Source organism: Ctenopharyngodon idella, chromosome 1 (genome assembly GCF_019924925.1).
Source record: "Ctenopharyngodon idella isolate HZGC_01 chromosome 1, HZGC01, whole genome shotgun sequence".
Lineage (NCBI taxonomy): Eukaryota > Metazoa > Chordata > Actinopteri > Cypriniformes > Xenocyprididae > Ctenopharyngodon > Ctenopharyngodon idella.
Window position 1 is genome coordinate 28,017,594 of NC_067220.1, and position 72,089 is coordinate 28,089,682.

At 37.5% G+C, this 72,089-nt stretch overlaps 1 protein-coding gene across 1 annotated transcript; it reads left to right on the forward strand.

Moving 5' to 3' along the window:
- Positions 1–2,658: 2,658 nt before the first annotated feature.
- pudp (pseudouridine 5'-phosphatase) lies at positions 2,659–34,475 on the forward strand. Its single transcript, XM_051908548.1, has 4 exons — positions 2,659–2,809; positions 3,141–3,359; positions 3,869–4,098; positions 32,575–34,475. The coding sequence occupies exons 1-4, from the start codon at positions 2,755–2,757 to the stop codon at positions 32,758–32,760; spliced, it is 690 nt and encodes a 229-aa protein (XP_051764508.1). The 5' UTR covers positions 2,659–2,754; the 3' UTR covers positions 32,761–34,475.
- Positions 34,476–72,089: the final 37,614 nt, after the last annotated feature.

The window sequence follows — 72,089 nt, forward strand, 5'->3', positions numbered from 1 at the left end:
CTGCTCCTAACGAGGCTCTCTCACTTTACATTGCGCTTCCAATTACCTTGTGAAATGGGGATGGAGTGTAGGCCTGGCGGGTGTGTCTAGGTATCTGCTTCTGTGTGATGACCCTCAGTGATGCTGCTGTGTGGATTTTAGCCAGAGCAGAAACCAGGCTGAAATACAATAGGCATTTAATTATGTCTAAAAATGCAGAACCTGATTTCACCAATCACAACATGTTCCTGGATCACCATCTTTGTTGATCCTGGAACAATATTCCAATCAACTAGGGATAACTTATGGGTTGGGTTAGGTATAAGGGTAGGTATATGGTTAGGATTAAATTTTCAGACAGGAATGTTGTTCCAGAATCAATGTTGACCATGTCTAACTTGTCAAAATCAGGACGAACTCTAAAAGTCACTAGTGAAAATGCATTTTCCCCTAAAAAAAATAAAAAGATTTTCTTGGTGTTCGGTCCCCCTGTTGCAGCAGTCAAGCTTGCATGGACTCCTCACGTTTGGGCAAAACCTGATGATTCATGCTACCCCAGTGTTTCTAAAGAGCATCTTGTTTGCTTCAATAGAAGCAAGGAGACTGACCTTTTGTACAAATTAGATTACATGACAACGTCACAGATTTTATTATTTGAGTAATGACAAAGAAATGGTGCAGGATTTTTTTTTCTTATAATCTTACATCATAATGTTTCTTTCTTTCTTTCTTTTTTTTTTTTTTTTAAATCTTAAAATACTTATTTTGCATCCAACATTTTCAATTTGGTCTCAGACTGGAATCCACTGTATCACATATAACATATAAGACTTCCCAGCAAACATTGGTCCGACAGCAACGTCGTGTCCCTGGCCAAAAATAGTCGTGGAAGGATGGCATAAATTGGTAAAAATATGTAACACAGAACATTTCCTTAAAATGCATTCAGATATAGTTGTACATGTCTACAATTCTCTGGGGTTGCATGTTACTTTGACTTTTAGCTACGTGTAGTTCAATACATAATAATTAATTACTTAATTAATTAATAAGATAATGTTAAAGACGTCGGTTCAAATTTCATTTTGGAGCTATTTTTCAACCATGACGGGACGTGTCGGGGGGACGTCTTTTCAACGATCTTTAAACCTCCAAATGTTTGCTGGGTTGGCACTTGGCTCCTCCCTCCCTCGGCTCCACCTGGGACCATCGTCCTTACGGCTCCACCGGGCTCCCTCATCCACCTTGGTCAGATGTTGCTCTGCCTGCGCTATGGACTATCTGGCTTTCAGCTATTCAGCTTTGCGTCATCCCTCCACCCCTTCGGCTAAGTCTTCCCTCTGGCTCAGCCTTGGTCCTCAGTCCCACCAGCTGCGCCTCAGTCCTCTGGCACCCTGGCTCCACCTCGGATGCTCGTAACTGTAGCACCGCCTTGGTCTCCAGATCCATCAGTGTCGCATGGACTCATCGGCTCTTTGGCTCCGCCTGGGTTTCCACCTCCATAGGCTCCATGTCCGTCTCTCACCCCCCCTGTTTAAACCTTCCAAGTCTCCACTATGGCTCCTCCCTCCTTTGACTCCGCCATGGGCATTTATACTGGCTGTGGTCTGGGACCCCAATTGGCTCCTTCTGCTTTCCTCTCCTCCCTGGTTCCTCCCTGTTTTGCCTGTGTTCCTTGGTCATTAGTTTCTGATTAATCCCACACCTGTTTCTGTTCTGGTTAATTAACAATTTAGCCTATTTAGTTCTTTGTCTGGTATTGCCTATGGTTTAAAATGGATGTTCTCCTGAGTTTCTCCCTAGATATATTATTAAAGTCTGTTTATTTCTCTGAATCTCCTGTGTTGTGGAATTAATACATACATACATACATACACACACACACACACACACATATACATATATATATATATATTTAATTCCCTGCCAAATCACTGTATGTACAAATCACTATAAATAATATGACTTAATGCATTTGCAATTAAACAAGATTATAATGGTAATTAGTCAATGTGACCAGCCATTGTATTGTCACAGGTAATTCACAAACTTCTTACATCTATGTGTTTATTTTTTATTTGTTCATTTGCTCTTTTTTTTTTTTTTTTAGAGCAGAAAACATATAAAAAATGATAATAATAAAGAAAGTAATAATAAATATAAAGAATTTTAGAGTTTTTAATGCAAAGGACCTCAATTAAGAGGATCCCCTTGTAAGTGAACCCCTTCTTAAAATATAAAGGCAGCTGTACATTTTTTTATGCATATACAGACTCCTTATTCTAAAAAAGATATCATAAAGACAACATCGATTACAATAAATAAATAAATATGTATGTATGTATGTATGTATGTATATTTTGGTTTTTGTTACTGTTAAAATACATTTAGTATTGTTTCTATCTAAATACAATTCTAAATTTAAGAGCTTTAGATCAATGTGCGCTTTGAAAAATACATTTCCCATAAACCTTTGCAACAAGAATGGCGAGTTAAAAAGTTTCCCTGGGTTATTATTACTCAAAAGTGCATCTCATAGAAAAAGGGACAAGATAGAAATCATATTATTATTTTATTATCTATTCATCAAAGCGCATAAATTTGACTTACCATTCAAATAAATCGAGCAAGATATGAACTGAATTTCTTCTGAATTTGGATTTGCTGTTGTTTTAGTTATAACTTCGATTGTCCAGCAGTTTTCGTGTGTGTTTCTCTCCTGAGTCAATGAAGTTTCGTGTATACACACAGTAGAGCAAACGTATCGATTAAAACATGTCTTATAAACCAGTAACACACGTGCTTTTTGATATGGACGGATTATTATTAGGTGGGTGAGAATCTTGTTAAAATAAAAACTATTTTTAAAGCGCTTGTCTTTTTGTTTCCATTCAACAAAATCAGAAAGAGAGTTCGAGTCGAGTGTGTTTCTTACAGTTTAAAAGATTTTATTATTATGTAGGCTAAATAAAATTTACCTTTTAATATCAGTAGCTGCACATATACTTTATTTATTTATTTATTATTATTTTGCAGACTACCACTCTTGAGCAAAGGATATAGTATATAGTTTCTTATAAGTCAATAATGTAATGCTTTGTGTCCAGTTCCATCAATTTGCACTGCTTTATTGCATGTTTTTATTTGTATATCTCTTGCAGATACAGAGAGGTTGTACACAGTGTCATTCCAGGAAGTCTGTGACAGGTTCAATAAGCAGTATACCTGGGAAGTGAAGTCCTCTGTGATGGGGAAAAAGGCTTTGGAGGCTGCCAGGATCATAAGAGACAAAATTGAACTCCCCATGACCCCCGAAGAGCTCCTAGAGGAGACCAGAAAAATTCAGGAGCGATTATTCCCCACAGCCTCTCTGTTGCCAGGTAATGTCCATGTAAAGATTGGAACTGGAAGTAGATTTTGAAACAGAAAGTGACGGAGGGATGCACCATCTAGAGCATGCGTTTTCTTCAAATTCACTATATAAAAGAAGCTGGTTCAGTGTCAGGTCACACTGCTTGGTTATTAATTTTTTGGTGTGTTTACACTTGTTGTTCTGCTCTCTTGGCTCTTTTGGTCCAGACCAAAAAAGAAAATGATACATTTAGTCTTAGCATCCACACTGTCATTTTTAACACCAAACCTAAAGAACAACAACAAAACAGCTTTTATGGTATATTGTGTGACAGAACTTACCTAAGATATCTTTAGTTTGTGTGCGTTCGTATTTCAGTCGAGCTGCATTATTAGTTCATTGTTTGGTGCACAGCAGGGTTCACACTAATTCTGAACCACCCTAACAGAGCAACTAGAGTTTGTTCTAATCTAACCTGCCAAGTGTGAACACACCCTAAGTGGCCATTTTCTGATGTTTTTTTTTTTTTTTTTTCAGGTGTAGCAAAGCTTGTCAATCATCTACACAAGCATGGCATTCCTATTGCTGTTGGCACAAGCTCAGCAGGTCTGACCTTTGAGATGAAGACTAGCCGTCATAAAGAGTTCTTCAGCCTCTTCAGTCACATTGTCCTTGGAGATGATCCTGAAGTAAAGAATGGCAAGCCACACCCTGACATTTTTGTGGTGTGTGCTAAGAGATTCTCTCCCCCAGCCAACTATGAACAGGTAGGGGTGAAGCTAAAATTCTATTCTATTCTATTCTATTCTATTCTATTCTATTCTATTCTATTCTGCCATTCAGCAGAGTGAAGCTTTCAGCCGGTACTGAGTTTGCATGTTGGCTGTCACCTCTTTTTTGACAGTATATAATCAAGTACAAACAGTAGTGGCTGTTGAAAAGGTAATTCTTTAGCAAGAGTAGATTTGTACATCAAGAGCATACCTAAACAGTTTGTTGGCATTCTGAAGTATGATGATATGCATAACTGAAGGCTCAGGTTTCCCAACAAGGTCTGTCAGGAACTGTAATGAAAGTTTGCTTGCTTTAGGTTTGTTTAGAGCTGGCACAAGATATATTACTACTACTATTACTACCACTAAACAATAATAATAATGGCATAAAATGTTGCCACACTTTTTTCTATGTTGCTTTTCTGTTGTATAATTTAGTTCTAATCTCTTTCATTTATTGCCCTTATCCAAGCCATTCTGTTTATTTATGTGGGTTATGAAACGTTATAAAATGTATATTTAGATATATATTTACAAGTTGGGTATCAGTAAAAGTTTTTGAAAGAAGATTGATGAAAGAATGATGATGTTCACCAAGGTTTAATTTATTTGATCTTAAACAGTAATATTATGAAGTATTATTACAGTTTAAAGTTTTCTACATGATCCTTAAAATAATCATTCTAATATGCTGGTTTAGTGCTCAAGAAACTTTCTTATTAAAGATAAAAAATATAAAAAAATGGTTGTTCTGCTCAATGAAGTGGGGTACTGTGGTAACCATCAACCATGATACACTGTCTTTTTTTCAGGATTCTTTGATGAAACATTTACATTATTTGAAACGGCCATTATACATTTGGGACTCAGTAAGATTTTCTTTTTGAAAGAAATGAATACTTTTATTATGCAAGGACACATTAAATTGTTTAGTTACAGTAAGACATTTTATAATGTTACAAAAGATTTCTATTTCAAATAAATGCTGTTCTTTTGAAATTTATATTCATCAAAGAATCCTTGAAAAAAAATGTATCAAGGTTCCACAAAACAATATTACAACTGTTGATAATAACATTGGCAAACATTTGAGTACCAAATCAGCATATTAGAATAATTTCTTAAGGATCTTGTGAAAACAGTTATTTTAAATTGTACTAATATTTCACAATATAACATTTTTAAAATGTATTTCTAATCATGTGAAGCCTTGAATGGCTAATTATGACTTTTCTGTCAGTTATCATCAATTTGATGGGTCCTTGCTGAATAGCAGTAACTTACTGAAAAATCTTAGAAACAATATGTAATGCTGCGTACACACTAAAAGATTTTTAAAATCTTATAGGATTTTCAAAATGTGAGAGACCACACACAAACAGATTTTCAATCAGAGTCCTGACTGTAAACACGGAAAATCTCGCAAAATCTCTTGAGTTTGGAATTATTTTGACAGAAAATTCACAGGAAAAAAAAGAAAAGGGTTTGGGTGAAGATGGTGGGAACATGGTCTTTACTTTGTGCTGCGCCATGACTGCGTTTGTTATGCTTCCTTCATCTGTCAGCTCGCTTTCTGATTGTATATTGTTTTGTTTCACGTGATAATCTCCAGAGTGTGCACGTGTTTGTCCTCGGGGTTCCCCCCACACATCAGGATTTCTGATCGTAAATATTCAACATTTTGAACATTTCCGATTCGCGTTTGGGGCTCTGACGTTCTTCCGAGCAGATTCAGTCACTCTTAACACACCTCACACCACAGGAAAATCTGATAAGATAATCTGTAGAACCATCAAGATAATCGGGACATTACCTAGGATTGTTGAAAGGGGAGAAATCAGCCCAAATTCAATTATCTTTTGGTGTGTACCCAGCATAAGCAAGAGTGCTTCTATATCAGCGCATAATGAATATCAGTACAGCTTGGCCACAGGTCATCACATCAGTGCTGCTGATATTTAGTGCAACTGCACCATAATATGTGATACTGCTTTTATGAACTATAAAGAATTTAAATATTGAGTAACTTGTATTTTAGACACCACTTAATATGTTTGTCCCCTTCTGAAAAAAATAAATAAATAAATAAAATAAATAAAGTAAAGTTCCAAAGGCATGCAACCAGCTTTGCATGGCCACTTGACCAATCAAATTAGAGGACAAGGACTAACTGTTGCATAATGTATTTAAAATGAATTAGTAAAGTAGTCAAATTCATTGGCCTTTGTTTGACGTCGCCCTAAGCTGTGTGTGTACTGTGTATTTTAAACAAAGGCAAACATATTTCCTCTGTTTACAGTTTCAGTTGTTTAAAATCAGTGGATGATGCTCCTTCCTTCCTTCATCAGCAACAAATTGCATATAAAACTTTAAACCCAACTGTGAGATGAAAGCATAAGCAAACCATTGAACCCCCAGTTTTTTTTCTTGATCAGACATACACATACCAAAGTGCTGGGAATTTGTGAACACTGTGAAACTGAATGTTTGAGCTCTCTATGTCATGCATGCCTTGTAGATGGTAGTATTAAAATGCAAATGATAGTGTCATTAATTCGTTCGTAAATTTGTATGACGAGATGAACTGTTTAAAGCCTCTTGTCTGTTCGGTAAGTGGCAAGCTGCTCATTTTCTTTTTTAATTACCATACATGACGCTTGCTAACAAAGTCTAGGAAATAATCAACCGCAAATGGGGATTAACTAGATGCATGTTTCATTTTGTACTGCCATGCATCCCTTCTCTGGGAAATGGTAAAAATAAGCATTGAAAGGAGAGAAGAGAGTGCCAGGATGCAGATACAGGACTATGAATTGACTTGTTTCTTTTGTCCTTGAGGGACTGATATTTGCTCCTTCAGGAAGGAGTTTATTTTTCTTTTTTCTGTTCTTGGATCAACTTCCTCTAGCACAATAATGCCCTTAATAAGGGAGGGAATGAAGACCTGAGCTCAAAATGGAAAACACAGAGGGCGTACTTGAAAACTATTTATATTTTAGGCATCTGCCTGTTTATATTATATGTGCTGCAGAAGTATTCATGTTGTTCTCTGTGATATTTTTTATTAAAGCACAAAAGGGCCAATTTTTTAATACAAAATTGGGAAACTATTGAGCAATTTAAACAGCTTTAGTATGAGTCTCAATTCTCATATCGCTTCCCTGCCCCAACCACCAATCCTCACAGCATTACAGTAAATGAAGGGGCAATAACACAAAAATGAGAGTAATTGTTATCAAATGCTTTTTTTTTTTTTTTTTTTTTTTTTTTTTTTGGATTTGAATCAAGGTTCTTTATTGAAGAACTTTTGTTGTTCCTGTGGTGTAAATGAATTGGAAAATACTCACACCACTGTTTTACTCTGTCATACCACTTTCCATGGTTTTCCAAATAGAACTGGTTTACAATTCAGGAATTTTCTGTGGTACCCCTGCTATTTCAGATGGAAACCCAGGTTAATGTGAGCTTGAAAAGTACTGATTTAGATTGTGTACCAGCTTCACTTACCATTGTTAGGGGTATAATGATTCATTTGTTGTTAATACATTGATGAACATACAGTTTGACAGGATCAGAAGCATGAATCCTCCAATATGACCTAATCACAACCAACAACAACAACAACAACAAAAAGACTCAAAATGGCATGCGAGTGAACAGTGCTGAGTAATTGTTTTTTTTTTTTTTTTCAAGGTTTTTTTTTTTTTACTTTGTGATGAAAAGCAACTTCTTGACTTGTGGGTATACAAACTGAATTAGAATGTCTACACTAGGTGAAACAGTTCTATGGAAATGCTTAAGAGTTTCTTGGATCAGTTGGCAAAGGTAATTGCAAAGAACTGAAGTCCACACTGACAGAAACTGAATTAATGCAGAGGACATTGTGAAAGCGATGGTCCCCATAGATATCCCCATAGATCACATATAGTTCCTCTTCACACATCACAGTAGCAATCTTAGATAATACTGTGATGTGTGAAGAGGAACAGTTGTGATTAAACTTCTCCAGCTTAAATTACAAAAATATCTTGAGCCTTGTGAGGGTAAAACAGACACGACACTAGAAATTAAGACCATGATTAACAGTGGAGATACATGATACATGTTCTGCATAAAGGTAAGATATTAGAAGTTTGAACAGTCTTTGAATCCTTTATTTTTATCAAGCCATTACACTGCATTAAACATTATAACAGCATATCATTTATTTTCATATTTTGTGTTTTGACACATGGTACTAGTACATGATAGAACATAATAATAATAGTTTTATTTGTTAGCATTTGCATTATACTTTAAAGAGATACTTTTATTGAAAAATGAGGGACAAAACCTTGTTCTTGGGATAGGCATTTTTCAAAAATATTGAATTAGAATATTTGGGAAATTTCTGAAAAACAAGAATATCCATACGATATCTGGGGTCCGATGTGTAATACGGGGGACCCAGTATTTCTTTCTTTCTTTCTTTCTTTCTTTCTTTCTTTCTTTCTTTCTTTCTTTCTTTCTTTCAGAAGATCTGGCATACGGAGGTATGTCGCTAACTCAGTTAGCTGGATTTGACTTATGACAATTTGGCATGATCTTGGATTGTCTGATTCTTCGACGCTCATCCTGGACTTGCTGTCATAGCAACAGGTCCATAAGCTCAAACCTGCTTGGGAGCAGGCTTATTTCATGTAAACAGGATTAGATGGCATCTTTTTAATCGGAGGTGATGCTTAAAGTCTGTCCCAGCCACTGCTACTTTCTTGCTAGCGTACCCTAATGTGAACCAGGGACAATAATAATGATTTTAAAATAAACTTGCAAATAATATTATAATGTTGTATAGTCTATCATAATATAGACACAGCTAGTTTTACTCGTTGAGAGATTTATTTGTGATATAATAATTACCTAATAATTTTACTGGAGTCTCACACACGTCAGTCTATGCCATGCGTGCATTAATTTGAACCGTGGCAGCTATTATGTGAGTGGCTTGATGCAGCGCAGGAGATGCAGATAACTTGAGTGCTGTCACATAACAAATCTGCTTCAAAGGTAAAATTAAATTAATTGTTAATTACTACATTGAAAATAGAAATCGTTACTATATCCTAAATAATTGGAAATCATGAAAAAAAAAAAAAGTGCACATTTCACTTTTCTATTATAACTTTTGTGTCGTTTTGGTTGCTTGGCTGTTTTCTTATAAAGGTCCAGAAATTCGTCAAGTTGTTAGTCAGGTGTCTTTTTAATTACAGTATATGATGTCACTACATTGCCGTCTTGACGCCAGCCAATCGCTGCATTGCTGATCGTGGTTTTGAGTATTGGTACATCTGCCCTCTTCAGGGAACATGAGAACATGTAGTAATCTCAGACAATTTAATTCAGATATTTTAATCCAATCCGCAAATTTGTTTAAAGAACCAAATTAGCCAGAGTTCAGTTATTAGAAAATCTGGCATCTGTCAAATCATCTCAGATGTATTAAGCGAGGTACGAAGAACGGACCCCTGGAGAAAGTTGGCTCCTCAGTCTGATAACAATAAGGTCGGCTTCAGACAAATTAACGCACTCTGCCGACACAGACGCTGCAGGGACACAAAGATAACGGTGTGCTAAGTGAAGTTTCTTTCAGCGCTTTGTGTGTTCTGTTCTTAAAGCAGTCTCCCTTAAAGGAAACTTAAAGGAAGCATGTGTCTTGAGATCAATTTGCTATCAGATTCTTGGCTTGCTCAGGGGTACAGCTGCACTGAATGCAGTGATGCATTCTTTCCTCAATTGACTGGTCAAAACCGATGGTTTGGTGATATTATAACTCATTTTCACCCGACAATATTTGCACACAACATGTTGATTCATTTGATCAAAAGGAATTCCATTTTGTACGATTATTTAGATCATTTTGATGAAAGTAATTCCAAACTTTGCTGCGCCTAGATGCAGGCGACAACATTCAGTGATCAAATACAATCTTGTTTACGCTTAGGATCTATCATGGATTTAACATGTTGCAAAATTTAAATAGTGTTTTTTTTTTTTTCTGAATAATTATTACAGATGGAATATTCAAATATTCAACTATTCATACACTCCCCTAATTTGTTCACCCTCATATTGTTCTAAACTGGTATAGTTAGTTTCTTCTGTGGAATAAAAAGATATTTAGAATTATTCTGTCCTTTTGGTTTATAGATTTAAGAACCATCAAAGAAGTAGATCATTTTCATGAGAGGGCATATTTACAGTAGCACAAGTTACCTGAGAACTGTGTAAGTGACACCAGTGATCTTTCTTTCTTTCTTTCTTTCTTTCTTTCTTTCTTTCTTTCTTTCTTTCTTCTTCATTTTTTTAAATAAAGAGCAAATATAGTATATAGAGTAATGGCATTGACTGATTTGGTATAATGACAAACTTATTCAGCACTCCAAAATACTCCCTGTGTTTTAGCCCACAACTCCCTTTTTAATTGTTTTCAGGTGAGATGTTTCCTGACATAAAAAAAAAAAAAGTAAGTAAATAAATAAATAATCCACGGATTAGCTTTTCTGCAGCATCATTGAGCATGATCCAGTGTCACAGTCCACTGTCTGTCAGGGTCACCAGAGACGTGGCACTGAAATACAGATCCAGTGCTCCACTGCCATTGAGTTACAGTGCAACTGATTGTAGAGGTCCCATGAGACAGAACTGAAATCTGTGAAGTACATCATGGCCTTGTTTTCATTATGTCTTCTCAAAGAAACACTTAAAAAACAGTGAATTTTTAGTCATTTTTTTTTAATCCATAACATTTTTATAATTGCATACATTGTTTGAATTGGATTCAGCATATTCTGGAAATGTAGACTACTTTTGGTGCAATAAATTAATAAAGTCTGAATTAGTTTATTAATATAATTTATTTATATTTCTAAAGATACATTAGTAACATTTTAAAAATGCAGTAACTATTTAGTGTATCTCTATTTAGTGTTAACTAAAGTAATTATTTAGTGTATCTCATCAAATAGGATCATTTTGAATTTTTGAATCAGATTGGAAATTTGTGAATCAAATTTATTTTTTTTAAACCCTAGGATTCATACTCCTACCATTCAGATTTAATTTTACCTATTTTTTTTCCCTGGCATATTTGTTTTTTTCCCCCTCTGGTTAGCGAGCCATAATTTTAGTATCACAGTTCCTCAGTTGGATAGAGATTTGTATATATGGGACATTTTAGTACCTTTTTTTTAGTTTACCTTTATTTTGCTGAAATATTCTTACAAGCATAAAGGGACAGTTCACACACAAAAAAAAAAAAAAAAAATTATGTATTTAGTCATTTAGTCTTAGTCAAGTCTTTATTTTTTTAGGCTTGAAAGTTCTATTCATTAGAATATGATTTTTTTTTGGCACAGAGAGTTTTGAGGGTTTTTTTAAGCAGTGTCAGGAGGATAGGATGTAACTTTCTGTTCTTGATAAGCAATAAACCCAAAGGCTCCACTGGGATGTCTAACTGGTTAATATTTTGTACCCTTTTCTAATTTATGCATTTGTTTTACTTTATCTCTTTAAATTCTTTAGAGCACATTTTAGTGTTCCTGTTCATGATTACATTGACGATTGTCTGATTTTAGCTAGTTGCTCATCAAGACTTGGTTCTCAATCACCTTCAGAGGTTACTCCTGAGAATAAATCCGCAGAAAAGTGTGTTTTTGCCAAGGCAAAAGACTCCTTTCCTGGATGAATTCGGAGCAGGATGACTGGTCCAAGAAGGCCTGCGTTGCAGATTACTTGGTCTTTGCTGGGCCTGCTCCATATGAGACCATTTCTGTGGCACATACATTGAAACATAAGTTAATGGCAGTCTTTATAGACTTGAATTACTTCTAGACCTGCAGGGCTGCCATGTTGTTGTGAAGACTGATAGTATGCCTGTGGTCTTATATGTGAATCACCTAGGAGAGATACGTTCTCGCCCCATGCACAGGGTAGAGTGGTGCATTCTGGTTAGGTCATAAAATAAGATTTTGTCTCTAAAATCAGTTCATCTCCCAGGGAGTTTGAATCATGAAACAAACCATCTTTTGAGGCACAGGCTTAGGTCTAGGGAATGGAGGTTGGACCCTTGGGTTGTCAACCTAATTTAGCAGAAGTTAGTCAAAGCGGAGGTGAACTTGTTTGCATACAGTGTAGATGACACAGTGTCCCCTCTCATGTGCTCTGTTTCCCCCAGTGCCTCTGGAAATAGATGCTTTGCCGCAGGTGTGGTCTAAGGCCAGTATGCCATTCTACAGCAGAGCTTACTTCCGGCTGTTCTTTTGGAGAGTTTGAGGGGACAAGGTCTCGTGTGGTTTTTGGATCTGGTCTCTTTTCTGGAGAAACCTCCCTGAAGAATCTCGGCCATGGCAGACCATCTCTCTCAGGTTCGCCGCTTGAGATGGCACCCCTCTCCAGGGATTTGGAGACTCTGAACCTCTGAATTCTGAACAGGCACTTTGATGGATACAGGCCTTTCATCTGATATTGCTGACACAATCCTGAATTCTCCTCTATGAGGCATCTCTATGCTTTGAAGTGGTGTTTATGTTCTGGTGTATACAACACAGAGAGGATCTTGGTTTTGTTAGCTTTGTCTGTGAGCCCTTGATGTTTTGATTTTGCTCCTGGTCTAGTTATGGTTTTGCTGAGACCAAGACTTGGCTATCTTCCCAAGGTGTCTTCTTCTTTGTTTCACTTGCAGGGTGTTGTTTTGTAGTCTTTCTATCCTTCTTCATTTAAATGCAGGACAAAGAGAGGATGCATGCAACTGGTAATTTTAGATCTTTGAGAATTTACATTGACTGTACAAGCCAGTAGCATAAATCTAAACAATTTAAGTTTTTGCATGTAGGCTGTGTTACTCACAATGCATCTTTCTTCTCCCCTAACCCTAATTCCAGAGAGAAGTTATTCCAGTAGGTGGTGTCAAGTGACTAATTGAATAATTAATTCATCAATTAAACAAAAGTCGCTACTGTGTGCTGCTTGAAGAGGTGCAATGGTTGATTTTGATAGCTTTTGTTTAAAGCTATTTTCGCAAGAATTAACCCCCGGTTTCACAGACAAGGCTTAAGCTAGTCCTAGACTAAAATGCATGTTTGAGCTGTTTTAACTGAAAGCAACTCGAACTGACATACCTTAAAATAAATCAGTGCCATTGTTTTGTCTCAAGATGTACACCGGTAATGTTTTTTTTTTTTTTTTTTTTTTTCTGGTGTACGTTTATAAAAGCTACTTAAATATCCTAATTGAACTAAGGTTTAATCCTGGCTTAGGCTAAGCCCTGTTTGTGAAACTGGGCCTAAATGAAATATCTGAATCTGAATATATTAGGAAGATTCTGATTACCTGCAGCCTCATGCCTACAGCCAAATCACACCATGCTGACATTCTGAACAAGAAAACTTGCTTGTGTGATATGGCTTGCAGTGCCCATATTATACTTCCCTTCCTGGCATAAGTGAAGACAAAATCAAAGTTGTTCTAGAGTGCTTGAGAAATCACAGTAGAGTACTCAATCTCTGAGAATTATTAAACATTGCATTCCTTATCCTTATCTGTTAGAAGAGCTTCATCGGTCCCAGATAAACTTAGCTAGATGATTAATATCAACAGCTTTATCCTTTGACAGGTCGTTGTGTGATTTTCCCGAACACATGGAGGAGAGAAGCCCATGCAGTCTTTGCTGAGAAATGTCTAGCATGCCATCCCATTTTGATGAGTGAAGGAACTTTTTAGAAAGGTCCATCGTCCAGTCAGCTGGGTCTTAAATTGATTAAAACTGCCATCTCTCCCGATAAGATATGAAAGTGCCGCTGAGAGGGAATCAACAGAGTGATCAAGGGAATAAGAAATGATGCTGCATCACACGCCTGCCTTGAAGTGAACTGTGTGCTCCAACTTTCGGCCTATTTGTGTGCATATATAAAAGAGAAAGAGGAGATGAAACAACAGTGGAAGAAGATGGGCATTCAGAATGAGGAAGGATCCAAGAGACTGAGAAAAGGACAAAGGAAAAGTGAAGGAGTGTGATCATTCAGCACTTGGAATCTTTGTAGCATCGCTGCTTCTTGGTATGCACCATGAATTTCTTGTCTTTTTCAAAATGGTTGCAAGAAAAAAAAAAAAAAAAAATATATATATACATATATATATATAAAATATTATTATTTTTTTTTTTTTTTTTTTTTTTCCTTGCAACCATTTTGAAAAGGACAAGAAAAAGAGACAAAAAAGAAACCTCTTCTGAATTACATATAATTTCTTGTCCTTTTCAGAATGATTGCAGAAAAAAAATCCCAGATTCAGATTCAGATTCAGCACATCCCAGATGCTCGATTGGATTAAGATCTGGGGAATTTGGAGGCCAAGTCAACACCTCAAACTCGTTGTTGTGCTCCTAAAACCATTCCTGAAGCATTTTTGCCTCCGCCGGCTTGCCTTCTTCCCATAGTGCATCCTGGTACCATTTGTTCTCCAGGTAAGCGATGCACATGCACCCAGGCAATCCACGTTATGTAAAAGAAAACATGATTCATCAGACCAGGCCGCCATCTTCCATTGCTCCATGCTCCAGTTCTGATGCTCACGTGCCCACTGTTGGCGCTTTTGGCGTTGGATAGGGGTCAGCATGGGTACCCTGACTAGTCTTTGGCTATGCAGCCCCATACGCAACAAACTGTGATGCACTGTGTATTCTGACTCCTTTCTATCAGAACCAGCATTAACTTCTTGAGCAATTTCCCTACATGCATCAATGAGCCTTGGCTGCCCATGTAGAGGTCTGTGCGGGACTGTTTTTTTTCGTCCCACTCCCGCATGGTTCTATTCCTCACGCACCCACTCCCGCCTAAAATTCACTCTGTGTTCACCCTGCATCCGCATATAGTGATTTTCTTCCCAACCCGACAGGTCCCGCTAAATTTAGATTGTTTCCAGAATCTCGCACTTAAACTTCCCCTAAAGAAAGAGAGTGATTGGGGATAACAAATATAAAATGTTGCATAGCATATACAATATTTTTATTTGTTATTTGTCTTATGATGCTGTCAACAACCTAAAAAATGTCAGAGAAAAAATGTCACGAAGAATAATAGGCTAAATATCACAGAGAAAAATAGGCTAAATTAAATAGCCTACAACATGTCCCTCAAAACTATAGGCTAAGCCAAAAATACATATAAACGAAAACTGTTGGCTTACTAGCTATACTGCAAAATAAAATCTTTTTTAACATCCACGCAAGAACAGAATGACGCTGACTGACGACCATTTCAGAACGTCTCTCCTCCAAAATCCGATCACAAAGGTTGAATGATCTCTGAAGGTGCACTCGCGCAGACCTCTAACGCAAAGAACGTATCTTGTCAGTTTTCTCAGGACAGGGAACTGGGGACTGTATGAACTGCAGAAAGTTTTGTTCACTTCAAGTTCAAGCACAGATGCGCTGATGTCAAAGCATCTCGGGAGTGACTGGGTTATTGTCAGACCGCCCGCTCCCGCCTAATGTACACTGTAGTTACTGACCGCAGTAATTTAATTAATTTATTTATTAAAGATTTATTTTTGCCGTTTTATCGTAGATTCAAATCTATAAATCAAATTATGTATTGCATTTATGAAGAAAAGGCTCAGCACCCAGGGCTCTATTGCTATTGCCTCAATGGTGTACAGTGTCTTTGGGTGGATTGCTAAGGTGGATTGGCACCAACAATCATTTTAGGACTGTTTTTGATTTTGTCTTAGTGACTTAGGAGTCCTCTTGACTATTCCTAACGTTTCACAGATTTAGGAGCTAGTTTTAGCCCTAAAATGCTTTGTAAAATACTCTTAGAGCAAAAATTTAGGAGTCCTAAAATTAGGACTGACCCTCCCCTTATTTTTAAGAGTTTCTCCTAAATTGGCAAGTTAGGAGCTACTTTTAGCCTTAAGATGTTTTGTGAATACGGATCTGATGGATTTGATCTTTGGTGTAGTGGAAATCTGATATTGTGACAACCCTGGATACATTTTTTTTTTTTTTTTTTTTTTTAAGAATTGTGGAGCATTTTTAGAAGTTACTGAATCAGATGGAATCAATTTGAATTTATGAACATCATGTCCAAGTAAAAATCAGTGAATAATAAATACATTTTCTGGCCAATTTTCATTTTGTGAGTTTTTTTTTTTTTTTTTTTAAAATTGATGAAAATATTAAATAGTCTTATTGACTGCACATAATAATTTTTGAAACTTGGAAGCCACTGGTTACTATTAATTTTAACTGTATAGGAAAGAGCAGCATGAACATTCTGCCAAGATCATACAAGTTTTGAATGCAATGAGGCTGAGTAAATCATGACAGGACTGAATTTTTTTGGATGAACTACCCATTTAACGCTTTTAATATGCATTTAAAAGACGACTGATTAATTATATGCCATGTATTTTTACACTAGATGAAATGTCCTTGGGGCAAAGTGAAAAAGCTCAAGAAGAAATGCCAGAGTGGGCACCTCTTTGTTAAGGCAATTGCTGGTGATAATGTAGCTGTCGTTTCAGGAGGTCAGCGGTTCAGGAGTTGCTCTTGAATTATCTTTCAACCTTTAAAACCTGTGAAAAGACATTGAAATTCAAAGAACTAGCATCATTACTTTGTGCTATCATCTCTCGTGGAAGCTTGCAAAGGTGAAAACCCTCTGAAACATTCTGGTGATTTAAAACATTATATCTGTGATCAAAGCTCAAGGGCATAGCAGGTAACAAAAGTTACCAGAACCAAACCAATGTGATTCATGTCATTTCAGAACACAGACATCTGAGAGAGGGTCTGGGTATCAATGAGAAAAATATTCCAAGCATGGATGTCTGTCTGTGATTGCAGACTGTTCATCAGCCTACACCAGAATACTTTCAATAATATATGTGGGTTCCTGCTCTTCAAAGGGAACCTCAGATCAAAAATTAATCCCTCTCCATTGTGCATGCATTGGCCTTGGACATGGTCAATATATAGTTTCCCTTTGAAAAAACACACGTTTTGCTTTGGTGTTTAGATCTTTTTTTTCTCAGTATTGAACTCAATAAGTCTCAAGCACATGGAAACACATGTATTTCCCATAGCAAGATGAGCGGACCCAAAGATCACCACATGATAAGGGCCATTAATCAGCTAAACCTTTTTAAGTTCATGCTAGCTAAGAGCAGATTAGCATTAGAGGGTGACTTTAAAGACGACTTTCTGATTTTCATCCATTGCATGCACGTGGTGATATGAGGAAGGCCAGCATGACATGAATACTGAGTAGTCTTTCCAGAGGCATGGAAGCCCTCTCATGCATGTGAGTAATGTATGTATGCCCAGTCATCTGTCTCCATTGTGACCAAAGGCAAGGAAGTGGACCACCTCTTTCTAGAAGAGTCAGGCATTTTGCTTCCCTCAGTGCTGAGCAGTGCAGTGAAGGAAGTGGAGCTTTATAAAAGGTGGGTTCAGTCCCATGGCTTAGACTAATGAAACATAGAGGAACTGAAGTTCATGTTCTGGTGTGAACATGAGGGAAGTCACATTCTGCCATCATCTGTCATAATGACAAAAAGAAAGATGAGAAATTTTTTTTTTTTTTGAATAACGGAATCTATTGTACACAGATTTTTTTTTGTATTGGATTTAAACTTTGTAAGTTTGTAAGGTACTAGATAATTAGGGATCTGCATGGTTTCAAAACTGACTAGTTGGTGGGTTGTCTCAATGACTAGTCAATTAGTCTTAATAAAGCTCTGTATAATTGGCCTAATTTCTGTGGCAACATTTACATACGTTTCACTCTTGCATAAAACGGCTAAACGAGTGGACCACTCAAAGGGGTAGGCGCAAAATTTGCTATAAAGGAACACTTCAGTACACTACATTATCATATGTTTACTTAAAATGTTTTCATGTTTTTACCCAAATAGTGTCGTTTGAGCATTATTGAGTGCTAAACAATGTATGTTTCGTTCATACTGGAAGCCAAAGAGCGCCCTCATGCAGAAAGTCCAAATATGCCTCACAAAAGTAATATAACTTATGACATTCCAGGAAATCCATCATTACTTTGTGCTATCATCTCGCGTGGAAGCTTGCAAAGGTGAAAACCCTCTGAAACATTCTGGTGATTTAAAACATTATATCTGTGATCAAAGCTCAAGGGCATAGCAACGGTAATATAACAAAAATAAAAGTAATATAACTTATGACATTCCAGGAAATCCCTAATATGGACAAAGGCATCCAGCTATGAGCTATCACTGTGCCTGAATTAAAAGACTATAGAAATGCTTTGACTTATTAAATATGAAGAAAATAAACACACGATTGAGATAATATGATTTATCTGTGTTCTTCAAGCCATCTCGGGTATTTTCATAAAAAATAAAGTATATTTATTTTGAGGTGAAAGTATTTGATGAACGTATACTATGTGCGGCAGTTGCTATGGGTATATAACGAGCAGCAGGTGCGTTGCATCTTCAGCTTATCGCTTCGGAGCCGAACGGTGTTTGTTCCTGTTCTCTGCAAGCAAGTGTCTGCTACAAGACGAGTCGGGCTTTTTGGTTGAACTTATGTTTTTTTTTTTTTACGAGTGCGGGCGTCCGGCACAGCAGCGGGGTCGAAGTCCTTTCTTTATTTTTTGTTTATTGTTTCGTTTGCCATTATTGAGCAAATAGCTGTTTTGACAGCATCAAAAGGCTGTTCTCACGGCCGGTACGGTGCGCTTTTGAGCGCTGAAAGCCATTTTTATGTCTGGTAAGAGTGAGCGCCTTCAAAGAGAGAGAGCACACGACAGGCTGCACACAAACCCTGTCTGTCGCGGCGACCGTTCCCCTGCGTGCTTCAGCACTTTTAAAAGAGTAACGTCCCTAAAAGAGCTTACACAAGTAGAGCTTGCGTCTTTTTAAAGATTACATTCTACTTGTGTGTTTCTGGATACGGTCGTTTCCTGTCCTCACTGACTGCCACGATCACTGTTTCACATGTCTGGGCGCGTGCTGAAATGATGTTTGTGGGTGGTTCATGTTTTCGTACAAGAACATGATCACGTCGACATGCCGGGAAGCTTGAGTCCCCTCTGTTGTTGGCCAGCTGCCGCTTGTGTGTAAAAGCACAGCCGCGGGTCTGCCCAACACTCTGGGAGACCGTGGAGATCAGCGAGAGCAAACCTTTCTCTCCTCTGCATGTCGTGTGCCGTTGAGCTGTCGTCGGTTGTCACAGCAACCCAGCGCTCGCTCGGCGCTCTAGTGCGCGGTCTCCTTGCCTATTCTCTCTGGTGCACCAGAAGAGGTCTACTTTGGTGAAATAGCTTGGGTGACTTGAGGTTGAGGGTTTTCCTTCGGGGAACCAACCCCCTAGGGTCCCTCCCTCTCTAGCGCATTGCAAGCTGTGCAGCTTCTGGATTGGATTGCTGGTCCTTCTCATAAGGGAACCTAGTATTTCATTCAGGGCTCAAGCTGAGGGTCAGATGTCGATTGCTGCATAGGAGAGAGGGCTGTTATGCTCTGGAAATGAGGGTGACGCTGGCCACTGTAATGGTGTGTGCTTATGCTGACTCAGATTCAGAGTTTACAGCCATGCTTTCCTGGGTCTTCCGGATGTGCATGGAAAACTTGGAGCATGGAGCTATGTTGGTGCCATAAATATGGAACGCCAAAAGTGCCAAAATCTGCATAAAGTTTTCTTCCCTCTCTCACTACCCGGCTGTGCGCAGACCACACCCACCCTGCATGTGAGGCCAAGGCACTCTTAATGCATGAGGCTAGTTCTGAGCCGGGGTTGAGCTGCGTCAACCGTGTGGCCGTCAAGCTCTCACAAGCTGCACTGCCGGGAGAGTGGCAACTCCACCCCCAGGTGGTCCAGCCGAATTTGAGAGAGTTCGGAGAGGCTCAGGTAGACCTGTTTGCCCTCGCCAGAAACCTCTCACTGCCAGATGTTTTACTCCCTGTCGGAGGGAACACTCGATACAGATGCACTGGCACACAGCTGGCCCCGGGGCCTTCGCAAATATGCGTTTCCCCCAGTGAGCCTACCTGCACAGACCTTGTGCAAAGTCAGGGAGGACAAGGAGCAGGTCCTGCTAGTTGCGCCCTATTGGTCCAACCGGACCTGGTTCCCAGAACTCACACTCCTCGCGACAGCCCCTCCCTGGCGCATTCCTCTGAGGAAGGACCTTCTTTCTCAGAGACGGGGCACCCTTTGGCACCCGCATCCAGACCTCTGGAAACTCCATGTCTGGTCCCTGGACGGGACGCGGAGGTTCTAGGTGACTTACCCCCCGAGGTACTTAACACCATCACTTTGACACGTGCACCGTCTGCTTACGCCTTGAAGTGGAACCTGTTCGTCGAGTGGTGCTCTTCTCGCCAAGAAGACCCCCGACGATGTTCAATTGGAGTCGTGCTTTCCTTCTTGCAGCAAGAGTTGGAGCGTAGGCTATCTCCCTCCACCCTCAAAGTTTATGCCGCCGCAATTTCCGCATACCATGACCATATCGATGGCAAGTCTGTTGGTAAGCACGACCTGGTCACCAGGTTCCTTAGGGGGGTGAGACGGTTAAATCCTCCTCGACTTCCCTCCATACCCACTTGGGACCTTGCTCTGGTGCTTCGAGCACTCCAGAATGCGCCCTTTGAGCCCTTGCAGTCAACAGACTTAAAGTTTCTGACTATGAAGACTTTGTTGCTGGTTGCATTGGCCTCTATCAAGAGGGTAGGGGACCTGCAGGCATTTTCGGTTGACGAATCGTGCCTAGAGTTCGGGCCGGGCGACGGCCACGTGGTACTGAGACTCCAGCCTGGCTGTGCCCAAGGTTCCTACCACTCCCTTCAGGGTCCAGGTAGTGAGCCTGCAAGCGCTGCCCCTGGAGGAGGCAGACCTAGCCCTGGCTTTGCTCTGTCCAGTTCGTACTTTGCAAATGTACATAGACAGAACTCAAAGCTTCAGGACCTCAGACCAGCTCTTTGTCTGTTACGGAGGCCAGCAGAAGAGGCACGGAGAGGCATCGGCTTAGTGTCGGCTTGCTGCACTTACATGCGCTTATTGCTCCAGAGAGTCCCTACAAGGCAGACCCTGTTGAGTCCTCCGATCTCCCTTCAGCAGCCGGACGTGGTGGAGCGTCTGGCACCAAGACTTTACTTCGTTGTATTCTTGAGAACCGGATTTAGGCTGGATATGGAACCCATGTGACCCTACGGGGATCCCATATGTGTTATTCCACAGTTGCTCCTAAACGAAGCCTATGTCTTTCCCTCTGGGAGAACCCACCTCTCATCAGGTTGGAGTCACCCCAGTACTTCCATATGTAGTACAGCCCTACGGGGGTTAGTCCATATGTACTTCTCCACATGACTCCTTTGGGGAAGGATGTGGCTTCCGCAATGTTATCTAATAGTCTCGCTGAATGGGTTTTTTGGGGAACAGCAGTGATCGACACTCTCTGTGTTAGCCCTGTCCCACTGTCCGTAGGCAAGGGGGTACAGGAGGCTTGCACAGAGCTCTGGAAGGGGGCAGCCCCTGTGACGCTTTGGTAGGGATTCCTATTCGTCGGTCTGTCCGATTTATGTCGAATGTGACCGACTAAATGGGAACATCTCGGTTACAAAGGTAACCCTTGTTCCCTGAAGGAGGAACCGGAGACGTACGTCGCCACAGTCGCTGGACCCTGCTGATGCTGCCGCCTAACCTGTTTGGCTCCTCAGCGAAAACCTGAAGATGCAACACACCTGCTGCTCATTATATACCCGCGTTGCGAGGCGAGCAGCTGCTGCATATGATTGCATGCCAATGTGCATTGGCTCGTCTTAGTTACACTCGAAGCAGATTGGCCTCTCTAGCGAGATCCCTATTCGTCGGTCTGTCCAACGTACGTCTCCGTTCCCTCCTTCAGGGAACGAGGGTTACCTTTGTAACCGAGACGTTACTTATTGGTCAAGACCCCAACTAAAGCAAACGCTGATCACAATAATGGTGACTTTAAATAAAACACATTTTCAATAAAACATCAACATTCAACATTCTCAATAAGAACTTTTGTATGAAAGAAAGAAAGTCAAACTGGTTTGTAATAAGTGAAGATGCTGAGGTCTTGAGAGATCTGTTAGTGTTTAATGGTCTTTTGGGATTTTGGGAACATCTCACAATCAAAAACGTACAGTGTGCAGCGGGCTTAAGGCAAATTAAAAAACATTTTGATTTGATCAGTCTCACTAATTGACTAATCAGTTGTAGGATTACTAGTTGGCCATCATGATCCACCTCTAATTAGAACAAATTTAAATAAAAAAGTTTAATTTTCAATTTTGGTAAGTAAAATTTTAAAATTATTGAGCTAAGAATGGGAAAATTGTACACATTGCAAATTGTGTTGCTTACAGATAAATCTTAAGTCTTAAGACTTGCTTGAGTCAGTAATATAGCATTTGTGTGTATGTGTGCATGCTTATTTGCTTATGTCTGTGTGTCACGCTGATACTGGGATCTTCCTTAACCAAGCAGTGCTTCACTATCCCTCTTAGCACTTTATCAACCCACAGCTTTGTGCAGAGTGGAGACCGTGCCGAGTTCAAGACCTCATGAAGAGCGTGAGTGGGCTGAAGAAGTGGAGTGTGTGTAAGTTTATTGAGGTGCTTTGCTGTATCGATCACCCGCCCAAGTCCCTCTGAAGAACATGCCAACTGGGTGTTGAGAAATGCAATTTAAGATTAGGCCAAATATATCATCCGACGACAGGCCCCAGTTGTTCGCTGAATCCCTTGAAATATGTAGAGATATGTCTATGGAGAAATTAAGTTAGTGCTTTTTGAATAGACTTTGTCATCAAGCACAGAACTTGTGAAAGCCTATTTAAACTGTCGTCTATAAAAACTAAAATGCTGACCAAGATGCCTTTCCGACCTCTGAGGGTTCTATTAAAAATGATTTTTCATATTTGGTAGAAAAGGCCATTTGAGTCAGAGGCAGTGATGGGTGAAGATTGCATTTATCCAATGATGTTTAAGTTTTACAGTGAAACAGTAGCCATGGTGTTTTGGTCGTCTTGACCAAATAAAATGCACTGTGTCAAGCGTGGGTGTTATCAGTCTGTTTTCTCTCCATTACACGTCATCTCGGTTTGGGCCAGCTACAGGCCCACTGATCATTTAGAGAATGCTGTCAGCAATCTGTCAAAGTCTCTACAGAATCTTAACAACCTTCTTTACTGGCACATATATTCACAAGTACCTATAGTCACATGGCATTTGTACAGTCATCAGACTCACATGCTTACATGCTTGATGAGCACACGCTTCTCTCTCCTGTTGTTGTCATCTCTGCCATGTCATGTCTGAGGTTTGGCTCCATATCAAAGCAGATGGACCTGGGCTAATGACCACAGCCTTATGAAACTAGAGCCGAGCCATTACATTTTGTTTACTTGTCATGTGCGTTGTTTGGCATAACACTTGGGCATACTACAGTATAGCCCCTCCCCTCCGGACTTAGGGGGCCAATGGGAAACCTCTTCACTGAGGAAAAAGCTACACCCGATTCACATTAGCTAATTCTTAGATACTGATTCACATGCTCTTGATTTAATTCCAATTTTGCACTCATCCGTTCATTAAAATATTCCATCCATTTATCCATCCATCCGTCTATTAAAATATTACGTCCATACATCCATCCATTAAAGCTTTATATTTCAAATAAATGCTGTTCTTTTGAACTTTCTATTCATCAGCAAATCTTGGGGGGAAAAAGGTTTCCACAAAAAAAAAAAAAAAAAAAAAAATGCTTTCAACAAAATGTTTCTTAAGCGACAAATCAGCATGTTAGAATGGTATTTTAAGGATCATTTGTCACTGAAGACTGAAGTAATGGCTGCTGAAAATGCAGCTATAATAGAAAATATTATTTGTAATATTACTGTTTTTACTGTATTTTTTGAGCTTTGGTGAGCATAAGAGACTTCTTTCAAAGGCATTTAAAAATCTTACTGACAAAGTTTTGAACAGTACAGTATATACAGTGTGCGAGAACAACTCAATTGAGATGTACGTTCTTATCATTATTTTCTGATATACACCTTTTTTTTTCTTTTTTTTTTTTTTTTATAAATTGCAGTCAGTTTAGACTGAAAATTGGACTGTAGTTTCCTCAGCAGTAGGTTGGTTCTGAGTGCTAGGTTGTAGAGGATGCAGCATACTATGGCAATCTGCTGTATGTTGCAGAGAGTGTACAACATCACTCTAGGCACCGAAATCTGCTCTTTAAAATTTCGAAAGTACTCTTGTCTGGATATGTGCCCAATTTTAATGCTTTTCACCATCACTTGATCATCATGCAATCACTGATACCATGATTAAATAATTGGGAACACACAAACATTGCTCTTAAATAAAATAGAGGAAAGCAGGTGGTAATTGACCAGTGTTAACTGAGCCAGGCAAATAACACTAAGTTTTGTGAATAATGCACAATGTGTAATGAGCTTAATTTGCATAGAAAAGAGACATGTTTGCGCTAAAAGAATGATGGTGACTTGTTTGAAACACTCAATGCTTTTAACGAAAAGTAAAACTGGATTGTGAGTGGTTAGTGAAAAAGACGCAGGTATTTGAAATTATCCAAAACAAACATCAAAATCAATGGGTCACTGAGCACAAAATTAAGGTTCTGCCATGGCCATTCCAGTCCCCTGACCTGAATCCTTTAGAAGACTCAAGAGGAGAGTGTATCAACATGGACTTGGGAATTTGAAGGAACTGGAGAGATTCTGTATGGAGGAATGGTTTCTGATCTTTTGTCATGTGTTCTCCAAACTCATCAGGTATTATAGGAGAAGACTCAGAGCTGTTATCTTGGCAAAAGGATGTTGCAAAAAGTATTGTAATGAACATACAATTTTTTATTTTATATTATTTTTTAAATAAAAGATCAAAAGGATTAACAAATGCAGATTTGTCACAGGCTTGTTCATATTTAACAAGGGTGCCAATAATTCTGACCACGATTGTATTCCTTCATGGCTGCATCATGCCATGCACATAGGACCTGTGTTGTGCTTCATAGGCATACTTCCCTCTGTGGGATCTCACAAGAATATGTAATTTAATAAGACTTTTTATAGTCTGTCAGTTTAATTTAAGTCTGCTCTGTGCGTGTTAGCTTGTGAGTATGAAAAACACATCAGTTATGTGTCTTCCCTATATAACACGTGATGTTAGTCACTGTGATGTTGCTTAGCCTAGATGGTCATCTGGCCCCTGACATTTCCCAGAGCGCTGGACCGTAGATGGACTCCACTGTGTCAGGTCATCTTTGCATCATTCTAGAATTCATGTCTCGTCATTAAGTGTGGCACGTTTGTGTATGCGTGCTAGAGATTTTTGGCCATCCTGTAGAAGTGCCAAAAATTATGTCTTATGTCACCTTCACCACTTGTTCATATCCCACCATGCTTTTATTTTAAATTAAACAAGTAAATATCTGCCTGCTGGGATATCTCGGTGTACTAAGTCATTTTAATTTTTCTGTTATTTTTTATCTGTGGGAGGTAACTATTATTAGCAATAGCTTTGTTGTCAAAGGACCGCTCACAGTCCTTCCCAATCAATGTCCATTACTGTAATAACTCTTTGTGATGGTGAGTACAACGTCAACTCACATTAAACACAGTGAGATGTGAGTTGGCTGGCATGTGCTGAGAGAGATCCAACAGTCTATAGTCCAACAGGTGTTTATAATTTATTGCCTTGGACATTTTAGTGATTTTTTTTTTTTTCTTTCTGCTGTACAACAGCAGACATCAGTGCATACTAAATGTTTATTTTTGTTTTTGTTTTTTGTTTGTTTGTTTTTGGTATGTAATTGGACCTGGGTTGAAACCCTGATTTCTGTTTTGTGCTTCTGCGTTTATGTTGCTGTACTCAAGCTTGCAATCAAAAAGACAAAACACACATGGAGAAAAAAAAAAAAAAAAAAAAAGAAAAGGCATTTTTTAGATAAATGTAAAAACTCTCCAGTTGTTGACCAATAATTTCTGTAAAAAAATTGTAAAAATTCACAATGAGCAAATTGTCAAAAATGTTAGTTAGCATGATATAATAAGACCTACTGTACCACACAAATCTAATAATGTTAAACATCAGATGTTTTTCCCCAACAGTTAACCAAACGTTCATTTAAGACATAACAGATTATGTTTGCATGAATACTCGCCAAGACAGATATTTTGAAATATTGTAATTCAGTATATACAGTATATATGTGCGGGATCGCACGCTGTCTGAAGCCCAAAGTACTTCACTTTACACTGACCCTCGTGTATGCGTAAACAGTGCGCGTGATGCGAATTTCGGCATTAGAAGAGTACGTGCGTACTGTACGCCGCCGGATTTTTGTAGCCACGCGTTTTTTTTTTTTTTTTTTTTTGCGGTAATTAGTTTATCCACAAGGTAGCAACCGTGCCCTGGGGGCGTAGATTCACAAGGTAGTCAAAGAAAAACTGCATAAACAGAACCGACTAGGGTGACCAACCGTCCTGCATTTTGCAGGACAGTCCCAAAATTGGGAGCTGTGTCCCGCAAGGCTTAAGTAGTGTCTGTATTATTTATTTATTTATTTATTTTGATTCCTGCAATTATAATACCACAGTAAGAAATATAATAAAAACTGTGACTGGCATTTAAAAATCTACCTGTGCAGCCGTCATGTTCTAGCTGTGAAAATAACCAGCCAAGAGTTTGAAAATTTCATTGGTTCAGACTCATGCCATTGAGAATTTCCTATGTATATTCACAAAGTTAGAATGCTGCTCTTTAAAACGATACCAAACTTGTGCTGAGGGGAAGCGTGAGCCATCGAGAAGCGAGCAGAGAAAAACTGCATTTTTTCCTGGATAAAGGAAAGGGACTCCTCTCAGAAAACATACAAATAAAGATACTTTTAGATGTTTAATTGCTATTTGGAGCATTTGAGATCGCTAGATGTGGGCTTGATTAAGTAATTTTTGTGAAAACCTCAAATTCGACCAAAATGTTTCCCTTTTTGCCTTTAGCTCGAAATTAGCCCGTGCGCATTCCGACTCCTTTTGCCAGCACGGGTCACATGTTTTACCTACAAAAACCTTTTTACCTACAGCTTTATTATGAAAGATAAAATTGTTTGTGTGTGTCTGTGATTGATTTGTTTTTTTTTTTAGAAGTTTTTATATTGATATTAAACTGCTTATATGGATATGGATGTACGCACACAGTACACAGTCTCATACATAACATAACTTGTGGTTGAGTGGAAGGAAGTACCACAACTGAGCAATTCATCCAAGATTCAGACTGATGACGCCTGTGATCAGTAAAGTCTGATTTGCTAATCAGTTTGACTGAATCATTATAAAGTACAGTACCAATCAAGCATTATATTTGGCAGATGGACTGCACATTTTTGAGGACAGTGTAATACAATGTTGTGTTGACTAGTTAAAGTTAATACATATTACATATATAAAAATAGCTATATGTTTTTTCTGCGCAGCTTCACTCCTGAATCGCTCTGCAGGAAATGCTAGTAGACAGATTTGTGGAGGTGTATGATGGATGGTTTATGATGGAAAGGGTATACCTTGGATGGCATCACTCTTTAATGTTCTCTTTAATGTCAAGCATTTTCTCTCTCATTAATTTGCTTATTTGCACCAAGTCAAAGTTTGGCTTATGTTTTATTTATTTATTTAATTTTATTTAATTAATTATTTCATTTATTTATTTAAGTTTTTTTTTTCTTCTTCTGATGTTAATGTAATACATGCAGTATGCCTAAAAGCAGGATTTCAAATAAATCTGGCAACAAAAAAATCTACGTTCTAACATTCCCTATGGTCTGAGGTAAGAATCAAATCCGACTGTAAAACGCTGATTCACTCTCTTAATTAGAGGTGTTTGAGACAGTCGTCTCACCCTCTCATCCCCAGCTGTCTGCTCAAGTGACGTGCGAATCTTAAGCCTTCTCATACACTAGCTATGACTAATTACTGAATCTCTCTTGTGTTAGATGTCCTGGACCGTTTCTAATCCAACAAGATGCTCCACTTCAAATTGCTGACAGAGAAAAAGCCAGCATTTGTGCTATGCTTAGCTTTTGTACTCCAGCTCTCTTTTTTTTTTTTTCTTTTTTTTTTTTCCCTTTATGTTCACAAAAATGCGAGCCTTGGTAATTATGGGTCATTTGCTGGGTTCTTTGCGTAATTAGAAGGTTTAATTGTGCCCCGGTACAAGGGAATTAGCTAAGCTTTACTCTCTAAAGTGAGCCCCATGCTTCCGCTGGTCTTTGTGAGTCACTTTCACTCATCGCACAACTGGCTTAGTGACATCAGTCAATTAGGGCCATTCATGGAAACTCAAGTGCTTTTTTTTGTTATTTGTTCATCTATTTGATGAGTGGACAAAAATGTGGAGTCTCTGTTCCTGAGGGTCAATTATATGTACTGGGTGGCTCCTAAGCAAACATTCTGACTCTCTGATGGCTTTTAGGATTCTAGATAGACCAACATGTGAGATAACATGCCTACTTGGTCGATTGCATGGAAACGCATGGTCCCCCTTGTTTCAAATTCTACCAAGAGCATGTCAAAGGATAACACATATTTTGTGTCTTTCTGTAAGTAAACATTGTGCATTTAATTATTGTGAATTTTTTGTGTACATCTCATTTGCTGTCATTAAATTGTATTAGTTATCAGCATTAAATCAATCATTTCATTTCTAGATATCAGCGTCTGACGTTGACAAACCCATGCCATGCTGCAGATTTTAACAGTATAAGAAAGAAAAACTGAAGAAAAACATATTTGACCTTTATGAGTATAATTTGATTAATTTATCCTTAAAAGGGTTAGTTCATCCAAAAACGAAAATATTTATTTAAAACATTTATTACTCACCCTCATGCCGTTCCACACCTGTAAGACCTTCGTTAATCTTCGGAACGCAAATTAAGAGATTTTTGTTGAAATCTGATGGCTCAGTGAGGCCTGCATAGCCAGCAATGATATTTCCTTTCTCAAGATCAATTAATGTACTAAAAACATATTTAAATCAGTTCATGTGAGTACAGTGGTTCAATATTAATATTATAAAGCACCAAAAAACAAAACAAAAAAAAAAAACGACTTATATAGTGATGGCCGATTTCAAAACACTGCTTCAGGAAGCTTCGGAGCGTTATGAATCAGCGTTATGAATCAGCAGTTCGGAGCGCCAAAGTCACGTGATTTCAGCAGTTTGGCGGTTTGACATGCGATCCGAATCATGATTCGACACGCTGATTCATAATGCTCCGAAGTTTCATGAAGCAGTGTTTTGAAATCAAGGGGCAAAGGAGTGAAACACACCAGAAAAACAAAGAAGAACCAAATCATCATAAATATCTAGATCAGATCTCAATTTTGTTCTAAGTTCACTTTCTTTAAAGTGCAGTAATTTCATTTTTTAACATTCTGCTTTTACGTCTGCAAGAACTTATATGCCGATATGTCGGATTGTCATCATGCTCTAGATCAGATCGCCATTTTTCAAAGATCAGTTCTCATCAGCAGTATTGTAATTTAACATTTTAAGACTAACAATGTTATGTGTTCTCGTTTTTAAACTAATTCAACATTTACTAATGGTCTTGTATAATTTTTAATTACGTGCTGTTATGGTCATTAAGACGGAATTTAAATTTTGTTGAGCACACCCTAAACGTACTCCAATCTCGGCGCAATTTGGTTTGTTTCCATTTCTCATGAAGGAGAAAGTCCAAAAAGTCCACCCTAATATTATATATATATATATATATATATATATATATATATATATATATATATATATATATAAAATACTGTGCATGTATATCAACAGCAAGAGCACATTTGTTTGTATTCTGTTGAATGATTTCGGTAGCAAGTCATCAAAAGCAATAGAGAATTGTAGTGCTCATCTGACAGAGCCGTCTGTGTGATCCATGACTTGACTGATAATAACCACAAGGACTGCTCAAACTGTAACAAACTACAGCATCATTATAATATCTACTAACAAAATGAAAACTCCTGCTGAAGTATGTATGTGAGACATTATTGTTGTAAGCTGTCATATTGTGGTTTTTACAAATTGTCAGTGGCAAATGGGGACAGTGTAGAAGGATGGTGGTTTGTGTGTCATTGTCACATTGTGACATTGATATTTGGCTACTTTCTGCCCACGATGTGGTTCATTGAACTTGATTTTTGTTGTGGTTTTGTTGGACTTGGATGCTATGAATGAATGACTGAGAGGACCAAAGGGAGAGATCTAGATCAAGAGACAGATTGCCTGACATTTAAACTTCTGAAATGCACTTGACAGCAGCTGTCAAACTCTTTAACAAATCACCATACAGTGGGTACGGAAAGTATTCAGACCCCCTTAAATTTTTCACTCTTTGTTATATTGCAGCCATTTGCTAAAATCATTTAAGTTCATTTTTTTTCCTCATTAATGTACACACAGCACCCCATATTGACAGAAAAACACATTTTTGCAGATTTATTAAAAAAGAAAAACTGAAATATCACATGGTCCTAAGTATTCAGACCCTTTGCTGTGACACTCATATATTTAACTCAGGTGCTGTCCATTTCTTCTGATCATCCTTGAGATGGTTCTACACCTTCATTTGAGTCCAGCTGTGTTTGATTATACTGACTGGACTTGATTAGGAAAGCCACACACCTGTCTATATAAGACCTTACAGCTCACAGTGCATGTCAGAGCAAATGAGAATCATGAGGTCAAAGGAACTGCCTGAAGAGCTCAGAGACAGAATTGTGGCAAGGCACAGATCTGGCCAAGGTTACAAAAACATTTCTGCTGCACTTAAGGTTCCTAAGAGCACAGTGGCCTCCATAATCCTTAAATGGAAGACGTTTGGGACGACCAGAACCCTTCCTAGAGCTGGCCGTCCGGCCAAACTGAGCTATCGGGGGAGAAGAGCCTTGGTGAGAGAGGTAAAGAAGAACCCAAAGATCACTGTGGCTGAGCTCCAGAGATGCAGTCGGGAGATGGGAGAAAGTTGTAGAAAGTCAACCATCACTGCAGCCCTCCACCAGTCGGGGCTTTATGGCAGAGTGGCCCGACGGAAGCCTCTCCTTAGTGCAAGACACATGAAAGCCCGCATGGAGTTTGCTAAGATGGTGAGAAATAAGATTCTCTGGTCTGATGAGACCAAGATAGAACTTTTTGGCCTTAATTCTAAGCGGTATGTGTGGAGAAAACCAGGCACTGCTCATCACCTGTCCAATACAGTCCCAACAGTGAAGCATGGTGGTGGCAGCATCATGCTGTGGGGGTGTGCAGGGACAGGATGACTGGTTGCAATCGAGGGAAAGATGAATGCGACCAAGTACAGGGATACCCTGGACGAAAACCTTCTCCAGAGTGCTCAGGACCTCAGACTGGGCCGAAGGTTTACCTTCCAACAAGACAATGACCCTAAGCACACAGCTAAAATAACGAAGGAGTGGCTTCACAACAACTCCGTGACTATTCTTGAATGGCCCAGCCAGAGCCCTGACTTAAACCCAATTGAGCATCTCTGGAGAGACCTAAAAATGGCTGTCCACCAACGTTTACCATCCAACCTGACAGAACTGGAGAGGATCTGCAAGGAGGAATGGCAGAGGATCCCCAAATCCAGGTGTGAAAAACTTGTTGCATCTTTCCCAAAAAGACTCATGGCTGTATTAGATCAAAAGGGTGCCTCTACTAAATACTGAGCAAAGGGTCTGAATACTTAGGACCATGTGATATTTCAGTTTTTCTTTTTTAATAAATCTGCAAAAATGTCAACAATTCTGTGTTTGTCTGTCAATATGGGGTGCTGTATGTACATTAATGAGGAAAAAAAAAATGAACTTAAATGATTTTAGCAAATGGCTGCAGTATAACAAAGAGTGAAAAATTTAAGGGGGTCTGAATACTTTCCGTACCCACTGTAGCTTTTATTCAAACCTTAACCCTGAGACCTCCTTTGCCATGTATAAAGTTGTCTGTATAAGAATAAGAAAATAATTTTAAACTAATGATAGGTATGTCAAAATATGTCTCTATAATATCCTCTAATATCCTCCTAAGTAGTAGGGGAAGATGCCTCCCTCAAAAACAATGTGTATTTACTTTTAAATTGTAACATATTTAGATATAAGTTTAGCATAAGTTTAGGATGATGATGCATTGGCCACTGTATTATAAAGCGTAATCTTGCCCCAGGGGGGCATCTTGCCCTACCATACTTTAGTGTACTATTGCATTTCCAGTATTGGATTTTTCCATCTCCTGCTTTTGGATCTTCTCTCTACACAGTTAGTCAGTATTCTGAGGGCAAATCTCTGTGAACATTCATATGTTTTAATTGATTAGTCTTTTCTGGTTCTGCCTTCACAGTGTCTGGTTTTTGAAGACGCTCCAAATGGAGTAAAGGCGGGTCTGGCAGCTGGAATGCAGGTGGTGATGATCCCAGATGATAACCTGGACCGCAGCCTCACCCAGGAGGCCACCTTGCTGCTCAGAAGCATGGAAGAGTTCAGACCAGAACTCTTTGGTCTTCCAGCCTACCCACAAGGACAGTAATCATAGCAGTGATTTAAATTCCACTACGTTATATCCTGTCAATTTAAAAAAAAAAAAAAAAAAAAGAAAAGAAAAGAAATAGGCTGCAGTGTTAGCTCCTGCAATCAAAAACAGGAGAAACTAATCTCTACCATTATTTCTGTCAGCCATGGATTTGCTGTTCAGGGACAAAACAGAATGCTGATTGTTTCGATTTTTTTTTTTTTTTTTTTAGACAATCACAACTCTGAATCTATTGACCACCCGAATGACACAGAGACAAATTTTGATTATGCTGCTCAATTAGCCTCTGTCGAACCATTAGGCCATATTGACATTTTGCATTTAAACCAATTACAGGGTGTCATTTTCTTTCTTTCTTTCTTTCTTTCTTTCTTTCTTATTTGAATACAGTTGGAACTGTTTTGAGCGTTTGTGCCTCTGTGTAAATCTCCAATTTGATGAAAGCTCACAACTTACTGGTCATGGTTTAAATTTACAGTAAGTGACGGTTTAACAATCCCGCTCGACCAGTCATATTTTCTATTAGCGTTACCTTTCCTCCTTGCAGAGGTCTATTAAAATACCAAAGAGATTTTTGAGTTTGAACCATGTGGCGTAATCCAATAAAGGGATTCGAGAGCACAGTCGTCTTTCATCTTCTTCCAATGTCCGCCCTCACAGAGCTGGAGTTAGCATGTTCACTCACTTCAGCGCTGTCCAACATCTCAGAGAGTTCAAGCCTGTCTTCTTTCAGCCTTCCCCTCTGGTAAGAAGAAAAGGGTTTTTGCCAGAATCCACTTCGTCCTCCACATATGCCATGTCCTTTCATCTGTAAAGATGGGGTAATCTGGAAAGCTTTTCCTTTTTTAGGACTTTTCACTCTATAAAGGTCTTTTACATGTCATTTCACACCTGAAGGATCTAAGGCTTAGGGTGTGACTGGGGCATGTGTTTGTGTGCGAACACCAGTGTTAGAAATTAACTTTTTTTATATATTAAAGAGAAATATTTCCTCAGGTGGAATTGATTTTCATGGGAATTTTTACCTCTATAAAGTTTTTTTTTTTTTTTTTCTTCCATATAAAACACAAAGTAATCTCCATTTGTCAAATACTCCAGTTGAATTCATACAAAAATGAAACCTGTCATCCATTTGTTAAATACTTCAGCTGAATCTTTAATTTAAATAAATTATCAATCAATCAACAATAAACACTCTACCAGAATGCATTTTAAATATTAATTTTAAATTTTAATTTTTAATTTTCCACTCCTTGTGTGAGATTATACAGCTCTTTACTCTCCAAACAGATCATTAAAAAGGCTTAGAACATAATATCACAAAATATACCATATGTTATCAGGCAGGTAAAAATTCACTGTTTTAAAAATTTGGGTTAACTTTTGTCCTTGGTACACATTTCTGTGTGTATTGGAAGCACTTTTGTGTGCAGTGCATTCATTTAAATGTGTTGCCATGGAGAATATTTGTATTGCGTATCAGTAATTCCATTATGTTGGTGATTGTTTCTTAGACTGAATGAGATTGAATGAATTTGAAGCAGGACTTGTAGTGCCAATTGTAAGCACACTGTATGTGTATACATATGTCTGTGTATTAGACTGTTTACCTCCATTGTAATATAACATACAGTACTTGAATGAAGCACACTTTGTGTATTCTGTTTTTTTTCTTTTCTCTTTTTTGTAAATTAAATTACTTATTTATCTAACTGATCCCTTGAGATTTTAATAACATATGACTCATGCACGTTGGAGTTTGACATATAAATCTGAGCTAAAAGAAGAAATAATCTTATATACAGTATCATTTTCTTTAACATTAAAATAATTCATGCAATAACTGAGACAATCTTAAAAAAATATTAAAATGTGCTTTTCTAAATTTAAGGCTGTAAATTATTACATTTGATTAAATATTACAGTAAAGTCCATTTGACCAGTTGATTCCAAATCACTGAGTCAGTAGTTTTGCTCAGAAGTGTGCACGAATGTCCCTTGTGTTTAATGACAGTAGACATAAATCAATATGATTAAATATGATTCTTAAATAATTTAGTAAAAATTCTAAATGGAAAACATTAATTATTTCAACTCGATGTTTACTGTATTTTTGCATTGATTTCAAATTATGGATAAAATTGGATAAAAAAAATGTATCATCAGAAAACAAATCAGTATTTTATTTACTTTGTTCTCTTTATGTTCCAGCCCTTTACTAATCAATTTGTTCTGATGATGACGGGCCTCATTAATAAAATGTTGCTTAGAAACCGTCCTACATTCGATCTTACGTTCATTTCTCAAATTTGCGTACATTTGATTCAGAGAACAAAAAGTACGCACAAAAAATGTGCGTACTCCTCTCTTCCAAAAGACAAATCGCAAATGATCTGTGTGCAGCTGAATGGTTTTAGATTTCTGCCTTGTAAATGCTGCCTACTCTAATTAATGTCATTAAAAAGTATAAAGAGCGCCAGTCAATGTCCTTTATTTGAGTATTTGCGTGCAGCAAGAATTGCTTAGATTTCCAAATACCAGCAGTACCTTGACTCTCTGATACAAAGAAAAAGTGCGTACATCTGCTTAGACCCTGACGCTAAGCACTTTTCCACATCAAAGACCGTTTTTATAAATATGAACTAAGTTCATATCTGCGTACGCACGTTTTAAAAATGAGGCCCCACGTTACAGTGCTTGAAGCGGTTTCCCTCACTATTTCTTGACTTTTATCTTTCTTACTTTGCAAATGTAAGATTGATCTTAAATTCTTACTTAACTTGCATTTAAATGTCCTAAAAAAGTCATCCCTTAAACATTTATGATACCCTACGTTAATCTGTGATTAGGAGAAAAAAAAAAACACTGTACATGCATAAACACTGCAACAACCTCCATGTACAGTGTTTCTGCATGTGCGGACTTGACCTTGCAGGCTTTATTTACATTTACATCTACATTTATTCATTTAGCAGATGCTTTTCTTAATAAAAATAATCAGAAACATTGCAAGCATGACAAACATCATACATTTATGTAAGTGTACTGCTCTTTTTCTTTTGGATTTACCTCATAATGGATTGTTTATATGAATACCACATGACTCTATGTCAGTGCTGAGCCATGCAATCCAAACCAGGATGGAAGCACCTGTATTATAAAGAGCACTTTTGAGTGATCTCCCAATCTTACACATATACACAAATGCATAGACCTTGTTAGGACCAATTCCCATGTTGTTTTTCATAATGTAAGAACATATTTTAAGTTTTAGGCTATTGTTTTTCCATATGAACAACCCGTTTGTACTTTATTAACAGGCCCCTCACACCCCTCACAACACTACATAAATTAATTGACCTACAAAGTCAGTGCTTCGAGGAGTTATGTCTGAAACTTGACATGAAAACCATAAAATATAAAAAAATATTCACATTACGTAATAACATAAATCCAGAGTGCCACTGTGCCCTGGTGTAGAAGCTGTTGCGTTTGTCCATGCACAGCATAACAGACGGAGAGGGGGAGATGCCTTAGGCTGGCCACCGGCCATATCCTTAGTTTATGTAAAAATGAGCCACCTCTGCCTGACCAGTGCACTGAAAATCCATCCTGGGAACACTTTGATTGGTCAGGAATGTGGCTGTCACCTGACCGCCAGTAGGCAGAGTATAATATGCAGGTCTGTAGGGAGATCAGTCTGTGTTATTTGAGGCTGGTTTAAATGGCCAGGGAGACAAGGGGTCAAAGCGAAATGACAGATAGAGTTGGAGAGAGACGGAAAATACATGGTTAGTAAAGATATGGAAAAGGAGAGCTGAAAGAGAAGATGGCAAAGGCAGACTGATAAGGAAAGGAAGGAGGGAATAGAGCTGGGAAGAATGTAGGAGAGGTGACAGTGATATATAGGAAACAGAGCAGGGAGCAGAAACCAGGAGAGATGGCTCTTTTCACATGTTCTCTTCATCTATTCACTGCAATGCCGGAGGGGCAGAGTGCGTGGACTACATTCATCCACAATGTCAGTCTTTGTCAGGATTTTATCAACACTCAGGGAACCAGCTCTTACGTGGACCAGCAGAACACGCTCTTCCAAGAGACTCGGTATAGATGACCTCAATGCAAACATAAAAGCCTTTTTATCCTCTTAGAGACTGTCAAGCCCTATTGGACAAGTGATACAATAAATTTAATAAAAATAAAAAAAACTCATCTGTTAACATTGTGGATGAATGTTAAGGCTGACAGTCCGTCATGTTTTAAAGCCACCATTCAGAAATGACACTATAGGTTCTACTACGAAATAAAACATATAGGGGCTCTTGAGATTTAAAGCTGTCTTAGTGTACCGCATAAATTAAAATGTGACGTTCATATGTGAAGTTTCACATTTACCATGTAGAGGGGTAGTTATAGCTAAATGAACGGCATGCTGAGTATCTAAAAAATAGTGCAAGAATTTATATTTTGTCAGTATATGACTTCAAGAAAATAGTCAATTTTAGAAAATTAGGAATTTAAGGAAAGTTAATGTAATTAACAAACGGGCAGTCTTTGGTCTTATTAATTTGTTACTTGTTTCAGAGCAAATAGATTTGGCTTAAGGGCTATATTAAGTTTTATAACTTTATTTACATTGAAATTAAATCCTGTACTAACTAGAGCGCTGCTTTTGTGCGTTTGACTGAACTGTTTGCTTGTTTATTTCCTATTTTACTTCTTATACTGTTATAGAGGCTATTGTTAATTTAAATATTATTGTTCAATAAATAATATTTCATATAAATGACATCGTATTTTTTTGGTAGTGAGAAAGTGTCCTTTAGTGATTTCGACTTCAGTGAAAGTTACATTAATACGCCATGAGATGGCGGCAAAGACTGTCTTTATGAGTGAGTCAGTCAGTCGCAAAGACTTTTATATTGAAATGGACTGAAACAAGGAAACAAAGACGTTGTTTTCACTTTAAACATCTTACAAGACGCAGCTGACAAATGCACTGACTAGCGCTGTCATGGGAATGTCTTAAATGTTAAAAAGACAAAGACATCTTTCCTCAGCGGACATTTAAACTGATTTTGTGATTATGAATATAAGATTGACCTGAAGAATATCAGCTAGATGCAGCTAAAACACTTGCTCAGGTGATCTCTCTCTCTCATAATACATTATATTACAGTGAGTGTCAATGAAGCGACTTAACATTCATTCGTTAAGAGTTCTAAAGCGACGGTTTAGAATTAGTAACGGAGGCTTGGGCTCAACTGTTAAACTGTCAACTTGAGATGGTGGAAGGAAGTAGTTCCTCACAAAAGAGGGTTTTTAAAGAAACTCTGTTGTTGTTCTTATTTATTTACACACTCGTGCCATCAAACTGTTGTATAAATGCAATATCACATGAGTAGCCATGCAATATGGCTGTATATCAGCACGCTGTGATTGCCTACGGCCGAATCACAGCCGCGCTGATATACAGCCATATCGCATGGCTATTTGTGTGATATTGCTCATATTGCAATATTAAAAATAGTGTGAAATATGACATTTTAATATATCAATGATAACAGTGAATGATGAATATTAATATAACACAATATTCATATTATTGTAATATAATAATTACATTTTGTTTTGTGAACATTTGAATGTTTGTTTACAGATTTAAATTACATTCTGAATCCTAGATTTTCAATGTGGTCTCCAACCCACTTGGAATTATTTTCCACATATATTTACACAAGCCTCCTATCTCTTGTAAACAGAATTGGATATGAAAGATTGTGAGTAAAAACTTGAGATCGCCAAGATCAGATTGCAACAATTCTCAACTGATCAGATATTTTGTCCCATAACATTGTGTCTCAAGTGGAAAGCAAAGCATCCTACAATATTGAAGGAAAAGAAATGCACACAGGCTTTGGATGATCTGCCTTTATTTATGAAGAAAAATAAAGATATTGCTCTGCAATTTTCCTGGAAGTGAAAAGCAGCCGGAGAAATCAGACATGAGGTTGCAGCATCCTTTATTCATACAGGCTTGATGAGAGAATGAATTCTATTATAAATTCTATTACGACTGCAGGTGGTGGAGCAGAAATGATAGGGAAGAGACAAAAGAAAGACACATTTAGATATGCAGGAAGATTTCAGCGACAATCCTGCTGCCTAAGGTTGAACATTGTTTCTAGCAAATTAGTTATTTCTCCTACAAGGAGAAAGCAGAATCTCTTTAAAGGTTAAGATAAGTATTTTACAAAGTTCGTTTTGCATATGAAAAGCTAAATCATAAATCTTAAGTTAGTTTTACACAAAAAATAATGTTGGTCACACTGTTATTTGATATTTAGAGGTGTTGCTGTTTCTTCAGCATTCCATTGCTTGTAGGGATGCCATTGTCTTTGAGGTTTGTGGTTCTAATGCAATAAAGTATAGGCCTGGCTATATATGGAATTTGCTATATATGAATGAGAAACATGCATGTGGTTGGTATAAGCATAGTTACTCTCTCTCTCTCTCTCTCTCTCTCTCTCTCTCTCTCTCTCTCTCTCCATCTCTTTATTTCACACAGTTTTTCTGCCTCTGTCTCTCTTCCACTACATCACATAAAAGCCAAATAACTCTCTCTCACTCTATCACCAGAAAGCCTGTCTAAGAGATGACAGTTTAGCAGGCAAGGAAATCCAGCAAGAAAGCTGGTGGTGCTCTTAAAACTTCAGATGATACTGTACACATTTGAGTCTCCAAGCCTGCCTTCCTTCTCTAACTGTACATGTGAGCAGGTCAAAACCCTGCATGAACTTCTCTACTCATTTGTGCTTCATATTTCTTAATTGTAGTTGATAGCTGTTTGGTAACGTAGTCAAGCCAAAGGATAATCATATCATTCTCTGCAAGCATGTGAAAAAATGAGCCGTTCAGATTTCTCTCCCCTTGTAACGTAGGAAGGGGATCTTATTATAATATTACCGGCCCTTAACCTGCACGTTTCCACCAACGGCACCGTCATTTTGTTTTCGCAAGGCCATGGCAAAAGTTCGAGCAAAGCATGATAACTGTTCTATCGTTGACTGCACAGATGAGCACAGAACACTATTTAGAGTCTTGTTAGCTTGGATAGCCTGCAAGTTGACCCTGGCAAGCTCAATTGCTAAAAAAGGAGTGTTTCTGTCTAAGCAATATTTTTGAAAAATTATTAGACCATTAAAAGCATTTGATAGCAATCATAAATGTTAGCCTGGCTCTGTTTGGAAAACAGATACACTATGTATAGTAGGCGTCCATACGGGTTTTGCACAAAAGATTAACATGATGGCACATGCTAGTCGATGAGTTGAATCAACTCCATAGCAACTACATAAATTTATCCACTAACCATTCAGAAATGTCCAGTTGCATTCTAAAAGTTGTAACTTCGTCCTGAGTTTCTCTGTTAGTGTCTGACTCCGGTTTGAACAATGGCTGAACACTGTTACTGACAATTGTCATTTTACAAACCCGATTCCAAAAAAGTTGGGACACTGTACAAATTGTGAATAAAAAAGGAATGCAATAATTTACAAATCTCATAAACTTATATTTTATTCACAATAGAATATAGATAACATATCAAATGTTGAAAGTGAGACATTTTGATTATGTCATTATGTCATGCCAAATATTGGCTCATTTTGGATTTCATGAGAGCTGCACATTACAAAAAAGTTGGGACAGGTAGCAGTAAGAGGCCGGAAAAGTTAAATGTACATATAAGGAACAGCTGGAGGACCAATTTGCAACTTATTAGGTCAATTGGCAACATGATTGGGTATAAAAAGAGCCTCTCAGAGTGGCAGTGTCTCTCAGAAGTCAAGATGGGCAGAGGATCACCAATTCCCCAAATACTGCGGCGAAAAATAGTGGAGCAATATCAGAAAGGAGTTTCTCAGAGAAAAATTGCAAAGAGTTTGAAGTTATCATCATCTACAGTGCATAATATCATCCAAAGATTCAGAGAATCTGGAACAATCGCTGTGCGTAAGGGGTCAAGGCCGGAAAACCATTCTGGATGCCCATGATCTTCGGGCCCTTAGACGGCACTGCATCACATACAGGAATGCTACTGTAATGGAAATCACAACATGGGCTCAGGAATACTTCCAGAAAACATTGTCGGTGAACACAATCCACCATGCCATTCGCCATTGCCGGCTAAAACTCTATAGGTCAAAAAAGAAGCCATATCTAAACTTGATCCAGAAGCGCAGGTGTTTTCTCTGGGCCAAGGCTCATTTAAAATGGACTGTGGCAAAGTGGAAAACTGTTCTGTGGTCAGACGAATCAAAATTTGAAGTTCTTTTTGAAAAACTTGGACGCCATGTCATCCGGACTAAAGAGGACAAGGACAACCCAAGTTGTTATCAGCGCTCAGTTCAGAAGCCTGCATCTCTGATGGTATGGGGTTGCATGAGTGCGTGTGGCATGGGCAGCTTACACATCTGGAAAGGCACCATCAATGCTGAAAGGTATATCCAAGTTCTAGAACAACATATGCTCCCATTCAGACGTCATCTCTTTCAGGGAAGACCTTGCATTTTCCAACATGACAATGCCAGACCACATACTGCATCAATTACAACATCATGGCTGCGTAGAAGAAGGATCCGGGTACTGAAATGGCCAGCCTGCAGTCCAGATCTTTCACCCATAGAAAACATTTGGTGCATCATAAAGAGGAACATGCGACAAAGAAGACCTAAGACAGTTGAGTAACTAGAAGCCTGTATTAGACAAGAATGGGACAACATTCCTATTCCTAAACTTGAGCAACTTGTCTCCTCAGTCCCCAGACATTTGCAGACTGTTATAAAAAGAAGAGGGGATGCCACACAGTGGTAAACATGGCCTTGTCCCAACTTTTTTGAGATGTGTTGATGCCATGAAATTTAAAATCAACTTATTTGTCCCTTAAAATGATACATTTTTTCTCAGTTTAAACATTTGATATGTCATCTATGTTGTATTCTGAATAAAATATTGAAATTTGAAACTTCCACATCATTGCATTCCTTTTTTATTCACAATTTGTACAGTGTCCCAACTTTTTTGGAATCGGGTTTGTAGCTGTGTATGAGATTCTCCAGGTTTGTTGTTGTTGAGCAACTGAAGCGTGAGCTGTTAAAGCTCTGCCCTCTTTTAGAAAGTGGCGGGAGCAGCAGCTCATTTGCATTTAAAGGGACACACACAAAAACGACATGTTTTTGTTCACACTCAGTTAGGGGCAAATTTGACAAGCTATAATAAATGATCTGTGGGGTGTTTTTAGCTGAAACTTCACAGACACATTCAGTGGACGCATTTAATTTTAATATGAATATTGTAATCAATAGGATTTTTTTATGTTTTTTAACAAATTCTTATGCTCACCAAGGATGCATTTATTTAATCAAAAAGTAGTTACATTGTGAAATATTATTACAAATTTTAAATAATTGTTTTCCGTTTTGATGCATAGCTGATTTTTCAGCAGCCATTTTTTCCAGTCTTCAGTGTCACATGATCCTTCAGAAATCATTCTAATATGCTGATTGGATGTTCAAGAAACATTTTTATCATTACAGTTGAAAACAGTTGTGCTGCTTTATATATATATATTTTTTTATAAACTGTGATACAATTTCTTCAGGTTCTAGTCATTTTTTAGTTAGTCAGGATTTAGTCAATTTAATGCTGAATAAAATTATTAATTTATTAAAAAAAAAAAAAAAAAAAACTACTAACACCAAACTTTTGAACAGTAGTGTACATTCATAGTTCTCTTCTTTTTCAACACATTTGCATATAAATACTGGAGGTTTATTTGGACAATATTTATGGATGAAGGTTTGAAATATTTATCTTAAATTATTTTATTCAACAAAAATGTCTGGAGGAATTGAATAGTCTCTGTGAAAAATAAATAAATAAAAAAACAAGTACATCCTTAAATTTATCTGGTATTATCCCTTGGTTGAAATAACCTCTTGTAGACATTTCTTATATTTGTCACAGTCTTAGTAGGAGAAATCTTTGCCCATACCTCCATCCTTTAACTTTGAAAATTGTCAAGCACTTTTTTTATTTTATTTATTTTTTTATTTTTTTATAATGGCAAGTTTGCTGTCCATGACTATATGCATACTTTTTTTTAACCTTATCTGCTTCTTTGCTCTCTTAACCCGCAGTGTCCGTCCTACAGTAAAATTATGCCCAATTTGTTCATTATTTTCCCTTTTGACTATTCAAAAATGATCTCTTCCTCTCCATCCACATTTGTTATCCTCGTCCCGCTGCCTTCTGGCTCAGGAGGGGTTAGGCGCGGGTCGATGGCTTTGTTGCTGTTGGGTCTTGTTGCCTGCTGAGATATCAATAGATTGTCGACCATGGGAGAGTGTTGTTGAACAGGGTTGGCAAACTGTCTAGGCTTTTAAAACAATGGTCCTTCTTGCTGACAGCCACTTTACAAGTATGTGTGTGTGTGTGTGTGTGTGTATGTGTGTGTGTGTATGTGAGTGCGTGCAACCTGCTGTTATCAAACGGATATTGAGCTGAGCCTATTCATGCGATACTCTTATTTATACTTTTGCGTTTATAGCGTTGATAAAGCACGTTAGTGTCTTGGATTGGAATCATTTTTTGCTGTCATCAAAGCCATGGTACACAATTGTGTTTTTCAAAGGGAATATCTTGATAAAGGGTATTTGTTTTCCATGCAGACTATTTTATTTGAAAATCCTTGTCTTAAAACAGCAGGCTTTACTGAGTTTTCCTTATGATTGTGTGTATGTGAGCAAGGGTGATGTCAAGGCTAATCAGTGGGGGTGTCTACAACGGGGTGTGTTACGAATATATATCAGCACTCATGCTTGAGAAATGAATTTAAACTAGCCTGTTAATCAATGTCATGAAGAAGAGAGCAGGAAACGGATGTGGTGGAACCGATGATGGACGAACACACAGACACGCACACCGGCACACAGTCAAATAATTAATTGATGCCATTCAGGGTTCAAAAGCATACAGTTTTCCCTTTCTTTCTTTCTTTTTGTTTTTTTGTTTTTTTGTTTTTTTGTTTGCACACACAAGTTATTGTGTCAACAAACATTATGTATAATTAAAGTTTATTTCAGGGAGAATTTTAAAGGGAGAATTTTTTGGGATGTGTCAATCACAAATATGCACACAGACATCAACAAAGCATAATGCTAAAATGAGTCTGAATTTCTGGAAACATTTGCATCTCTGTTTGCAAATATATCACACATGGTCAAGCAAGCCCAAGGCTACAATTACACCCCATTTGGATGTGGTGTTGGCCATGTAAATGCTTCGAAACGACTGGAATAAATGAGTAAAAGGTTAAAACGGACAATTTCCTCTCACTTAGGGAGGATTTAACTAATTTATTATTATAAATCTTTATATATATTTATATATGTGTGTGTATGTATATATATATATATATATATATATATATATATATATATATGTATATATATATATATAAAACACTACATGTTATAGAGAGAAATCTATAGTCTAAGGCAGGCACTGAGCCGAGTTGAGTCTCTGTCCGAGGTGCTGAAACAGCACATTGTGAATAATGGCTTTCTGGCTCTGTCCAAATGCTGATCAAATGAACATTGCACTCCACCAAATGGCCATTGGAGCCTTGGTCTGTGTAGTTTCAGTGGTTGTATCTAGGGCTGTTAAATCTTCACTACACAATCATCACGGCCAAAAGAACGAAAATTAAAAATTAAATATGATCCAAAATCGATTTTTGAGCAAGTACATAACCAGCCAGTGTTCAAAACTATCTCCTTACCTTAGCCCAATTCACAACGGTAAGCTTGTAATAATTTTTCCTAATTCGGGTGGTACTGGTGGGTTTCCACGGGAAATTCGAACATGCAGCCGTTCGACTTTGCGTCATTGCATCACGTCTGTTTACATAGAGAAGGAGTCCCAGCTAGTAGGCTATATGGCATGTGGAGGATGCTACAGGCGGCGGATCATTTGTAGCCTTTTCTCACAGCAGCTGGAATAATTAAACTTATCATTTTGATGGCGGTTTGTAATCCAGAAAGGTCCAAATGACGATCATCAGTGACAACTGGAGATTTACCCGTAGTCAAAAAGCAAAAGACTTTGGACTGCGGAGTGGCTACAGAAATTGAAATCTACAGGTAACGCTAAAACACACTAAATACACATAGTCACACAATGCTGATGTTGTTAACATTAACAATTTGAGAACAAAGCATAACAATAATAATAATTTGTACGGTTTGACGCGATCCAAGCTAAGCGATCGTTAGATTTAATCACCATTGGCAGCACGATTTATTGCAATGCTTTTTTTCTCAGTTGGTCAGAACAAAAGTGGCAGACGTTACTTGTTCAGATGACATTTTCCGGTGAAAAAAATCGTATTTTTTACTTCAAGACATAGAATCTGTGATTCCCATGTACAGTATCCACACCGGTGTGGTGACTGACAGCAAACATTAAATTCATCCGCGCTGAGGAGCCGTGCTGAAGCACAACCCACGTAAAGATGATAATTCCGCAAATAACGGCAATTGCAGGTTTAAAACAGAGATGGCAACAAAGAGGCAAAACTTACGGACTGCAGCTTTAAATAATAATAATAATCATAATAAAGTAATAAATAAATTAATGTTATCAGTCAAATTCGTCTTTAACTCATACAAGTGTAGTAAAGTGGAGAGAGAGTGTTTGTAACCATAATTGTACAAGAGCATAAAAAAAGAAACTACCTTTAATCAGCACTTCCTGCAGACTTATAGAATCCCTTCTTTTTATAGAATCCAAAAAACTCTCACATTGACTTTTCTTCTAGTGCAGGTAGAGTATCTCACTTTCGTCATTTTGTGCGGCACTACACACTGGCTGCATCCGAAATTGCATACTTCCCTAAAATAAAGTGGGTAAAAAACAGTATGTGACAAAATAAATATTTCCAAATTCACAGTTCTCATAAAAGAGTAGGCAAAGATGACCTACTACTTGGGCGAGAATCTGAAATGTGCATATGGTGGACACTTTACTATCTCATGAGGCCATAGGTGAGGAATGGCAGTGAAGCGACACAACTGATGCTGATAGGCCACATGATAATGACAACTTGGTGAATGTAGTGCATCCAGATTAAATTCATACTACACACATACTACACACATTCATACTATATAGAACGTACAAAGTAATTACTTATTCAAAATAAGTACCTACTCAAGAGAGTATGCAATTTTGGCTGCAGCCACTGTTTTATTCTTCTTTTTTATCAAGAGTAGTAATCGACATTAAGGTACAAGACCACCAGCTACTATGTTGGAGTGTCAACCAGCTGGATTATTTATGTTATTACCTTGTGTGTAGTATTAACATGATAAACAAAAGGATACTGTTTTTTTTTTTTTTTTCAGATTCCGGTAACTGTCAGATAAAGTGTAAAATAAGAAATAAAGTCAAACTGTAAAATATAAAGTCGCAAGTGCAAGATATAAAGTTGTTTTGTGAGATATAACATCACATTAATGAGATGCTTAGTCACTTTGTGAGTAATAAAGTCACATTTGCGAGATATAAAGTCATATAAAACCACAACTGGCAGATATAAAGTGATATGCCAACATATAAAGTCACACTGGAGATATAAAGTCGCAATTACAAGATATAAGTTGAGACTGTGGATTGTGTGAAGTCACAATTATATTATCCGAAATGGGCTTCCATAGGAAGTAGATAATAGATCAAAGCAAGTTTTACTAAAGAATGCTCTACAAGCATGTCTTATCATCCATTATAGACACACCGTTTTGAAATCCTTAGAAGCTGTCTTTTCAGTGCACTGAAGAACCTCTCAGAGATCCAATGAGCTGTTCTACAAAATTGCTTTTTCAGTGTTTGCTGAATGTGCAAAAAATCTGTCAGTCTGCCATAATGTTGTGTATTATTTGGTTTTGCTTTCAAGAGTGAGGTGAAATTTACATTAGTGGAAGTGGAAATGCATCTCTTTCTGGCTATTTCTGTCCTATTCGTTCTCCAGTTACACCTGCAAAACTCATATAATAACTGTTATTCATCAGCCAGCCCAAACAAGTAGATAAACAAAGGAGAAGAAATAGAAGTGGGAAGAAAAATCCCAGTGAAATCATTAACAAGGTGGGGAGACAAAGAAGGAGACCACCTCTATTTTGTTTGTTTTGTTGAGAGTTATTGCTTTGCTTTTGTGAACACACAGTCCTCTGTTGGAAGCATTTTAGCAAGCGGCCTTACATATTTGCAGGATAAAAGAATCAATTACATTAGGAGCACAGAGGCAAACAAATCCATCTACGAGCTATTGATAAACACAGAATTGAGAATACGGGAAGGTGGAAATATGAAGTGGCTCTTATGGGGTGAATGCAGACAGGAAGTGGGGATTGTGAGGGGGCACAGACAGAAAAGGCAGCACTGCCATGATTAGTTTTCACATTCATGAGTCACAATTAAGCTCTGCCATGTCACAGTCAACCTGAGATTCTGGCGAGGAATGTATTTTAACAGTTATCTAAACAAAGCCGCAAATCCTTTCATTCCCCCTAGAGTATGTCGACTGACTCTATAGCAACAAACAGTATTTCAACATTCATCAGGGTTGAGACGCACTTTTAATCCATTTCAAATGAATGCAGGATGAAGCAACAAAAGAATATTGTCATTGACACTAAGGTTTGTTTGATTCATGGGTCGATTCATGCTTATTCTCTTGTTTAGATCTTTAAATTTAATCAAAAATGTAGTTCATAAACACAATGACTTAAACACACCTCTTATATGATGAATATGTTTTTAATTTCTGAATATATATTCATTTTGTTAGTTTTTCGGGTCAAGTGTCAAGGTAATACACGGTAACACTTTATAATAACTGCACACTATGAAGCATTAGTTAAGCATTAGTAAACAGTCAATTCATCATTTATAAAGCATTAATAGACATTACTAAGCAGTTTATAAATACACCTATAAATGCTTTGTTCTTGATTTATAAGCATATCTATAATGTGTTTAATAATTGTATTTTCATACTTTATTAATGATCAATTTATAATTTCTAAATAAAGTATTACATTATTTACAAACCAGTTATTTAGGAGTTGTCAGTGGTTCATAAGATCATTTATATATTAAGTGTAAGTAAATGATTAATAAACTATTTAAACATACATTTATGCATCTTATTATTTAGACATATAGTAATAGTTACTCAGTGTGTTAATAAATGCTTTATTAATACATATTCCTACTGTAATTCATGATTAATTCAGGTAGTTATAAAACATTTAGTAGTTGTCAGTTAACTATTGTTGTGAGCTCATCTAAAGTGAGGACTATTCATGCCTCGTAAAGCTTTACAAAGAAGATTTAAAGGCTCAGTGATCTTCTGCACTGCTGTTCTCTAATGTTTTAAAGTTAGTACTGAGGTAGTTTTGACACTGTGAAATATTTTATTACATTATTAATGTTTTATAAAAACATTATTTGTTGTATTTTGGCACTCCTGTAATCCAGTGTTGGCACTGGTAAAATTTTATTCAACAATGTTTACACTTTACAGAAATGTATTTTTATATCAGATTGCAAAAGCTTAGTTTCATTTTACTGCAGTTATGTTTTCTGGAGGAGTACAGGGATTTTTACTTTCTGTGAAATTGCAGAAGTTTACTTTTAATTTTAAATCAAGTTACCCATCGTAAAGTTTCATGTTTTTCCTTGAAATAAATATTTCTATGTTTAAATCTCCTTTATAAAATCTTTACGAGGCATGAACAGTCCTCACTTTAGATGAGCTCACAAAAATAGTTAACTGACAACTACTAAATGTTTTATAACTACCTGAATTAATCACGAATTACAGTAGGAATATGTATTAATAAAGCATTTATTAACACACTGAGTAACTATTACTATATGTCTAAATAATAAGATGCATAATTGCTTATTAATCATTTACTTACACTTTATAAATGATCTTATGAACCACTGACAACTCCTAAATAACTGGTTTGTAAATAATGTTATACTTAATTTAGAAATGATAAATTGATCATTAATAAAGTATGAAAATACATTTATTAAACACATTATAGATATGCTTATAAATCAAGAACAAAGCATTTTTAGGTGTATTTATAAACTGCTTACTAATGTCTATTAATGCTTTATAAATGATGAACTAACTATTTACTAATGCTTAACTAATGCTTCATTGCGTGAGTTATTCTAAAGTGTTACCGTAATACACAAATGAAATTCTTGAAAAGAGAACCTTATTAGTGGCATAATTATTATTCCCTAGGTGAAAAAGAATAAAGTTGAAAATGACTTCAAAATTACTTTTGTTTGATAATCAATTTCATATGTTGTGACCAGCAAAAAAAAAAAGTGGTTCAAGACGCATGGAGGGAAAAGGAAAAAGAAATGCTATCACAGTGTACCCCTGCAGACCCTTGTGACTGTGTGTCCAGGTCAGTTCGTTCCTTACAATCTTACAATATCAGATAATGTGAACTTTTTATGTCAAGGAAATTAGTTTAGGTTGTAAAATATAATTAGATGGATTTCTTCAAAACTAAAAACTCTTTCTCTCGTGAAACAATGATTGTCTACAACAGTGTTTCTCAAACGGAATTCACTACGCTAACCCCTGGGGGTTTGTTGGGGAACTGCAGGGGTGCATTTCATAATAATTATCTTTTTTTTTTTTATTTTACAATAAAATTATTTACAACAGTAAAATATTTGTCTCCACTTTTATAATTAGAGTACTACTACTACTACTGCTACTACAGCTACTAATAATCATCATCATCATCATCTTCATTATTAACCCTTTCATGCATGGTGTCCACATTTGTGGACAGTTAATTTAACTCAATTTAGGGTTCATTTATAATGGTAATTTTCTCCAAACCACTTGAGGGCAGTGTCAGTTGTTTGACAGCAATATTGTAACAGTGGCTACTATCTTGCATTCCAAATATTCATTGCTTGATGACATCATTAATCCAATATGGCTGACAGCGATAGCCATGTGCTAAATGCCCCATGGCATATCTGTGAAAAACTTTATACAAGGAGGTCAATTGAGGTCAACTGAGTATATACAGTAAAGTATGATGAATATGTTAGTATTTTATAAACTAAAATTTAGAGTAAAATGTAGTTTTTATACACCAAAAAACATCTGTCCACGTATGTGGACGTCATGCAACAGTGGAGTCAGATTGCATAAAGTCTGATTTCTGTAACCTGCTAGTATTATCTATTCTATTTTTTTCAAAGATGTTATGAATTGTCTTATATTGTAATAAAACAGACATTTGACAAACATATCAACATAAATAAATATTCAAAATTACATATTGCGGCATTAAATGGCAACTTTACACATACATATGGAGACAAATTTGCATTTTGCCTTCTAAACAGGGACAGCATAGGTCAAGGATTCATTACAGATATAATATAATATAATAAGTTGTTACAATCAGCAGTGAATGTTTTCCATGATTTGCCCATATTGCTACTAGGTTTCTGTATATATGTATATATAACTATCGTTATATTTCTGTATATATAAGTACTGTTGTAGTTCCTACAATGTGTTTTATTGTTATTATATTGTAATATTATTGTTTTTAATAACTGAGCTGATATACATAACAACATGCCATAAAGAAAACCACAATATTCCATATTGTCAGTTGTGGCTTTTTGTCCCATTTTACTCTTTTGTTGCATGGTGTCCACATATGTGGACAGTTACATAATTTTGTAAATAAAACTGAATTTTGTAAAAATGAAAATGGATTTTAATTTTAGCATCATATTACTGTAATAAAAAAGAATATAATTCATGCATGAAAGGGTTAAAAATAATAATATCAACATCAGAGAAACATGAACATGTGAATGTCTTAATAAATTGTTGAAACATTAATAGGTTGGCTGGCAGAAAAGTTTGGGAACCCCTGGTCTCACACATGTATTCATGGTCTATGGAAAATATGTAAACTTTTACTTTTTATATGACATTTTCTAAACCAGTAAAATTAAACCTTTCTTGAAAATGAAAATGTTTAAAACAAATATGAAACCAACATGAACACTAAGATTACACTTACATGCACTTTTACCTGTCATTGATCCACATTTTTAATATTCCAATTGGTAACAAAGGAACTGAGAGAAAAATTAGGGTTGATGATGGATATGTATCCATAGCTCTTGCTTGCTATTTATAAATAGGCAGTGAAGCCTTCTTCACAAAAACAACTTGGGTTCAGTGAAGGTACTAATGTACTTTCTATTCTATCACAGAACATTTTGTAAAAGCAGGAAAAAAAAATCCTGAAGCATTTTTTGAATAATTTGGTTTGTCTGAATTAAAAACTGGGTCGGAGATGCATCGCTTGTGCTAAAAGTTGAAAAGTTTAAACAGGTAACAGGAAGCCTTTGGTAAATAAATGCATGCTGTGTTGCTGTGACAGTCTCCAAAGACTGTCCCTCAAGTTGTTAGTCGTATAGCGATTTGAAAGAACAAAAACACACGGAAAGTACTTTGAAAGTCTCCAAGGAAGCTGAGCACCATTGACGTGGTTCCATTCTTGACCTCACAGCTTCCAGATCCGGTGCGGGAGCACTCGCAGGGACCCAGACAAAACGGAACTATCACAGGGATAAATTAGCAATGTCCCATGTGGCTCGAGACAAAAAGAGTGGCATTTTTACAGAGACCCTTTGTTCTGCAGAAAGTCAAAAGAAGCCATGTGGATCCACTCTCCTTCATTTCCCCCATCAGAATACATGTGCATGCTGTGAACAAGGGATGAGGAGGAGGGGAGAGAGATTAGAGACTCTCCACGCTGATTCTCTCTTCTCCCAGCAGGAGCAGCTATCGAATCACAGGCCACGGACAGAATGGTTTTTAATGAGCCATCAGACATATTAAGACTGATAAAAAAAGAGCCATATCCTTTAATTTCCCTTCATTAATTAGACGGAAGCCAGACTCATCAAAGGCAGTCGGGGAGCCTCCTCATAGTGGGAACAGTGAAATGGGAAAAGAGGAGATTTGCTTCCTGGGTGCTTCAAAATTCCCCCCGGGACATATTCTATTCCCCACACATGCGAAGAAAGAGGGAGAGACATGAGGAGGAAGAGCAGTGGACAGACAGACAGGTTGCTTGAGAAAGAAGGCCAGAATGCTTGGGGCTGGATGTAATAGCATTCAGTTAAATCTCCAGGAAATATTCTTAAAAATAGAATTTCCTCTGAGCTTATATAATGCACCAAATAAAGAGGCCAAGATTCTCATAAAAAGTGAACAGGTAATGAAATAAGCATACAAAGCCTATAGTTTAATTACTTGACATTGCTGTATGTTAGAATATAGAATAGTAACAGATGCACATTTCTTTTTTAGTTTTGGGGCAGGTGACACACTTTCTAACAGGCATGCCAGGTTTCTATGCTCTCGCAGGGCTGAAGAAATAGGACGTTGTTTTGTTATCTACTGTGGCAAGTGTGTACTAAGTGTGAGTGTGAATACCTTCTGACATGTCTTAAAAGAAAACAGGGGTTATATAAAAAAAAAAAAAGAAAAAAAAGGAAAGGTATTTTGAACATCTAGTAGCATGTGCCATACTTTTTGTATTCATGTTAGTTTCATATAGGGGCCTAGGGAAAAACGTTATACCATTTTCAAGAAAAGTTTAAATTTAATTTTCCTTGTAGCTTGAATAAAGTTTAAATTTAATTTTCCTTGTAGCTTGAATGTTTTAAGCCAGTTGTTTATATCTTTTGCTGAAGTGTGCAGAAATATATATATTTCTGTCATGACAACTCTCGGAGTGTTTGGCATGGTAATGGTATGACAATGTTTATATGTTTGGTCTTGACAGAATAGATCTGCTACGCTGCTGCTGCTGCTGTTGATTATTGCTGCTGCAGAGCAAGTACGGGACTTGCTACTGCCAGTACATACACGACACACTGCTGTTAGCAAGTAAGACATGTTGCTGCTGTACAATATAGCGTATATGAATTACCCGTAGCAAATCTATACAGGTGGTGCTGGGGAAGGTGGAGGGTTTCTGAAAGCGCGCTGCACTGCTAAGGCAAATGCTACTCATGTATTTGCAGATTGAGCAAGTGAGCTCATTAGCTACTGATACAGCAGGAACCAATCATCTGTGTGATTGCGAGCAGGTTGAGTTAAGGACCTATTAGCCTGCTCATCTAGAGTTTCATGACAGAACTTTCTATGTATGTATATATTTTTATTTTTATTTTTTTATTTTTCTATTCTTTATCAACAACATTAGGGTTTGTGAGTTAATGAAAAGCTAACAATTCATTTAATCATAAAAAAGTAAAAAAAAAAAAAAATAACAACAATAATAAATAAATAAATAAATACAAACAATTTGGGAAAAAAAAAAAAAACTTACTAAAAATATATTTTCTTTGTTTACCTGCATGTCATGTGACCATTAACTAATATTAATGTGAATAATATGTAATAATCACATAATCAGTGATAAAAAAGTAACAGTAATCTACTTATGAGCAGTTTTAAACATAAAATAATCTAATTACAAGTACTTAATTTTTGGAATCTGATTATGTAATCGAAATAACGTAATCAGTTACTACCCAGAACTATATGTAACTGAACTTCTTATGAAAGAAAATAATGGTTGGGATTCAGGAATAGTAAATGAAGACTGACAAGTTCCAACTACACTCTTAAAAATAAAGGTTCTTTATTGGCATTTATGGTTCCATGAATAACCTTTAACATCCATAAAACCACAAAATATTCTTTATAGTTGAAATTAAAATATTATTCACACTAAGAGGGGGGGGGAAATGGTTCTTTTAAGAAATGATAAAAAAAAGAAAGAAAAAAAAAATTATATGGCATTGCTGCAAAAAAAAATAAAAAAAAAAATCTTTTGGAATGCAATGCAGTTCTTCACTGGAGGGATGTTTAGACAGTGATTTACTTACAACACTGGAGGAAATGTTTATGGCACATTTTTGACACCACTGCAAATATGAAATTCAGATAAAACTGAAAAGACCACAAGTCCTCCATTAAGGCTAGACTGACTGGGTGATCGAAGATTTGACAAGAAAACACTTACTTAGAATGAGGCAACAGAAGAATCTGCTATAGTGCAACACTGCCTCAGGTCAGATGTCTGTTAAGAAATACTGTTAGGAGACAATAGAGTTTGTCCTCCTCAATATCTTCCTCTTCCAAAAAAAAAAAAAAAAATCCATTTCGTCTCAGTACAGAACAATTTCCCCTTCAAACCCCACTCCAGCTGTGTGTGAATATATCTATCCTCCTAAACTTTTTTTGGGAATGGAACCAAACCGACAGACTTCTATTGCATCTGCATGAATTAGCGCTTTCATTTGTCAGGCAGGTAAAACACAAGCAGAAGAGAGCAAGCAGAAGAGCAAGAGACAGGCCTTGTTGACTTGCTGAAATATGTTGCAACCTTTCCTCATGAATTCTAAATCAGCATGAATTAATTCATGTCCAAAGTACACAAATAGAAATTCCTCAGCAGGAGTAAAAGCTCTCTCAGCCCCTATATGGAAGGTATTTTTTCAATGTCGGCTCACCTCTGCAGGCCATGTTGGAGCGTGGCTTTCACATTTTGGAGTAAATATTGTTGTACAGCTATATTTAGGCAAAGAGTACAATGTCTGTACATATTTAGCATCAGGGGTCTAATCTAGGTTCAGCTTTCCTTTGTCTATTTTAATCACAATCAGTTGGACATAAATGGCATACATTACAATATATTACAAACCATCTGGGGGCTTGATTGTAACATATGCTAAAGCTGGCCTTTTGGTGCACATGCTGAGCTATCAGAATTCTGGGACCAAGAGCTCTTATAGACTGAAAATAAAATTCCCAGAAACATTGGATAGCTTTTAAAAGTATGAATGAATGAATGAATGCATCATGCCGAATATACTCCCAAACATCCCATATTCAATTAGAAGGATTAAGTAGGAGATGGTGACTATTGACCCTTTTCACATTTACAATGCTGATGACCACTAAAACACGTTATCACTGTCTGTGAAAAGGGTCCATAGCCCCTTTCGCGCATAGATTTTACTGGTAAATTACAGGTAGCCTAAATTTCAGAGATCATGTGTGAACAGGACCTTTTCAAAAAATACCAGTAAATTGGTTCTGGCAATTAACCGGTATAAGAAGTCGTAACATTACCAGTAAATTACCGTGAAATTACCACGAAATCAGAACGCACTTATGTAAGAAGTCTGCTTTGGGCCAATACAGTTAAAGTTCTTATGGAGATGACGTGATTACTCTGTGCTGTTTACAGAAAGCTCAGTTTTTCTATGTAAATATGCACTAGAAGGACATCTTTGACAGTTGCACTGCGTCTCGCAGCTCATTTAGTGTTTTATTGTGTCACACTCGAGACCCATGCTGCATCCCAATTAGTAAATAGTGAATAAATAGTATTCGAAATTACAATTAGTGTGTTCCAAACTGTAGTATGTTGAAATAAGTATTCCAAAGATACCCAGATGGTCTACTTTTTCCAGTTAGAATCCGAAGTGCAGATCCGTGCACACTCACGACTAATATTGCCCACAACCACTGATATTTAAGTGGCCACAACCCATTGAGGATTCGATTAGAACTACAAACATGGCAGATGTGCGAGTCCAACGGTTAAGTAGGTTTAGATAAAGTGGTCTGAGCGATTAATAATCAGTAACTAACCTAATTTTATCCACATTATATGTCATCTAACAGCATTATGAACTTTTGTAAAGATATGTTTGGTCATTATGCAAATTGAAAACACATGAGGAGAGTCTCCGCATGAAAGATCTACAACTCAGCGTACTACTACATTTTTCTCTGAAACGGTAGGAAATTAAATTAAATTGAATGTGGAAGATTTTAACTGTGACAAGACGATTGAAGGGCAGTTTAAACGGTGACAGGATGCACGCAACTAAGCGACAGAGCTCTCTGTCAAAGATGCAATTATGACGAAGTAGTATGTCCCAAAGCTTGCCTGTTCTTCTGCTACACACTCAAAAGTATGCACTTTCTTCACAAAAAAAAATGTACATACTTTTAGGGCATAGTATAAGTAGGCAAATTGGGACACAGCCCCAGCTTTCTTCTTTTCCACTCATCAGCTCTGCGGCTCTGCAGTGGATACTGTTATGCATGTCTCATGGTTTTAAAGTCATCATGAAATCAAAATCGATCCTATTGACTTTGTTAGTACACATTACTAGTCTTGTGGTGAACAATTAATCTGTGCAAGTTAATACACAGAAAAAAAATGTAATCAAAATCTGAAAATTAGCTTCTGAATCTCTGAAATGGCATTCCTTCTCAGTTTGATGGCTTGGGTTGAATATCCCTAACCACTCCCCTCCAACCATCAGTCTGCTATGAGCAAGTCTTCTTCTCTGAAGGATCACAAGAATGTGCTCTTTCCAAGGCTAAATCTAACCATCTTTTTGGATATTGGCTTTGAATAAATTGATTGTATAAAGTATCAGCTTGTCGATTGAAATCATCTGTATCACTACAAATTCTACATAATCGTAAAAAAAGCTTTGTTTTAGAGATTTAGTATGGAAACTCTTAGCATGTAAAATGCTGGTTTTGTCAGTAGGTTTAACATAAAGAGAAGATAACTGAAAACAATGTATCCAAAAAAGATCACTGATGTCCGACTAAATTCAAGACTAATTTAGTAGGAAAGGAAATCGAATTCTGCTTCACTTCCCTTAAAGATCACAAAAATATCATCAATGTAATGTCGATAAAAAAAACAATATTGGTAGAAAATGGATTATTGTTGTGTACATACAGATGCTCAAAAATGGGCATCAATAAAGTTGGACAAAGGTTCAGTCAATGATCTTATCCCAGAAACTATTGGTTGGCCGGGGACATTATAAGAGATTTATGTACTATGGGTAAAGCGTAAATCACTGGCATTTTTGGAAACTCACATGTTAGATATGCTTTTTCAGTCTCACTGATATCCCCAGATTCAAAAGCATTTGAAATAAATTTGTCAGTTTCTAATTTAAAGTGTTTGACAGGATCGAATTGTAACTTTTTATAAAACTGATCATCAGATGACTGTCTCCTTATTTCACCCACATAATCAGATGTATTCATCAAAACCAGCTCTCTCCCTTTATCTGCTGGCTTAATGACTACATCAGATTTTTTTTACTCAAATTATATAGGGTTTCATTTTCCGCTTATTATATTATGTCTTATTTTTGAACCGGGAGACTGAAAAAGCAATTTGACATCTTGTTCAACCAGTCAAAAAGTCGTAATAGGAGCACTTGTAGTCGGACAAAAATAATTTTTAGGTTTGAAAATTGGTTAAACATTAAACATTGTGGTTATCACAATAAAAGAAATGTTTCAATTTGATAGTCTGAAAAATATTTGAACAGTTCAGTCTTAGTCTGAAAAGAATCTGGAGAAAAAAGTGGGAACATATGACAAACCCTTATTCAGAGCAGAAGTTTCAGAAGTAGTTAATGAGTGATCAGATAAATTAAAAACTAGACTACGAGAGTCGTCTGGGTAGCCTGTCTGGTATTGTATCATCGTCTGCCTCAAACTTCTCTAGCCTCTGCAGCACCCAGATCCATTTTGATGTATAGCTCGTCCCCTGTTGAATGAATGGCCTCTTAAAAAATCAGAGTCGGAATGGGTGGTCATATCAGAGGCACTGGAGTCAGAAGTAGAACGTGGTGCAAAGCGAGGTCTCCTGGATTATGGATGTTGGAAGTTATATAGCCATGCATCTCGGTAGTCCAATGTGTCCAATTTCTTCAGCTTGATTTTGCAAATCTCTTGACAGTACTTGGTGATGGTAGAATCCAGAGACGTTTTAAGTGATTCAAAATCTAGATCAGTCGTCACGCTGTCTAGTGGTTGTTCCGTGGAAGAAATTTCTTTGTTAATATCATCCAACTCTTTCTGAACAAACTTGATGACAACCACCATAAGGTCAAGTGAGGCTTTGTTCAAAATCTCACACTATTTAGTGCAAAAATCTTGATCATGATAGCCTAGAGTTGGTTCCTTCTGAATGCGGAGACCTCTAGGAATCAGTTTGGATCTCAAATACTCACTAAGAGTAGATCCATGGAGGAAAAAACGTGTTTTCTTTTTTTCCAAGGTGAGAAATTTCTGAAAATAATAATCTTTAGTCTCCAATTCCATGTCAAAGTTTCAGGATCCTTGAACAAAATTGCCTCAATGTCTTGATGATAAAATGATCTATTGATTGCTTAATTATCAGTCAACTTATTAATATCAGCAAAATTAGCCATGATCAAAATACGAAAAAAGTGGAAAAAAAAAAAAAAAAATCATGATAGTGGCAGCAGAAAAATAAATGTCCAATAAGCAAAAAAAAACAAAAAAAAACAAACAAAACAAAAAAAACAAACTCTGAACCAATTTACAAATGCCAAAATATACTTGGGTGTGTCAATTCAATCAATAAGCAACATAAGAAGGAAAGGGGAATATACACACCAAACAAATGCAAAGTTCAATGTCCTTCGAGCAAGATTTTTACTGAGGATTTACATAAATAGAACAAAATATCAAAGTGCAATAACAAAAATGTGAACAAACAGAAAAAAAGGAACAAAAAACAAAAGCAAACATGTCAGTCCATCTTAGATGATTTTCATTACTGATATATTGAAGCAAAAAAAAAAAAAACACTTTCAGAGGCTTGACCCATCCATCTGCAGCCGCACCACAATCTGCATGTTCCAGACGGTCTCTAATAGTTCGTCCTCTGGAATAAACAAAAAGAGGTGAATCATTAAATATCTTTCTGCCAACATTATCAACCGATAGCACATGCCAATGTTTTATGATTATGTTTTTTATTTCAGCAGTGTTGGAGCTGAATGTGATGCAGCAAATGATACGAGAATACTGTGCCTAGAAGATCCTTCTTTCCATGGCTAAATCTAACCATCTTTGTTCCTCTTTTTCTGTTTGTGCACTGTCACATATTTGTTAGTGCACTTTGATATTTTGTTCTATTTATGTAAATCTTCAGTAAAAAATCTTGCTCAAAGGACCTTTGCATTTGTTTGGTGTGCGAATTCCCCTTTTCTACTTATTTTTCTCTTAACGGTTAAGGCAGAACACTGTTGCTTTTGTGAACAGCATTTGTGTATATACCGTGGCTGCAGCATAAGCTCGTTGTTTTGGTTCAGGAAGAACTATAAAAGGCGGCTGCTGTTTGTTTGTGGCACTCGGTGACTGTCTGTCTACAACTCTGCATAGCCTTACGGAACACTCTGATGACATGTGATGTCTGCGTGAATAGGGTGCATGGAAGTATGGAAATACATATGCTGACAGGCAGTTAGGACATTGTATCATTGTATTCAGACCGACTTTGTATCGTATTGCACCTTGTACAATAGATTGCTTATAAGCAAGCAGCTTTACAGTATTAAACATGAAAACCAGTGTCAGTGTCTCATTTCATCAGAATTACAACCTAATTTTCTGCTATAAAGCGGCTTTCCAGTGTGTTACTGTTTTTACTCGCAGACGTCTGACCTCAACAGACTGAACAGAAGAAATAAACCAGAGAAGATTTCCACGTCAAAGAAGGCAGAGCCTCAGAGCAAACCTAGCTTGTTGCCATGAACCAGTGGTAATACGAAGGTGTTAACAAGCTGGAGCGAACTTGTCCAGAAACTTTCAGGAGAGTTCGCTTTGTCAGACTGGTTTTGTACTCCAAACGAACTTCGTTTTGGCCTGATTTTGTTCAAAATTACATCAGTTCGTTCTTTGATTTCGCTTGAAGTATATTAGGGCTTTTATAAGGTTAAGGGTACCCTTAGAGAAACATGGGTTACAAGAAAAAAACCTAAGGCATTAGCCTCCAGTGTGGCCCGCTAGCTGCCTGGTAGCCAGTTTTAAGTGGCTAGATACAGCACCCACACAGTTGGGGCTCGCCTTCAGAGAGGCCTGCTAAGGCCATCTATCCGATAGCAAGTCATTGCTAGCTGCCATACCAACGAGATGGGGACTTGCTTACCGGGGGCCTGCTAAGGCCACAGCCCAGGGCAAGTCTTGCTGCTAAGAAGTACCCACACTATAGGGGACTCACTCACAAAGAGGCCTGCTAAGGCCTACTTATCCAATAGCAAGCCATTGCTAGCTGCTAAGAACCCCAATACATAGGGGGGGTTGCCCACAGGGAGGCCCGCCAAGGCCTGCTACCTGACAGCAAACTTCTGCTAGCTGTCACATACCCAAAGTTCTGGGGACTTGCTCACAGTGAGGCCTGCTAAGGCCAGCTACCCGGAGCGTGTCTTGTTGCTACAACATCCACACTAATGGGGGCTTGCCACAGAGAGGCCTACTAAGGTCTACTATCTGATGGCAATGATAATAGCTACCAGAAATGTACCCGTTTATTGGGTTGGCCTGCTAAGGCCAACTACCCGACAGCACATCTGCTGGCTGCTAAGAGCCCAACATGGTGGGGATTCACTCTGAAGGGAGGCCTGGTAAGGCCATCTACCTTATAGCAAGTCTAGTAGCAGAGATAGACTGTTTAAACAGCGCCTAAGCCTGGGACCTATCACATCGCCGACAAGCAGTGTACTCAGTAAAAGCACCTTTTACCCTTTAAGCAAGGGGAGTACAAACATAAGCCAACATGCCCTGGAGGAGGCCCACCAGGGCCTACTACTCCAGATGAACACGTGTGTCAGCTCGTGGCAATGCTCGGGCTACAAGGGAGTGTACTAAATGACCAGCCCGAAGTGAAGGTCAAATAACGCTGGACCTGAGCCACGATGGTGCAGGGCAGATAAAAACAGAGCTATAAGCGAAGCACTCAGATAACACCTTGTTTTACAAGGGAGTACTATCCGCTTGACCTTGAGAAAGCTACAGGGTGGAGGCCTACCACAAAGACTCTATCATGACAGAAATTATATCTGTACTCAGCCCTAGAGGAATGCGGGAGTTTCGTAGAAAAGCCACCCACAATCTACCCAACGCTTGAATGTTAGTTCAGCGGACTTAATAAAGAGCAGTGGTCTCGCCAGAGAACATACAATAAGCAAAACCAGCATACTCACCAAAGAAAGACCCAAATGGTACTTCTCTCTTCTAAAAATCATTCTAGCCAACCTACAGGTAACTTCAGGGCCCTAACGTTACAAAGTAGATAAAATAAAAATTCCTTCCTATTTTTAGATGAATCCCCATACACACTCTACACAAAGAACAGCGGTCTACAAAGAAATACATTAGTATTTTAATAGTTTAACAAAGACCTAGAACAGGTCCACCTGCGGCCACAGGGTGGTGACCTACCACCATGGAAAACGTGAGGTCTACCACCCTTACAAGCCTGAAAGGGCATTCTCACTATCGAAGCCAACGGGAGACCATCAGAATCATAATTTTCTCATTATCAGCCCAGCCGCAGGCCTGACGTAAGAAGCGCCTGGGGTTAAAGAACAGAGAGGGTGTTCTGATCACCCTCAGAGTGAGGAGATCCATCGACAACGCTGACCACGTTTTTGATGGATCACCTCTCTCGGATCTTTCTTTCTAGAGTCTCGCCTTCTCTGTGTCCTACTCCTGCATGGAGGGGATGCAGAAGAGGCGACACTAGTCTCTGGCCCTGTCAGCGGCCCTCGGTCCTCTGCCCTCGAGCCCGGACAGGCCAGGTCCAGTCTGTCTGGATGAGGACTCAGACCTCAGCGGTGTGCACCTTGGTCTAAGTCCCTCAGCAGGTTAGCCTGTTATGCTTGCAACACAGCCATCCTGTGCAGAGCAGCACCACCTTTCGAAAGGGAACTACTTAGTCTAGTCTTAAAAGTTAATCATCTATTTTTCTTTTTCTTCAAGACTGGTCCTAATTTTTTAAGGTCAGTTACATAAAAATGTAGATCGGTCTAATTTAAACTGGAAAAGTAAGACTGACTGACTTTAACTGCTTGTTAGTCAAACTAGTTCTTAAGACACAGTCTTAACATAGAGGCTACGTTTATGCAACTGGCCCATGTTATGCATTGAAACAAAGTCCTTAGTAATGATTTAGCCCTAAAACAAAGGGGGACCAAAACAGGCCCCTTAAGTCATCTGCTGAACTCAAACATGATGGTATTTTGCGCTATACCAAAGACTTTATATATATATAGAAAGATGGTGCACTCATATTATTATGAATGGGAGAAAGTGCAATGTACAATGTGGTGGAATAAGTCCCACCTTCTAAATAAAAGAGCCAGTCGTCAATTGGTAAAGTTGTCGCATAACTGCAGCTGCCGTTAGAAGCTCCGGTTACTATAGACACAGTCAGTGTTATGAGACACGTCCTTAGGGCTGCTCCAACCTGAAAAATAAGCTGATATTTGAGCATAAGAAACTACATTTATGAGACAGTTGTTGTCAGATTTCATTGTTGATTTCAAATATGAAAATTAATCTTAAGCTTGGTGAACAGCTTCGTAGAATTTGATGATTCCCCTATTCAAAGAGATAGGAGCTGCACTTGCCTGTTTGAAATAGCTGCCCGAGATGGCCGCTGAGTGAAATGACTTGCCTGAAAGGGACTTTGGTTATACTACGAGGCTGTTGAATGCTTGAATCTGGTTGGTTGACGAACAGTCTAAGGTGTTCAATTATTTTCAGGAAAATGCACGGCTAAAGTAGTTCTACCAGAAAGACTCGGGAGGCAAGATAATGTAACAATGATGTTTATTAACAATCAGCAAGCAAAATATTGTAAGATAAAGTTATCTGGCATAGGCCCTGTCCTTAACTCACATCCTAAAGGGTTGTGGACTCTGAATTTCCTGCCTGAAGATGAAGGCAGGGGCGTAGCCGACCCCCTGGGAGGTATGGACAGGGACCTTCCTGGTGGTGGTGGGGAGGATGGAGGTGAAGGTTGGCGTCAGCATCTGCAAACTCAGACATGTGTAAGTACCGATCTTTTATACTCCAAGTGTAAGATAATGATTGGTTAGATCTAAACTAATAGGCTTACAGTTTCGCTATTAGTAGAGATGTTGCCACAATGCACCACAATAACGAGTGTACAACTGATGTAGGCTCAATGGCTAGAGAATACCCATAATGAACTGTGAGAGTCACGTGCTGAATGAATTCCCGCGTTTCGCCAGAAGATGGCGCCCACAGCTGAATCATTCATCCATTCATTAATTTTACAAAACGCTCGTCCACAGCATACACCATAATATAATACAGGTATAAATTCATTTTTAATTGATTATTAAATTGTTTATCTAAGGTTTATACATCATTTCTAGAATTCAAGATAAATCCTTTCATCTTACTGGAGCTGATTATTAAACAGCAAGCACAAACTATGCAAAAGCGGAAGCCCTTCCGGTGCACTCAGTGTCCGAATTCTCGTTTTCAGTCACTTCTTCAAATGAACTGTATTAGTGAACTAATGTAGGGAATAGTGAATGAGGGTATAGGGGGCAAATTCGGTGTAAGACTTGATTTTCCTGCTAAGACAAAAACTGAGATCAAGCACCCTGCAATAAAGCAATAAAACTCATCTGGGGAGAAGATCTCAAAGAAATAGCGTAGGACAACGCCTTGCCCTCACACATCTACAGGATGCAATAGCCCTCCCCCCAACACAAACACACCCTCCTTCCTTTCCCCCTGACTCAAGTCACTGAAAGTTCTCCAAGAAGTATAATGTATCTGGTGTATCTATTGTTTATTCCTTTCATGTTTGGTATCATTTTAAATGTCTTAGTGCAATTGGTAAAATGGTCTCAATTTCACAGCAGTCACTGGTATTATGAAGAAGATTAAAAACTAAGGAGAATTCTGTCCTCCTTTTGGGTGTTGAAACACCCACTCCTCTCCCCCAAAACAGGTGTTGGTGTAATAAATATTTACAACCCTTTTGTTCTGGTCTGTATATAAGGTAAAGTGCAAAGCAGTCAGGGGGGATTTTCTGTAGCCAGAGACCCCCACACAGTGATGGACAAGTGTCTTCAAACACTAATCCACCACTGTGTGCATGTGCATTTCAACTGATGTTATGCATTTATTATTTCTGAATTGGCTTCTAATTGTCCAACTATGCAATTGACATGATACATTTTTACTTGACAAATAAAATGTTATATTTGATTTACTCTGGATTCTTCTGAAATCATTATGACCAGTAGATTATTGGAGTCCATATTTCCGCAAATCTGCGTCAGGATAGATTCAAACTAAAGGCCCATGAAAGGAGCATGTTAGCACATCATGGGACTTTTTGATTTTTATCTCTCAACTGGCTTAGCAAGTTGCAGTATCGTGACTAAGAAAACTGTGTTTTTGTATGAACAAGCATGTGGCGGTTCGACTCAAATGCATTAGTAAACTCTGCACCCTCTGACTAAGATCAGAACTGGCGAGTTTGTGATCGTGAAAGGCACTCACCGGCCGAAGTGACTTTTCTAAGTGATATGGGTCCGTAATGAACGAATAATTGAAAATATGAGATACCCATAATAATCAAAAATTTAAATTAATACATAACAAATGATTAATTTCCAATTGGGAACAAAACCTAAGAGTAATAATCATTTAAAATTGGAGTCAGATTAAACGAGTGAAATTAAGTGAACTTCACAGATGCGCTGAAAAGGCATACACGGCAGGCCGTCGGATTCCGTTTTTGGGCCGATGCGGGGTTCCTTACATCGGATACAGCCACAGACGTCAGCGGTCCGTAATGTTCTGTTTATTGTGGGAGATTTCGTAACTATAGCAACCGCTTCTCCATTTGTTTTCTCAGAAACTGAAAAAAACAATGTTTTGTTTAAACACTTGGTGACATTTATTATGTTTGTTGCAATGCCCTTGCCTCAGGTATTTCCACCCCCTAAGGGATACCATGTAACTGGGCCCAACCTTTATATTTTGATTAGGAAATTAATCTATGACTGTCATTTTACCCTCAAGTATTGTTTCTTTTAAGCCAAATTTGTGAAAATTCTCAGACATATTCTGAAGTTCAACTGGTAAGATGCGTCACAGAGTTTCCTTGATATTTATTATATTACATTAAGTGATATAATAAAACTATCACATTATGCTCATGCGCTCTCCTCCAGATATTATAAGGTCTAGTGTTGGGTAAGCTACTTTAAAGCTAATCATAATTTAACACTAGTTGTTAAGTAGTTAAACTTAATTCAAGCTAATGTTTTGAAAAAGTAGTCAACTACAATACAAGACACAAACTCCACTATATTGGAGTTACTGATATATAAATGGCACATAAACAGTTTCTGAATGAAAATTGGTGGATAACTTGCCTTTCTTTTTGTTATAGGTTGAGAATAGTGATGATGATGATGGAGGAACTGGATGAAGCGCACACCTCTTTACAACCACAAATATCAGGCACAAAGGAGATCATTGGAGAGCCGAAGGAGACACAAGGGAATCAACGCAGGTAACAGTCTGTATCCACAATCGAGGAAGACAGGGAGTGACAGAAGTGTGCACTCTTATCCTGGTGCAGATTGGAGTGCAGATAGGGAACAAGAGCGGGTGATGGCAAAGTGTGTGCAGGTATGGGACAGGAGGGATGCTGGGAAATGTAGTTCCTGACTAGATGACTGAACTGGTGAAGATGGGCAGATAGACAGCGTATACATGAGACCACCACTGTATAATTCAGCCAGACAAAATCACAAAAGAAATGAAGTCGATAACAGTGGCCTGGAGAGTAAGGATAGTGGGTTTAGCTTTTGACGTGACCAACCTAAAATTGAATTTGCCTTTTTATAATTGAAATTAAATAAATAAATAAATAAATATTAAAAAATATAATCTATTATTGAAATTGGATGTGGTGTCCTCGCATTGATTGGACAGGCTGGCACATTAACATGACCCATAATGCCATACATCAAGGTATCCTGGGAGGTAACTGCAACAACACAAATAGCACAAATAAAGTGGTTATATTGTGAATATCAATTTATGGTTTTAATAAATAAACACTGAAAATGTTGTTGTCATTATTGCATATTGTTATATAATGTTTTATAGTATCTGCCACTAATATAGCCTCTATCTAGCATCTAACACTATTTACGCTTAGTGCAAAGAAAGTAGTGCTTTACTTTTGCTGGCACAAAAACAATGAGGAATTTTAAATTAATGAGCTCAATCAGTGTTGACAGTTTTAAACTTGAACAAGTAAATTTTTACTAAATATATAAACACCATAATTTATGTAATTTATTACCTCAACCTAACAATAGTGTTTGGATGTGCTTCAAAAGTAGCTTCTTACTGGAAAAGTAACACTACTATGAAAATACTATAGCTTATAGTGTAGCAACATAAATTCAGCAAAAAAACCTCAGTAATCAAAGTAGCAGCTATTAAAACAGAACAAGAATAATAGTTTCGAATGTGAAGCTTTTTAGTGTGAATAATTCACTGATTAATTTCAAGCTGCAAATCACAGGGACAAAATATCTCTTTTGTTTGGTTGTCTGTTCATAGTAGTTTTTGTGAATTAATCCTTGTGGTGAAATACTTTTTTTATTGCTTTTAAAAGGAAACTGCTGTAATGACACTTGGCGAGTGCCTGAACTACCACATCTATTTTTCTCTGGTGAGAAATTTTAGTGGAATTGCTTGTGGCACTGAAATACTGTCACAATCTTGAAATTATGTTCCTTTGATAGAGCACAGTGAGAGAGCTTTAGATGGCTTTGGGCTAATTGAAATGACTAATTGTTGCAGTGACCTGGCAGCCCTTTCATGCTGTATATGGGTGCATAGCTACCAGACTGTCAAACCAGACTAAGAGACAGTGATGGTTGAGAGAGTGAACAAGAAATAGACAAAGAGAATGGCAGGATGTGGATGATTAGCAGGGAACATGGTTATTGGTAAGTCTTTTATGCTCCCAGGAAGTAAAACTTCAACTCCAGCTTCCAAAAACACTCCGGACTTTCTGAGGGACAGTGCAGTAATCCAGGGACAGTGTGTGTGTATACCATGTCAGTTTATGTCAGAGAGATGGTATCATTGAGAAAAATTCACAGTGTTATATTCAGTTGTAAAATAAACATAAATACTATTAACATATTTTTTTACATTTACAATTACATTTAATTATTTAGCAGAGGCTTTTATCCAAAGCGACTTACAAATGTGGAGGACAATAGAAGCAATCAAACCAACAACAGGGCAATAGGACAACAATATGTAAGTGCTGTGACTAGTCCCAGTTAGTCTAGCACAGTACAAGTAGCAAGGTTTTTTTTATATATAATAAAAAATAAATAGATATACAGAATGAATATATCAAGTGTTGATGAAAAAGATGCGTCTTTAGCCGTTTCTTGAAAATGGCTAAAGACTCAGCTGCTCGGGTTGAGTTAGGCAGGCCAATCCACCAGCAGGGAACAGTAAAGGTAAAGATCTGTGAAAAAGTGAATTTGTGCCTCTTTGGGATAACACCGCAATGCGCTGTTCGCTTGCAGAACATAAGCGTCTGGAGGGCACAGTATTAATATTAAATTCATGAAGCAATAACATGTGAGCAAGAGTTTTATACAACGATCATCTTACTTACATCTACAAGTCAAAATTGACTAACTTACATTTTGGAAACAATATTTTTTACAGGTTTTGCACCGCCAACAAAAATAGTTTTAAACAAGGCCAAATCAGAACCGTACTGAGCAGCACGTAGTAGTGGTGTTTTGTTCCTGAATGATAGTATTTTTGAACTCGATTGAGTGAATTATTCAATGACTAATTCATAACAACAAAGTCCTTTTTTTAGTTCCTGAATGAGCCAGGGTTTTGAACGAATTGAATCATTTAATGACACATTCGTTGTTTTATTCCTCCATGAATCAGTGTTTTTGATTTGCTTGAATAAATGATTCAATGATTCACTTGTAATATTGACTTGATGCGATCTTTTGGTGTAATGATGTAACTGCAGAAAGAGTACTGAAAAATTAGCACCTATTGTCCAAACTGATAGTGTGTGTCTATTATTCAGTAACCGCTGTTTTGTGGACTAGCAAACTAGCAGTCACATAATCGCTTTCAACACTGTTGGTTCTCATGTCAGTGAAAAAAAAAGAAGAAAAAAAAAAAAAAAAAAAAAAGAAAAAAAATTGGAGAGCTATTTTTGCTCTTAATATTTACAGTACTAACTACACGTTCATACTGTGAGACACTTCTTGAATCAGAGCCTTTCATAAATAAAATTCCTCCCACATCCCTAAGCGGTCATACTTTGACAATTTTTTCCCACCAGCACTGAAAAGATGTTATCTGTCTCAGCTCGGAACGCTGGTTTCCATTTCACCCACTCATACGATACATTTCCGAATTTCTGCTCCTAGTAATATTTAATTGAAAACCTTATTAAATTTTAAAGCCTCCATTTGGTACAATGCATTTGGCACAATTTGTGTGAGGCAACCAGTTGTGCGTCTTTGAAGGCTGAGTCTGCCTAGAGGTGCTTCTGATATATGCCCTCCTTGAAAACTGTTTCAGATTTAACTTAACCTGAAAATCATATAATTTATCAAGCCAAACAATGAAAAGCACTACACTGGTCTCAGGCCAGTATTTCAGTTTGACAAGGACAGATTGATCCCGAGTGGTGTGTGGATGTTAAATGCACAATTCCTGTAATGCAAGTATGATTTTCCCATGGCTGAGACTGTAAATGCTTCTTATAAAAACATTGTGATATATTAATTATTAAATTAAATTATTTTAAATGACTACATTTTTAATGAGAATCACACAATGGCAATTAGTAGGTGTTAGTAAGCAAAGAATATACTTCTTAATCCATTAACCTACAATAATTGTAATTAACTTATAAATAGCATACTGCAATAAATTATGATCTCTCAGTAAGTGGAAAATGTTACATATTGTATCAGTATATGCATTGTTAAAAGATGATTTTATTACCATTATCCTTTTATTATCCTTAAAGTAAGCAAAACCTGACATCACAACAGAGAAATGGAAATTAAATTGCCAAATAAACAAACATACCCTTCAATGATTTGTGAAGTCAGAGGACATATTTCCATCTGGATCTCCTGGACTAAAAGAAAATTATTTTGTCTTGTTTTTCTGTCAAATTTAGTGTAGTTTATTTTTAAAAAATAAAGGGGAAAAATAAAGGGAAATAAAAGTAAAACTAATTTTAAAGGTAAAAGAAAAAGAAAAAGAAAGAAAGAGGAGTCATGTAAAAAAAAAAAGAAGTCAATGTTAAAAACAACTTGTAAAGATCTTTCCAATAAAGTGAACCCAATGCATCAGAGGATTAAAATTAAATATCCAATTCATTGTTTAAAGATCTAAGCAAATCAATCTAATATTTAACAAACCCATTTAAATCCCTTTAAAGATATGAATAAATATACACATCAAAAGTTATGTTTTCGCCAGCAGCGTATTTGCACAGTTATTTGCAGATAGAGTCCAGTGGGGAGTAATGGCTACCCACTGTGTGATAGCAAACATCTCCCTATGTTCCTGTTCACACAGTTTTCCATCCACAAATCAATGGCTTCCTGTCTGTCTGTAAAGAGCAATCTCTCTGCTATTCTGAAACATGACATGAATTCTTATTGTCATACATGATTTGCGCTCATCTAGAGTTACAGACATGTACATGACTTACTAAGTGCATTTATTATCTAGTAAGTCTGCTTGCAGCATCTCACCACATGTGGCCTGTTAGGTCAGGCAAGGCGACGTGCTCCACAGAGAGAGGATCAGATCCTGCAGGCTCGGGAAGCATCAAAGCCTCGGCTGGTCGACCCTAGAGTTTCCCTCTGAGCCCCTGAGCCAGAGATAAGACAGACTTCATAACAACAGCAAATCATGAGTCTTGGATAGAGGATAGAGGATGGTGAAAGTACTAAAAATATGCTGCTTTATGAAAACTCAAAGACGTAAGAGCATGAACTGGAGAAGGGGGCAAATGGTTTGATCAATGATGCACTGCGATTCAGTTTCTGATTATGGATTATGAGAAGAGAGGCAATTCTCATTGATTGTGGAGAAATTAAAGGCCAACTTTCCAAAGTACATTTGAAGAGTTTGGTTCCAAAACGCTATAACTCCATTTTGATTAATTTGAGTAAAAAGGTGTTTTCTTTACCAAGAAAGTGGCAAGATGAAAACCACTACTTTCTGTTTCAAACTTTCAGCATCTTTTGGTTATAAAAACATTAAAAATTCAAATCTACATTTTGATTTTAAAAGGTTTATATATAAAAACGGATATTTTTTTTCCCCAAAATGCAATAAATCCATGACGTTTTTTTTTTTTTTCAAAATACAATTAATCCATCAATATAAAAGTTATTTTTCATATTGAAAATACACAACAAAGTAAGTTGATTCACATTTATGACAGCCTCTGAACTTTGCCAATACTAATCTTATATACAGGCATTTTACTAAAAATACATTCAGTCGTCGCTCCCAAAATGAATTCAACGAGTCATCTTGTTAATGTTATAAATTAATAATGTCTCCATTTTTCATTACCGATTAAAGAGTATCTGGCGCCACCGCACTGTTAAAATAAACACATTTACCGAGTACATTGGTATTAAAAACGGCATTTAAAAACTGTCCATGATTCAGTTTTGGGGACCGTGACAGAAGTTTGATGCTGTCGTGGAACAAGCAACAGCTTGACAGAGTGCCTCATCTTCTTAATCTCCTCACGTAAATGATTACATTTCGATGACTTACGTTTCTTCCCCACTGCAGAAACCACCACAGGTTCATCAATGCTGTCAAAATTATTAATTTTTCTGTTTTTGTTGGTCACAAAGTACAAAGTAGATAAGGAAAACTAGCATGCCGGGTGTATTCAGAGCGCTGCCATTACTGTTTACAATGCGTGGAATGGTGCACTGTGATTGGTTCAGCGGATATATCGCATTCTGCAGAGAAAGAAGACTGGCGTTTGTCGCGTTTTGGAAAGAAAGGGAGAAAACATGACAGAATAACACGACGGATATCGCATTTTGCGCAAAATTAATAAATTACTTTTCAATACCGACCAGATACAATACTGATTGTGGCGGAAACTCAATTTTTTTAAAAATGGCGTTTATCGCGTTTTGGAACCAAACTCTTCATTTCTGTTGCATGGATCGCCTCAGAATTTGCCTTTGTATAGTGCGCACTCTCCATGGGTGTGGCCGCATTAGCATATAATGAGATGACTCATGAACGACTGACATCTCTCTCTTTTCAAACAGATTACATAAACAGAGAATATTTGTCTTAGACATTTTAATGTTTCTTTAGATATATGTCTCATGTTTGTGTGATTAGTATTCACTAAGTTACAGTTCATTTTCTGAGGACTATCAGAATGGATTTCATTGAGAAAGAGACTGCAGCTCGCGCATCATGATAGTTTTCTTTATTTTGCAAAAAGCACAACATTTTGTTTTTACTGTGAGTGTACTCAAATAAAAGAAGACATTCTGTAGTTTCAATTTATGTATTACTTTCGTCTGTATGACAAAAAATAAAATAATCCTGTCTAACATTTGAACAAGAAACAAAGCAGAGTAGCAGTAAGAATTCTGGCTCTGTTAGACTGTCTTGAACTGATACCACCCTTGGTGTTTAGGTCGAGGCTTTTGACTGATTCTATAATCTCCTGCTGTTTAATGTCCCCAATTGCCCTGTTTCTTTTCTTCATCTGGAGAAAAAGAGTGAAAGCCGGAGGATGGAGACTTCTTAATTGATACATAGCTCATTTACCCCTTGTAAATGAATATAAAGATAAAAAAAAGTTGAGGAAAGAAGAGGATAACAATATTGAGAAACACCCCATTATCACACTGCCCTTACAGAGCCTATCCACACCACATTACATAAGAGCTCAGAATGTCAGAATGTGCTGATTTGTGCCAATGGCTAAACAGAAGCAATGCTGATCTAACCACCATGTCATGCACAGGAATAGCCAGAGGTTTGAGTCTATATTTTAATTTATGTAATGCCACATCAGCCTTACTCAAGAAAAGAAGTATTATTCCAATTTGCCTCAGTGAAAACTGGTTTGGTCTGATGGATGAGTTGA

Coding starts and splice junctions, on each gene's coding strand:
- pudp (XM_051908548.1), top strand. CDS start 2,755: ATGTCTTATAAACCAGTAACACACGTGCTTTTTGATATGGACGGATTA. Junction 2,810..3,140: donor TATGGACGGATTATTATTAG/GTGGGTGAGAAT, acceptor TATCTCTTGCAG/ATACAGAGAGGTTGTACACA. Junction 3,360..3,868: donor CACAGCCTCTCTGTTGCCAG/GTAATGTCCATG, acceptor TTTTTTTTTCAG/GTGTAGCAAAGCTTGTCAAT.